General features: G+C 41.6%; 1 long non-coding RNA gene across 1 annotated transcript; it reads right to left on the reverse strand.

Annotated features, from left to right (window-relative positions):
• Positions 1-5,670: 5,670 nt before the first annotated feature.
• Positions 5,671-50,088, reverse strand: LOC132506024 (uncharacterized). Its single transcript, XR_009535679.1, has 5 exons — positions 50,035-50,088; positions 44,206-44,254; positions 10,904-11,221; positions 10,138-10,257; positions 5,671-6,050 (listed from the first exon to the last, which is right to left on the reverse strand). It is a non-coding gene; the product is annotated as an uncharacterized LOC132506024 (long non-coding RNA).
• Between the last annotated feature and the right edge of the window lie 22,001 nt (positions 50,089-72,089).

The following is a 72,089-nucleotide window of genomic DNA, read 5'->3' on the forward strand; positions in this document are numbered from 1 at the left end:
ACCTGTCTAAGCGGGGAGGTCAAATTGCCCGAGGAGAAGCTATTAGATATATGAGGAAATTCTTAGGCGATTCTACTGGAAAAAAAGTGCTTACCTGTTTCCCCCCCCCCCCCCCCACTGAGTGTTCATATAAACCTTCTGGGCAATGGAGAGGAGAGGATGCTCTGTCTGAAAGCCCGCCAGTCTCCTTCTCCCCAGGGGGACTGGGACTGATTTGATTCTGCCAGCTAACGTTGTTCAAGGCCGACTTCATCTCACCCAGTCTTCGTCAGAGCTGCTAATAGGCCCTTCAGAGCTCATAAAGAGATGACCAAATCTGGAGCTGGGGGACTCCAGCTCATTTATCTTCCGCAGGCCCGATCAGATCTGATTTTGTACGCTGACAGCTGGATGCTCAAGTGTGGTCCAGCCTGCGTCTCGGACTCCTGCTCAGCTAGGCTGGGTGTAAGGACCCCAAGGAGGGGCTGGGGCCCTCTGACCTGCTGGGGTCTCACTGTTCTGACATGGAAGACAGACACTTTCCTGCCAGCCCTATTGATCTGTGGATGAGAAAATAAAAGCGTTTAAGCTTGGAAGGGAAGGATGAAGCCCACTAATGGGGGTGTCAGTTACCACTTTGGGTCCTCTGCACGCTGCAGTGGCATCCGTGAGTGTATGGCTGTGTATATCTGCACGATCCCTGTGCCTCTTGTTATGTCTACGTCAATCAATTTGTAAGCTTCTTCCTGGGGAAGATGTCAAACAAACGTGGAGTCACAGCTACACGCACATACCACCTCCCAACACAAATACGTGTACCAAATCCATGTTAGCATCTTTTAAAAAACTAATAACATTCTGCAACCTTGCAGACGAATTATTTTTAGCTGAAAATTGGGCTCATCTCTTCCATGAATATCTTATTCATCTAATTAGGAGAGGCTGTTTTGCGCAAAAAAAATAATTGGGAGATTCTCATCAAATATATTTAACCCATATATTCTTCAATTAAATGAAACAGTGAAAGTGATGATAATAATAATTACCATCATTTGAGTGCTTCCAGTTTGCCAGATGAATGGCCATCATTTACTTTTCATAGAACTCAACAAGGCGGCCACCTTAATGGAACAATTTTACAGATAAGGAAACTGAGGATTAGGGGATGTTCTGCTTAGCTATTGCCACATAACAAACTATCACACAACTTAATAGCATAAAAAACACCTGTCTTAGTGGGTTCGTAGAGTCTGTGGATCAGGAATTTGGGCAGGACACAGCAGGGCAGTATTCCCCTGCTCCATGAGGTCTGGAGGTTCTCCTGGGATTTCGTGCGTGGCTGGAGTAACCAAAACAGCCGGGGTTTGGAATAGATGGCTTCTAAGACTTCCAGGATGGCTTCTTCGCTCCCATGCCTGGTCCCTGGGCTGGGCTGGCCAAAGGCTGGGCTCAGCTGGAAATGCAGACTGGAGCATCTACCATGGCCACTCCAACGTGGTGGTCTCAGGGTAGTCAGGCTTCTTATATGGTGGCCCAGGAGTCCAAGGGTGAGTGTTCCTAGAAACCAGGAAGAAGTTGCTTGGCCTTTTATGATCTATCCTTGGAACTGTGACATAGCGTTACTTCTATTAAACTCTATAGATCTCTAAGCAGTCCTAAGTCCACTCAGACTTGAGGGAAAGGAACATAATCTTCAACTTTCAATGGGGGAAGAGTCAAAGAACTGGGTACCATGTGTTAAAACTACACCAGAGGGGTTAACTAACCTGCCCAAGATTTCAGAGCGAGGAAGAGGCAGCACAAAGATACGAAGCCAGGTAATCTGACCCCAGGAGCTTTCTCTCTTAGTAACCGTACAATACTTCAAGCATTGCTGGACAAGCAATAGATGTTAAATTTATGTGAGTAAAATATGATTCAGTTTAATTTACATTATCAATCTATAGGGCAGACCAAGAAATGGACAAGGAGCGTTGTTTAGGGAGTAGGTGAAAGAGGGGTGACCAACTGGAATCAGGCTGTGAAAGGGAAGTTTCAAAAGTGTTTGCTAACGTGAGTGCTTTCATGATCAAAATTAAAGCCGTGACGCCTTCAAACTATAGAGGAATCAAAGAGATGCCTCTCACTGTTGCGGCCCCTCCCGCTGCGGAGCATAGGCTCCAGACGCACAGGCTCAGCGGCCATGGCTCACAGGCCCAGCAGCTCTGCGGCATGTGGGATCTTCCCGGACCGGGGCACGAACCCGCGTCCCCTGCATCAGCAGGCGGACTCTCAACCACTGAGCCACCAGGGAAGCCCGAGATTTTCTTTATTTAAGTCTCTGCATTTACACTATGGAAAAGTTCCTGCCCTCATAGTTGAAAAGACGCATGGTGGCCAGGAACCAGCCAGTTCGCTCAAAGAGTTCGTGGCTCTGTTTCCATGAACACTGGGAGAACCCAGAAGACCTGAGGCTGAAGTTTGCGAAGAACTTCTGTGATTCTTCAGAGCCTGTGTCTGCAAGTGCTCAGCCTGAATCCAGCCTTAGGGCTTCTCAAGGGAGTAAAGACTGTGCATCCAGGATGGTTGGGCTGGGCTCAGAGTTTGCAAACCTGCCTGCAAAATTGAAGAGTCTTTGGTGGTGATCCCTCCTGCAATTCTTTCCATGGGAGATAAAGTTCCAGGGAGTGACTTCTGAGGCTTCCAAATGGGCAAGGGGTGAAAAGAAATGTACAGACAGAGTCATGGGAGTGTCCAGTTGAGGCTCTGAATCCAAGTTTTGGACAAAGTGTCCTGACTTCACCTTTGATTGGCATCTGGACCAAAGAAGCAACTGGCCAGGCATGTTCTGGCAGCCAGAGCAGGTTAAGGAAGCTTCTTGCCTTACCTGAAGAGACAGGTTTATTCACAGGCCTGTAGTTGGCTCCCCTGGAGGCTGGAGGGTTGTATCTTGGAGGAGCGCCTTGGTGGTCTCCCTCAACAGGCACTGAGCTCACAGTACATGGAGGTAGCCTGGCTGGTGATACATGCGGAAAGGACTGGGCTTTGCTGGCTGACCCAGGCTGATAATTCACTCTGATAAGCAATGTCAGTGTTTGGGTGGCAGGAAGTGAGGTTTCTCCCACTGAGGTGAGGTGTAGGCTTCTCCTGTAACCCCTAATAGCTGAGCAATTTAATACTGAGGGTTTTCAAAGAACCTAGTGCTATGCTGAGGATTTGTCTTGGGGTGGGTTCTCCCAGAAGCAGACCCCAAGACCAAGATTCCAGGACAAGTAGTTTATTAGGGAGGTCCAACCCTCCCTAATAAGGAAATGGGGGAATGAGACAAAGAAATGAAGGCAGCAGGATAGAGTGTAGTATTGCACCAGTTAACATCGGGGGGGATTGGAGTCTACCCCTGTGGGGAAAGTCTGGAGCACTGTGTAATAGATGCATTTCAGTCATCCCACATGAGGAGTGAGGGAGCCGTGGTATTAATAAATTGGATGCCAAGGTTGCTGCTTGAAGCCTGTTGCCGAAGGTGTAATTTTTAGCACTTCCAGCCTTCTGTGTGTTTGTGTGCATGCACACACACACATACATGCACACACACACACACACACACACAGAAACTTTCTGCAGTTTTGGCCAAATTTTAAAAACAGACATGTTGACCTTCAGTCTTATAAATACAGATTGTGGGAGCTGGAAATCCACTTGAACTCCTTGAAAGCTCCAAGGGACTTGGAGGCACACCCACTAAGGGGCAGCCTCTAATGGTCCTCAGCACACCCTCCTCAGCTCTCGCTAACTCTCAACCCCACTGACCACCATTGCCATCCCAGCATACCTGAGAACCTGGCATAGTGGTGTTGTGACTTTAGTTCTATGCATAAAGATGTGGCATGAAGATGCTTATAAGGCTCTCTTTTTTTCTTCATTCATTCATTCATTCATCTAATGCTCTATCCATGCAACCATTCAACCTACTATGTGGCAGGTATTGTGTCAGGGACAGGGCGTGTGTCCACGAAGAAAAAAGTCAATGCCTATGCCCCCATGGAGCTTAGCATCTAGAAGTGACAACAGACAAAAAACAAGCAAGCATAAAATACATTGTAAAAATAACTATTTTGACAAATGAATAAGACTTCACAATCGAAAAATAAACATGATGAGAATGGGGATCTGCCAAGATAGGAAGGTCAACGGAGATTCGTCTGTGGAGGAGATATTTTGAAGCTAAGAGCTACCGAACTAATGGCAAGGTGCTAACCATATGAAGAGAGGATTCCAGAAGATAGAACAACATGTGTGGGGCTCTTGAGGGGAGAAATAGCTGGGCAAGTTCAGGAACAGAAGTGAGTCCATCCCAGTAGGATCCTAGTGAGTGAGGGGGAAGGTGGCATCAGATAAGGTTGTAGAAGTGGGAAGGAGATGGGTTAAAAGGGCTTGTTGAGCCAAACTGAGGAACTTGCGTTATATTGGAGGCCTATGAGAAACTGCTTGAGAATTTTCCGTATGGTGCTGACGTAATTTTCTTCATTAAAAAAAGTCCCTCAAAAGATGCTCAATATCGCTAATTATTAGAGAAATGCAAATCAAAACTACAATGAGGTATCACCTCACACCAGTTAGAATGCCCATCATCAAAAAGTCTACAAATAATAAATGCTGGAGAGGGTGTGGAGAAAAGGGAACCCTCCTGCACTGTTGGTGGGAATGTAAATTGGTGCAGTCACTATGGAGAACAGTACGGAGGTTCCTTAAAAAACTAAAAATAGAATTACCATATGAGCCAGCAATCCCACTACTGAGCATCTGGAGAAAACTCTAATTTGAAAAGATACATGCACCCCAATGTTCATAGCTGCACTATGTACAATAGCCAAGAATGGAAGCAACATCCATTGATAGTTGAATGGATAAAGAGAATGTATTATTTTATATATATATATATATATATATATATATAATGGAATATTACTCAGCCATAAAAAAGAATGAAATAATGCCATTTCAGCAACATGGACAGACCTAGAGATTATCATATTAAGTGAAGTAAGTCAGAAGGGAAAAGCATCATATAACATCACTTACATGTGGAATCTAAAAAAATAATATAAATGAACTTATTTACAAAACAGAAACAGACTCATTGACATAGAAAAAAACTTATGGTTACCAAAGGGGATAGCAGTGGAGGGAGGTGGTGGTGGTGGCGAGAGATAAATTAGGAGATTGGGATTAACGTATATGCACTACTATATATAAAATGGGTAAGTAACTAGGACCTACTGTATAACACATGGAACTATATTCAATATCTTGTAATAACCTATAATGGAAAAGAATCTGAAAAGGAATATGTATATATTCCTTTTCAGATTCTGAATCATTTTGCTGTACACCTGAAACTAACAGAACATTGTAAGTTAATTATACTTCAATTAAAAAAAATAGTTAATAAAAAAAAGTCCCTCAAGACACTTTATGAAAATTAGATTGAAGCAGTGGAGGGGTGAAACCAAGGAGACCTGCTTGAACTCTGTTGTATTCGTTCTGGTGAGAGATGATGATGGTGGTCTGGCCAGAGGTTAGGTGATGGAAATGCAGACACATGACATATTTGAGGTGTGTTTTGGAAGTAGGGACAGAGGGACCGTTTTTAAAAAAATTAATTTTATTTATTTTTGGCTGCGGTGGGTCTTCGTTGTTGCATGCAGGCTTTCTCTAGTTGCGTCAAGCGGGAGCTACTCTTCGTTGTGGTACGTGGGTTTCTCATCGCGGTGCATGGGCTTCTCATTGCAGTGGCTTCTCTTGCTGCGGAGCATGGGCTCTAGGTGCGCAGTTGCAGCACGTGGGCTCAGTAGCTGTGGCACACGGGCTCAGTTGCTCTGCAGCCTGTGGGATCTTCCCGGACCAGGGATTGAACCCACGTCCCCAGCATTGGCAGGCAGATTCTTAACAACTGCACCACCAGGGAAGTCCCCAGTGGAACTTTCTGAAGGACTACATAGGAAAAAGCTCAGTCCTTTGCCAAGAACCAGGAGTCAGCCTTGTTCAGATCCTGGGCCTCAGAATGAGTGAGAAATGTGTTCACCCAATGTGGTCTGGGGAATAGACAGAAAACAAACAAACAAAAATTCAGACTTAAATCACACACCAAGTCTCTGATAAGCAGAGGACCCTCGCTCTGGAAAATGTACATGTATACTTACGAAAATTTTGGTGTACAATTTCAGTTGATGTCTGGATTCCCAAAGACCCTCCATGGACCTCCGTCCCCCTACATGAAATGTCAGGTGGAAGTGATGTGTATGTAGCAATCCAGGTTGTATCATCCTCCAGCTTCCTTCTTCCCTTGCCTCAGATCCTGACCATCACTGGGAACGTCATAAGTCTCTGCAGCCACGATTTAAAAATGTATAAACTAGAGACTTACGCTGACTCTCCATATTCTAGAAATCTATACCTTGAAGAGTGGACAATGGCAGCCCTCTTTCAGGCAGGTTTATACATAATCAATCTCTAGTCTAAGTTCTCCAGGGACAGGAATTCCAAGCATCTCCTTCAAGGGGCCCTGCGGTGTTCTGCCATGATTAAAATGCAGTCCTATCCTGTTCCCATTTGTTTTGTCCCCTGAGAGAGGGATGGGCCAGTCAAAGTGAAGCCTTGAAGTAATATGGAAATATGAACACATGTGGTTATTAGGGTGGAGGTATTCTGGGTCATTGTTTTCTAATTTTGAGTTTTTTGTTTTGCTGGTATAACACTGCTTGAGTAATACATTTTAAAAAGAACCCCAATGAGATCAGACCTCAGAAATTATCTCTATTTTCAGTTTGAACAAACAAACAAAACAAAATATCCCAACACAATCAGTAAGTCTTTTTTTTTAAGTCTTTTACTGTTCACCAGTAGATTAATTTTTTCTCTGTGTGTAAATTTATCGTGTCTCTTTCCCATGTGTCTTTTAAATGCAAAAGGCAACTCCACACATTCAAGGACATATAAGATATCCTCACCTTATGCTTTAATCACCAGAACTTCTTGCCTTTCCTGATTTGTGAGGCTATTTATGACTCCATGCCTTGCATATACTCTTCCCTCTGCCTATGATGCCCTTCCCACTATGTCTTCCTGGGAAACTTGTATTTTTATTTAGGTCCAGTGGAGAGGTTGTCTCCTCAGCCTTTGTGACTCCATAGACAGAGGTGTTCCTTCTGTTTTCTCTACTTCTGTCTCCTCTCGCCCAGCCCTCTGTCGTACTATGGGTCATATTTTATTTTTAATTATTTGTTTCCATGTCTGTCTCTCCCTCTGGATCCTTGAGGGAAGGGATAGAGATTTATTTATAACTTCATTGCAAAACCCAGCCAAAATCTGGCACATAGTCTAAGCCCAATAAGTACATGCTGAATGTATGCAATAATTTGGGGATGCCGATGCAGAAGGTGGGTGATATCCTAACCCTGGCATCTCAGACCCTTACTAACAGTTCCAGTGTCATGTTGATGTTATAAGGAAATGTTTTTACTCATGGAGTGGAGTGCCTTCTCACCCTCCATCTACTTTGACTCATGTCTGTTCTTATAGGCCACTTCTGTTCTGCCTACCTGTGTGATTTTGATGCCCAAGGCTCTTCACTTATTCTATCATATATTTACATATTTCAGAAATATTAATCGAGCATCTATTGAGGCTAACACTATGCTGAGCACTGTGATACAACTATGAACAGGATGGACAAAGGTCCTGCCCTCTTAGAGCTTGGAGTCTGGCTTGGAAGACAGAAAAGGACCTGGTAACCATAAATTAAGAAGAAAGTTTAAGAAGATGACAAATGTTACCCATGAAGCAAAGACATTGTAATGGTAGAGATATAAGTAGATGGTGTGGTCTGGATTCGAGGCAGGGGAAGAAGGAGGCTGAAGGGTAGTACAGCCCAACTGCTAGATACACATCACCCTACATTTCATTTGCCTAGAAGTAGTCACATGATCACACTGAATGAATGACCAGCAGACTGGAAAGTACATTTCTTGGGTGACTTAGAAGAGGGACATGGAAAAGGATTTGGTAGCCCCTTATATAGCATCATTTCTGATGTTTCAGCCAGGACCATAAAGATGAGATGGAAGCACCTAGAAAGACTCCCACATGGAAAGACTATAAGCTAGGGGAAAGCAAATTGGCCCTTGATGACAAAAGGATGTCATTATGTCTAGCACATAATAAGCAAGGAAGAGAAAACTATGAGATGAATTAGGAGAAGTTGGCAGGAGCCAGGTCATTTAGGATTTGCTTCCGAGAGCTGTAAGAAACCATCAAAATGGGCTTCCCTGGTGGTGCAGTGGTTGAGAATCTGTCTGCTAATGAAGGGGACACGGGTTTGAGCCCTGGTCTGGGAGGATCCCACATGCCGTGGGGCAACTAGGCCCGTGAGCCACAACTACTGAGCCTGCGCGTCTGGAGCCTGTGTTCCGCAAAAAGAGAGGCCGCGATAGTGAGAGGTCCGTGCACCACGATGAAGAGTGGCCCCCGCTTGCCACAACTAGAGAAAGCCCTCGCACAGAAACAAAGACCCAACACAGCAAAAATAAATTAATTAACTCTAACCCCCAATATCTTCTAAAAAAAAAAAAGAAACCATCAAAATGTTTTAAGCCAGGACTGTCGTGACCATTTTTAGAAGCTCACCCTAACTGCAGTGTGGAGAAGGGTCTGTGGGGGAATAATAGGAGCAGGGAGACCACTCATGAGGTTGTTACAGGATGTGAGGAAGGAGATGATGGTGGCTAAGAATGGGTGGTAGTGTCAGCGTTTGTATTTCCATTTTCTAAATCACAGAAGTAACAAAGTGGATGTTGCATGCTGAAATTTGCTCCTTACAGATCAAATACTCATTTCCCCTATGCTCCATTAATTAGTTGTTCATTGTGTCATTCTTCTGTGTATAATACCATATTGGTTTGTGTCTGTTTTCTAAGCACAAGCATCTATTATTGAGCTTCTGTCTGGCCAAGGGGCATGAACTGGAAGTGCTAAGGAAGTGAAGAGAAGGAAGAAGGGACACTGGCCAGGGATTAAACCAAGGAGCAATTCACAGAGAGTGCAGAGCTTCTGGCAGGGATTTGGAGGATGGAGAAGCCACAGGAACCATAGAAAGAATGGGGATTCCAGAGACAGTGCTCTGGTTTCCTGGGAAGTACCTTTATATGAGTTACTTTAAACTCCCTGGACTTTGTATGGCAGTTTTGAAACTCTAATTAAAAGGGTGCAGGTTTTTAAATCCAATAGAAATGGGTCTAAATTTAGGTTTTACCTCTACAAGTTGTGTGAGCTAGGGAAAGATGTGTCTCCCAGCTTCAATTCCTCATTTGTAAAATAACAATTGTATTAGTCAGCTTGGCTGATGTAACAAGCATCCCCAATATCTCATTGACCTACAAGAAATTTTTTTTTTTTTTTACGTTACGTGGGCCTCTCACTGTTGTGGCCTCTCGCGCTGCAGAGCACAGGCTCTGGACACACAGGCTCAGCAGCCATGGCTCACGGGCCCAGCCGCTCCGCGGCATGTGGGATCTTCCCGGGCCGGGGCACGAACCCGTGTCATGTGCATCGGCAGGCGGATTCTCAACCACTGCGCCACCAGGGAAGCCCCAAGAAACTTTTATTTGTCATTCAGCTGTATGTCCCCTGCTATGCCTCTGCTTCATGTGCTTTCTCATTCTAGGATTAGGCTGTGAGCTATTCTTGGGGCAGAAGGAGAGAGCAAAAGAGAAGGCAGAAATGTGTAAGCCTCTGAGAGCTTCTTAGACAGGGCAAATAGCACATCTGTTCTCATTCCATTGGCCTAAGAAAGTCACATGGCCCAATCTGTTATTAGGAGAGGAAAATATATTCTATCTACAAAGAGGCACAATGAGTCATATGACCATGGGAGAGAATGTATAGTTGGAAACATTAATAAAATATGCCACATCTACCTTGCAGAATCTCTGCAGGAATTAAGTGAATGAAACATACAAAGCACCTAACAGTGTCTGACACAGTAAACACTCTGCAAAAGTCAATTCTTATGAAGTAGCCCAACTTTAATACATATTTGCAAACGTAGAATTAAAATGTGCTTCTCTTTGCCTTCTACTCTCCTCTTTCCTCTCAATAACCACCTTCCTTGCACATAAACAGTACCTTGTGCAAAACGCACATCTTTCAGTGGCAGGTAGACCTTGGTTTGAAAGTCAGGTGTGTTGCGTACTCTTGTGTGACTGGCTGAGATCAGCTGTTCTCTCTGAGCCTCAGTCTGCTCATCTGTAAAATGGGGAGAAAAGGATTGATGTAAAGGTTAAATCTTCTTGCTCAAAAAACTCAGAAATTTCTCTTTCCTCAATAGATTTTTCCTAGTTTCTGGCAAGTTCTTAGAATAAGTGTCTTCTATTTCAATCTGAGGCAAGAAAAGCTCATCTTCATGCCAGATACTCAGAGCAAGTAAACCTCGAGGCTTTCTCCAGTAATTATTGCCATTCCCTTTACTGGAAGAAGACTCAGAACTCTTCTCTGACTGTCAAATACATAGAATTTCTTGAGGGTCCCTAGATACTCCAAGCTTTCCCATGACTCCATGCTTTTATTGGTGCTGGTCCTTCCACCTGGGATGCCTTCATTTATTTGAAAAATAAATTCCTTTGGTGAATGTTCCCAGAGCCTTCTCACCACCCCTCCCCCATCATCAGAGTTAGTTAAGTAATTACCCTTGACTCTATGTTTTTAAAATCAGACATACACTTACTTGGTAACATATATTAGTGGACTAGGGTATTGACTTTTGGGTGTGATTACTTGGATCAAACCCCATCCCTCCTTCCTCAAACCCCAGGACTGAGGCAAGTAGGGGCCAGTTTGCTATGAGTGAGATGCTGAACAGTGCCCAGGTCATCCTGAGAGATCAGAAACCTACCCGAGGCCAGGTAAGAAAGTGACACGATCATGCTTACACTTGAGAATGATGTCTCCATGGCTCTGAGTGAAATGGACTGGAAGGGGGCAAGGCTAGAGGACACCGTGACCATCCAAGCAAGGGATGGCGCCCTCGGTCTTCAAGAAAACTTGTTGGTAAATACCACGTTTCCTGGCTGGGTTTCTTTTCTTTTGTTGACTGCCTGGGATTGTGGAGTGCCTGGGTTTCTGGTAGATTCATTCTCCTCTAACGCAGCGCTTCTCAAAGTGTGATCTGCCTCTGACTGGAGCTTGTCTGTGGACTTTCGTTACCAGCCCTCTATAAGAGAAGCACAGAAGCTGAGTATAAGCATTCATAAACTTTAATAAGTATTTGGTATCCAAGTTCATGATCTAGTAACTGATTTTTATTTTATTTTATAAAAGTAGTGGCAGGTAATGGATGAGGATGAAATGAACAAACAACGAGCACATTCAACCAGCCCTTCACCGGAGAGAATTCAGTAAGCATGGATGTCATGTTCCCTGTGACATTCTCTCTCTCTTTTTCTTTGCTGGGGCAGGAGAATTTTAGTTATTTTCTGGATTTTAGTGAAATCAGATTACAACACAGTTGAGTTTCAGACACTTCTAATATTTTACTTTGAGTGTATTTCTTGGAACCTAATGTCCTACTTTCTTCTGGTTACAAGACTGCCAACATTTTGTCTGGATAGGGAGGGCCTGTTTAAATGTTTAATCCCACATTCCCACCTACATCTCTCTCTGTCTCTCTCTCTCTCTCTCTCTCTCTCTAATTACTAGACTTTCTTTTTTAAAGTAGTTTTTAGTTTACAGAAAAGTTGAGCAGAAAGCACAGAGTGTTATTACATACCCCTCTCCCCTGCCATGCAGTTTCCCTTATTAACATTTTGCACGAGGGTGGTATATTTGTTGCAACTGATGAGTCAATATTAATACCTTATTATTAACAAAAGCCTATAGTTCACTCTTCGTGTTGTGTATTCTATGAGTTTTGCTAATTGCATAATGGCATGTATCCATGAATACAGGATCAAATAGAAGACTTTCACTGCCCTAAAATCTCTGGAGTTCCACCTACTCATCTTTCCCTCCTCTCCCCAAACCCCTGGCAACCACTGATCCTTTTTCCCATCTCTGTAGTTTTGCCTCTTCTAGAAGGTCATATAATTAGAATCAGACAGTAAGCAGTATTTTCAAAGTCTCTTTCTTGTTCTTCTTTTCCCCAAGTCTTCATGCCCCTTCCATCATCTCAGAACACACACACACACACACACACACACACACACACACACACACACGTTTCCTCTAAAACAGAATAGAAAAGTTGAGAAAAAGATAAAAGCCTGTAACTAGTACGGCTCACAACCTCATTAAGGGCATTTGGGGGGTCATTTTCTATCTCTGCCTACCTTCCTATCAGGAAGTAAGCACTGACTTTTCACCCCACTTAGGACAGCCAGGCCTCTCCTCCCAGCTCGGTCTGCTCACTTCTTATTTCCCTAGAAGCAAGGGCCTCTTTGCCTGTGCTGTGTCTGGGTGGTAATTACTTTGTGTCTGTTCTGCTGCCTTCAAATTATTTTTCCCACCTTCAGAGTAATTGCCTCCCACTTCTTGACTGTGATCTTCTACAGGGCGCAGGGGACCTGTCTCTTGACTCTCATGTTTTTGCTTCTGATGTAAAAAAGTCCCCTTGAACTTGCATTTACAGACACCAGCAAAGCCCGAGTGTCTTCACATCAGCGGACAGGTCCCGAGGGAAAGGTGTTTGCAATTACAGCCAGAGCTGGCTGAGGGATCAGAGAGCTGCCAGGCTGGTGAGGCCTGGCCTGGGGAGCATCTCTGATGAGTGATGGGGTCATTATTATGAATGTTATGTGGGGATGTGGGTAAAGTCCCATGGCAGGAACGCTTTTCTCTCTTTATCTTGTCTCTGCTGTAAAGACAGACATACATATACATACATATATGCATAGACTCCAACGCAGCCCAGCTAGGGTGTGGGGAAGTGAAGTTAGACCAAGGATTTCTCATATGTTCTAGAACAATCCTTTCACAGGGCCTCTGTCTTCTCAAAGTCTCCTCCTGCCAGGTCGTCTTCTCTCCGGGGGCATGAGTGTGGCTTAGTCCTAAATTGGAGGATTGATTTCCTTTTTTTCCAGCTTTTAGGTTCTAACATCTAATAATTTATATATTTTGTTGAGATGTAGGTTTTCTCTCTATGGAGATATTTTCTCCGTTTTTGTTTCTTGCAGGGAAGATTAAAAGAATACCTAGTTGATCCTAACCTCTTGCATCAGTATAGCACTTTTTTGGGGAACCCACCTTTCTCTTGCTCCTCACTGTGTGTGTCTAAGTTCTGTGCTGCAGAACGTTGATAATCATCCCTTCTAGCCTGTTTGGTAAATCTATGTCCCTGTGGGTGGGCCTAGTGTCCCCTGAAGAAAGGAGGCACACCCAGTGTTAACCATATAAGGACCAGGCCATGCTTATCTGGAAAATTCCATTTTAGGAGGCATGGAAGGGACCTCCCAGTCCCTCCACTTTAGTTTCAGTCTTTGAGGAGTCTTGATATCCTTAGGGTGGTCCAGAGTTTCAGGGGTTCAAGATCACCTCCTAGATGGGGAGGTGTGCTGGCTGGTCTGCTCTGTGCCCTAAGTTGTCTGGTTATTTCTCGCCTGTTCATTCCCTTCAGTTAACCTAAGGCATTTAGAAAAGACCCCTTGGAACCTTACAAACTTATCTCCAAAACACTTCTGAATTCAGGCAAGGTCCTCGCCTCGTCATTTCAGGGGAGTTATAAAGAGACTATAGTGCCTCCCAAGGTCAGCTGCAGTAGCAAGGCATGTTCAGAGTCCATGTTTTCAAACCATGACTCGTATTTTAAAATAGTCACCATAGCCCATCATTATCTTCTGAATCTTAAAGCATCCTTATAAGGTGATACTACTCTTGCTTCCTTGTTGCAGATGAGGAAACTGAACGTTTGAGACTCTGTACTCCCACTACCCATTCGCATTTGACATCCTCTATCTTCTGTTATCTTTGGAGGATCTGTGCTGCATATTAGAAGAGGAAGTTGAAATTTTTGTTGGACTTTTTGCAACATGCAAAAGCACCTTTGCATAGTTGGTGTAGCTGGATGGTTGAAGTCTGTGTGCAGAGCAAGACAGAATTGTTTTTTTCCTTTCCTTTCTTTCTTTCTTTCTTTCTTTCTTTCTTTCTTTCTTTCTTTCTTTCTTCCTTCCTTCCTTCCTTCCTTCCTTCCTTCCTTCCATCCTTCCTTCCTTCCTTCCATCCTTCCTTTCTTCCTTTCTTTCTCTCTTTCTTGGAGAATGACACTGCAGTCCCTGGGACTTATGTGAAATACATGGGGGAGAAACCACATACCAATAGATGGAGGAAGCAGGACTCAAAATTATTTCAAGTCCAGGACTCCTTCCTCTGGTGCTTTATTTTGGCCTAATTCAGAAGATGGCCAGATGTGGAAATGCCGAGGACTGGGAACACAGTGGCAGCACAGAGTCAAATATGGAAGGACCCCCAAGCCCCAGTGGGCCACAGCCCTCCTAAATCAGGGCTTTCTGTACATTTGCCTGGCACATCTCCTGGCCATTCTGGAAATGACCACAAGGACTCCTATGGATGTGTCAAATATCTCAGTGTGTCAGTTCATAGGCTCTGACAAAGGGCCAAAACACTGCGGAGATTTGAAACAATTCTGTGGATACCTTGGTCCTCTACCTGATTTCACCAGCTCACAGAAAACCAAGGGAAGAACTTGATGTTTTTTTCTGCTTCGAGGATCCCAGTGATTATTCTCTTTCTCTGTTTCAGCCACCACAGGCTACTGACAGACTGTAACGCTCTGACAACTCCTGAACACCAGAGGTGAGAAGGATATTTACATCTGAGGATCTTGACTACTTGGTGGGAAGGAATTACCTGCTAAGTATGGTCTCAGAAAGAAGTTCTTTCAGAGGTTGTATGAGGACAAGCTGAAGAAACTAAGCCATAGCTCTTTGGAATCGTAACAATATTCCAAGACAAATGTTTCTCAGGGCCTGGGGTTATATTTCCTACATCTGTCACACACTCAGGGTGTGACATGGGGGAATGTACTTCCCCTCCCTAAGCCACAGATCCTCATCTATAAAGCAGGGAGCTTGGAATTCGAAGGTCCCCAATATCAAGCCTTGACCGGGGTCAGGTTGGCGATTCAGAAGCTCAGGCTTATTGAGAAAGGACGTAACCAGGTTGGGGCAGGGCTTGTATTGAATAACGAGAAAGGGGCATGGTGATCAGGACATGAGCCAGTTTGGAAAGAAAGTCTAAAAAAGTCTAAACTGGTGGCCCAAGAGGACAGCGGGCGTCTCCTAGGAGTGACAGCCAAGCTAGGTCAGGCTCTGGGCAGGCTGCCTAGTTTGGGGAATGGCATTGATGTGCGGGGAGAGAGCGGACAGGTGTCAGGGCCCAAGCCAAATGAACTGGAGGTCAGGATGGGGCATTAGTTCTAAACAAGGTGCCTGAGTGCAAAGTAGGCCTGAGTCAAAACCCATTCACCCAGACAACACAGCATGACTGGGTGGCCACAGACAGACCCGCTCTGGGTTCAGGGGACCCCGGGTTTAAGACAGCAAGAGTAATTCTAGGCTCATTTGCCTTCTCAGGGCAAATATATGTCTTGGCTGGAGGGTTGGAGAAGCTGGACAGACACTTTTAGAGCTGAAATATGGTATTTCCACTTTAATCTAATTAAAAATAACAATAGCCAGTACACAAGGGTTGCTTTCTCTGTGCCACAGTATTCTAAGTGCATCCCATGTGTGAACCCCTGGGCAGGCTGGTTTTAAAGCTTTTTCTTGTTAAACACTATGGTAGAAAACACTTTGTTGTTGTTGTTGTCGTTGCCAAGATCAAACTGTGGCAATATCCATCCCTCTAACTATGACCTATGCCACCACTGAAGAATCCAGGCAAAAATATAGAGAGTGAGGAGGGGTAAATGGAAACCTGTTTAGACTGAAGACTCTTAGGAAAGAAGGGCCCTTTCAATGACAGCACCCATGTGGGTTTCATTGTCAGTCCTTCCTTTTCCAGCACGATCACGTGATTAATCACACTTGCGTGCTTCATCAGTCACCCCTGCGTCTTTCCAGCAAGGAGTCCGTGCTCCCAAGCTGGAGGTGTCTCCAGGCACCATCGTCCAATTTCTCCTACAAATGTCTCTTAGGTTCCTCTAGGTTTGGATGTAGGGTGACTGTGGAGAAACTCATGTGGGATATTAAAAATGCTATAAGAAATACTTTTTAAATGTTTTAATCACATTTATCACACGTCGGAAAATGTAAAATCAAACTTTCCTATAATGTCTGTCATTTCTGACCACACTTCTGGGGAATCAGGTGTATGAGGCACACTTTGGCTTTCTAACACTAATTACATATTATTTTAATTAAAAAATTTTTTTGTATTGATGTATAGTTGGTTTAAAATGTTCTGTTAGTTTTAAGTGTACAACAAAGTGATTCAGTTATATGTAGACATATATTTCTTTTTCATATTTTTTTCCCATATAGATTATTACAGAATATTGAGTAGAGTTCCCTGTACTATACGGTAGGTCCTTGTTGATTATCTACTTTATATATAGTAGTGTGTATGTGTTAATCACAAACTCCTAATTTATCCCTCCCTAACCCATATGATATTGACACCATAATCTCTCTTCCGTCTCTCTAATCCCACTAAAAATGCCCTAGTTCTGACCTTCACTATTTCTTTAATCGCTGTCTGACTTACCTCCCTGCCTCTCCTATCTCTTCACTTCAATCTGTCCTCCACGCCCTCAGAAGCAGCAGCTTCTGGGTCAGAATCGTCATAAGCCTCCTGTCACTTACAGATCTATATCCAGAATCCACATTCCACAACTAAATCCCCTAAGAACCCCCCTAAATACCCACTCCTATCTTAGCTTTCACTCATGAGTTTCATACTCTCCGGGCGCAGCAGACCTGATCATGTTCTCAGTGTCCCTAACTTAGTCTTTTCCATCTGTCAAAAATATTCTTTCCCATCTCCATCTGTGAGTAATGAATATTGGAAAGTCCATTTCTGTTTTCCGTGTCCAAATCAAAGGCCAACTCCTCCAAGAAGTCTTTTTTTTTTTTTTTTTTGTGGTACGCAGGCCTCTCACTGTTGTGACCTCTCCCATTGTGGAGCACGGGCTCCGGACGCACAGGCTCAGAGGTCATGGCTCACGGGCCCAGCCGCTCCGCGGCATGTGGGATCTTCCCAGACTGGGGCACGAACCCGTGTCCCCTGCATCGGCAGGCGGACTCTCAACCACTGCGCCACCAGGGAAGCCCAAGAAGTCTTTTTTTAAAAAAAATACCTATCTATCTATCTATCTAGATATCTATCTACCTACTTACCTATCTATTTTTGGCTGCGTCCAGTCTCAGGTGCAGCATCTTTTGTTGCTTTGCAAGGGCTCTTCATTGTGGCATATGGGCTCCTCTCTAGTTGTGGTACGTGGGCTCCTCTCTAGTTGTGGTGCGAGGGCTCCTCTCTAGTTGTCACGTGAGGGCTTCTCTCTAGTCGTGGCGTGCGGGCTTCTCTCTAGTTGTGGCATGGGCTCCAGAGCGTTTGGGCTTAGTTGCTCCACGGCATGTGGGATCTTAGTTCCCCAACCAGGGATCGAACCCCTGTCTCCTTCATTGGAAGGCGGATTCTTAACCACTGGACCACCAAGGAAGTCCCCCACGAGGCCTTCTTATACCTCCAACCTCATACCTCATCATTAGAAAGGATCACATCCGACTCTAAATCCCCAATGCTAACTTTCTTACCTCTATCTTACTTCCTCTAAGAATTGCAGGTATCCCTGCTATCCAAGAGTAGAGGGTTCCTGGGAGGTCTTTTGTAAGGTGAAATGGCATAAAGTGAAGAAACAATTACCTTAGGACAGTCTCGCCAATGGATGCAGAAAATAAATCGAGTTAAAGCAGAGTTGCTCATAGACACAGTTCAAAGCTATGGCAGCTTGATGCTGAGATACTGAGTGCCATTCTTGGGGAAAAAGCTTGGCAGTGTCTCTCTCGATGTTGGGGTGGAAGCTGTCTTTATAAGACTTACTGCAAAACCAACACCGAATGCTATTTTTGCTTTTCGTCTTTATTTTTTTTTTTTGTAAAAGTGAAAATCCTCTTGGGATTTCTCTCAGTGAAAACAGGTACTAATGTAGGTCGTTTGTAAAGTGAACTTTTGAAAAGTGGGAGAGACCTGTACCTGTGTTTATGTCCACATTAACCACTGGCTGGGATCACCATGAGTGAATGACCATATTCTCCAAACCAAAACTGTCCTGGCACACAATAAGCTCATGGTAGTATGGTAGGTTGCAACAATGGGCCCAATTCTTCATCTCTATCTGCATCTACACTCTTTGCCTTATGATTTCGAAGTGCCCACCCATCCAGCTCTGACTCTGGGTTTGGCCATGCTGTTTACTTTGGCCAATAGATGGAGTGGAATGATGATGTGCTAGTTCTAACTTCAAGCCCAAGAGGCATTGCCTGTTTTCAGGTGCTTTCTTGAAGGTCTGCCAAAGTCTTATAAACATGCCTGGATCAGCTGGCTGGAGGGTACGAGACACATGGAACAGAGCAGAGCCACTCCGTTTGCTACAGTTGAGACCATCATAGGTAAGTTAGACATGTGAGCAACCCCAGCCAAAAATCAGCAGAGCCTCTAGATTACTTCCCAACTTACCCAGAAGCATAAGCAAAAAATTCTTATAATGGAAGCCACCAAGGTGTTGTGAGTGTTGGTGACATGGCATTTTTTTTAGCCAGAGGTAACTGATGCAGGTGAACCAAAATGCATCCAGCCATCTTAGGTGTCAGTAGATCCTCTTCCCTAAAAGTTTTACATATGATGATGAAGAAAAGAATATATATACATATATATGTATATGTACATATATATATGGCACATATATATATCAATATATACATACACACAATTGTACCAAATTATATGTGTAGTTAAATTAAAATACTAAATATGCATACACACTATAAATATAAAACACATATATGTATGATGTTTCTATACATACATGACATCTGTGTATTTATATAGATGTGTCCCTGAAGGTGCACATAAGAAACTGCGGTAAACTCCTGGAGAATGGGATAGGGGAGTGGGGTAAAGGAGAGAATTTAGAGTTTGTTTTTTATTCCTTTATGTATTTCTTGACCTTATAATGAATATATCATAATTTAATAAGTTAGAATCTGATTAAAATAAATAAAATAATTCATGCTAACTGTAGAAAATTTGTCTGTAAGAAAGAATAAAGCAAACATTTTAAAAGCCTCTCATGCATATTCTTTATGGATTCTCTCTCGAGATGACACACATACTATATTTTCGTCAATTCTTTTAGCATTTCATCTTTACTCTTTGAAATTTTAGTCAGTTTAAATCAAATTAGGTCAATTATATGAGGTAAGTGGTGGTGGGGGGTATTTGTCTTTCTCTAAACCCCAAAATATTTAACCAATCATCCATGCCATATTTATTTAATTTAATAATCCTACCCCACACTTTGAATTACTTAATACTCATATATTTATTCTGTATTTGAATTACTGTAGCTTTTTAGTATGTTTTGACATCTGGTAGGGCAGATTTTACCTTTTACATTGTATTTTATTTTTTTACATTTTGAGCCATTTTCATGCATTTCTTTTGTCTAGCTGAATCAGAAACAGGCTGTCAAGTTTTCAACAAAGATACATGTAGAATTTTGAAACTGTTTCTCTCACTAATATGGGCATTTTGTTCCTTTCCTCCTCCTTCTCCTTCTTTTCCTTCTTCCTCCTTTACCTCTTTTTAAGAATCTCCATTTCTCCCTCACCCTCCTCCTCTCCTTCTCATGCTCCTTCATCTTGCTCATTTCTTCATCTTAATCTTCATCTCTTTATGGATTGCAATTTACAAGATAAATATTCAAGCATACAGAAAATAAAAATATCGGTCAAATCTTGACAGGTTGTGTTTGGTGTATGCGTTAGATACCTTAAGATGGAGATCTGAAATGTTACAGAAACAGGCATATTCCTACACCCAAATCTCCCTCCACCCTCCACAGTAACCACAGTTATTAAATTGGAGTGTACTCTGTCTGTGCATGTATTAACATTTACTTTCACAACACACATTTACCCATAATCATGTGTAGTATTGTTTTGTATATTTAAAACTTTCGTACAAAATGTTCCATGCTGAGCATGTCCTTTTGCATCTTGATTGTGTGTGCATGGGGGGCGCAAACTAGGTAACTTGTCTTCATGAAGATCCTGCATATATCTTGTTTAGTTTTACTCTCGATTATTTAGACTATTTTCATGGTCTTAATGCAAAATTTACATGACTCCAACTTTGTTGATGGCCGATGCAACCAAATACCAGATGAAATCAGTCTTTTCCTGTTGAAGTTTGATTTCATCATATCAACCTGGTATCCAAAGTATGAGGGAACCTGTTCCATCTGGAGAATGCACATGCTCAGGCTTCTCCTTTCCTACTAGGGAACTCCTACAGGGGAGCCCTGCCTGTGATCTTCATCTAGAAGACTAGTCCCTAACCACTGCTTGGTTCTCATCCATCCCCTGTCCATTGAGCCTAGGACTATGCCTGTTTGATCAGAATTGTGGTCCCAGTCTTATCCTGTATTTGGTACCAGTATAGTACAACCTTTAAGCCCCTAAACTATGCACCAACTAGATTTTCCCAGATATGTCTCCATAGACAACCCCAACTTCATCTTAAACTAGATTGAACCTCTCATATTCCAGACTGGCTGTTGTCCCACCAGGTATTTTGGTGGTATAGTGATTTATTTTGTTTTTATGTATTCATTTGAGTTCCTACCACCTCTAACATCTAGGTTCACGTTTTCTCCTGATTCTAACATCCTGATTTGGCCAGATACAGAAACTATACCCAAGATGGCAAAAGCACTTTTCCCACATGATAACCATAAATTACTGGTGGTGATTTAATGAAAAAACTGTGTTAAGAATAATTTAGAGGTAATATCTGGATTTGGTCAGAAAGAGCTATCTGCCACTGGCAGGTCCAATCCTTATGTTCTTGCTATCACTTGTTTTATGCCTTCCAAGACGAGAATTAATGATTATAATACTTTTAACCATAAACAAATATGAGCCAGTGAGGGTAGTAAGAAAACAACAAGGTGCAAAAAGAAAATAACAATCTAGGTGGGGCATCATTTTACTATTTCCATATATTCATGTATACATAGTTATTTTCTATGTGTAAAATAATCACACTATAGTATGTATAGAGGGGTGGAAAGGTGGAAGACAGTCCTTAAAGTTATTTCATGTGGCATTTTATGTCTTCCAAAGAGGGTTGCAACTATATCTCTCATATCTCAGGCTTTTCTGGAACATTAGAATTATACCCTATCAAGGGACAGTGTCTATGTCTGCTCCTCTTGAATCTGGGTGGGTCTCTGTGACTACTTCAACACACAGAGTACAGTAGAAGTGATGCTATATGGCTTCTGAGGCTAGATTATAAGAATGCCATGCCATTCACTTTGCTCTTTGAGGGACTCCAGCTCTTGGAACCCAGCCACCATATTGGTAGGAAGCTCAAGTGTCTGTGGAGAGGTTCTCATAGAGAGAAACAAATGCCCACTGACCGGGCTGAGTTCCCAGCCAGCAGTCATCATCAACTTGCCAGCCGTATGAGTGAGGCATCTTGAAAGTAGCTCCATCAGTGCCAGGTCAAGCAGCTTCGTTGTGTTACCAAAGATAACCTCTCTCCTATCATCTTCCTTCTGAGATGGATGTAGAACTAGATTGGAAGCTGTGTTTTGATCCTGAAGATTCAAGATAAGAAAGCATTGCTCAAGTTCTGGATGAAGCAGCTACTGAAGTAATCTCCTGTGATGTTTTTTTTCTCCAGGAATCCTTGCCTATTTGCTCAGGTAACTCATAAGCCTTCTTATGTCAGCATCCTAAGAATACTTATCATGTGGTTGTGTATTGTTCTCTAGCCACCTCAAAGTGCTCCTCTTGCTTTCAAGTAATGTTTTCATGTTTTCCTGCTAGTATTCTTTCAAAGGTACAAGGTGAATATCATTAAGTGTTCAATAAAACAATCAGGTATTGCTAAGATGTGTAACAGAACTCACATTTAAAATAAGACTGTGTCGGTCAAGAAAAATAGATAAAAGTGAACGCCTTGAATTCATGACTAGAAACATACATTTCTGCTTTTATGTTAGTGTCGTCTGTTTTGCCTACCTTAGTGCAAGAGATATCTAACTTCATACATGGCAACTCAACTTCTAAAACTGCTCATAAAAGCCAGGCAAAATCAACTATAAGTAGTGTCAAGACTAAGGAAGGTGAAAGTCCCTGTGTTTGGCCTAGGACAGACCAAGTTTTGATTTATATGTTTATTTCTCAACACTACAAGTTGAGGGGGAATCTTAAGAAAGCATGCTGATAATGGAATGGGTTTCCATTCAAAGCAGTGAACTCCTATTTTACTAGAAGCTAAAATGTTCTCTGCCAGAAACTTTTTGTAGTTCAGAGGCACAAATAAATTTTTAGGTCCTTTCAAACACTGTGATATTCTATATTAGAATTTAATCCTGCCCCCAAGTGCCAGTTCTTCACATTGCCACACAAGTAATCGTCCTGGGGACCTGGTCTTCCAAGAACATAGTGATCTTCATGCCTCAAGTGTGAGGCATAGATCTCTTCTTGTTAACAAGGGATAAGGTATGAATTTTCATAGGCAGAATACTCAGACATGCAAAAATGTAACTTTATTAATTTCATTATTACTGAAACTAGTTTAGCTCTTTAGTCTCTATTTCCACTTGGCAGGGAACTTAATCTTGCTAACCTAAAGTAATTCGCCATTTCCATTTTAAAGTTTAGTTTATCTTGGGTAAAAGCTTAAATTCACAATGTTATTTCTGACCTCGTTCTTTCCTTCACACAGAGGTTATTTTAACTTCCCAGTGAGTTTTACTTTTATTGCTGTTATATCTTTTTAAAAATCAAAATTATTTGATTGGTGTATAATTATAGGAGTCTGACTTACAAACATAAAATTCACCCATTTTTAGTGTACAGTTTGTCATTTTCTACACAGATGGTCTCTGGAGGTTTTGATTGAGATAGTGCTGAATGTATAGATCACTTCTGGGAGAATTATTATAGCAACACTGAGTCTTCCAGTCCATGAACATGCCATATCTCTCATTTTATTTAGGTTTTCTGTAATATCTCTGAGCATTGCACTGTGACTTTAGGTTTAGAGGTCTTGCACATATTTTGGTAAACTTTCCTTAAAGATTTAAAGCTGCATATAATTTTAGAAAGTGCTATGTTTTCTGGATATACTCACCAGTTTTTCATTATGAAATGTCCCACTTTATCCCTGATAATATTGCTTATGCTGAAATCTATGTTGTATAATATAAACACAGACATTTTAGCTTATTGTCCAGTGTTTGCATGGTACATAATTTTTCATTCCCTTACCTGTCTATGACTTTATATTTAAAGTGGGTGTTGTCCTATTGTCATACACTTGGGTATTGTTTTTCTACCCCCTCCCACAATCTGTCTTCCATTGGAGTGTCAAGGTGAGTGAACTTTAATGTAATTATTGGTGTGATAGGTTTAAATCTACAGTTTTCCTCTTTGTTTTTTATCTGTTCTATCTGTTCTTTCTTTTTTCTGCTTTCTGCCTGTTTTGGTATTAATTATCAGTGCCATATTATTTCCACTATTGGCTTATTAGCTATTCCTTATTTTTATTTTTAGTAACTGCTCTAGGGAATACAATACACATCTTTAATGTATCCCATTTTACCTTTAAATAATATCATAAATAATTTAATGAATAATGTAAAACTCTTACAACCATATACTTCCATTTATCCCCTCCCATTTTTGTTTTCATTCACTTTTTATTTATGCACATGTTATAAATAGTGTTATTTTTACTTTAAACATATATCTTTTAAAGAAATTAAAAGTGAGAAAAAAGAGTATTATATTTACTCAGATGTATACCATTTCTAATGCTTTTCATTCTTATTGTATAGATCTAAGTTTTCATCTGGTACCATTTTCCTTTTATCTGAAGAACTTTTAATATTTATTGTTCTGAATTTCTGCTGGTGATAAATTGCTTCAGCAATTTATTTATCTGAAACATTATTTCATCTTTATTTTTAAAATATGATTTTGTTGGTATGGAATTCCAGGTTGGCAGTTCTGTTTTGCACTTTTCCCTGTGGAAGGGAAGTTGAAGGGTTTAACTTGGGGGGGGGGCAGGTGATTATAAGTGCCATGACTATATTTGTATTTCAGGAATATTCTGTGGACAATATTATAAAGAGTTGTTTGGCTTGGGGAAACAGAAGTGTAAAAGTGTAAAACAGAAGTGTAAAAGCAACAGAAACAGCTAGGAGGTTGTTAAAATAATCCAGGGGAGATATCATGGGGTCTCAAATAAGTCAAAGCAGGTGGGAATGGTGATAAGAATACTGATTTGGAAGATATATTGTGTTATTAGAATGTGGGAATCATATATAAAAGGTGATGGAGAAGATGAATCCTTGTACCTTGGTTGTGGCACGTGAGTGAGAAGAGGTCCCATTTATTGAGATGGGGATTTACAGGAGGAGAAACAGGTTTGTGAAGTCAGTGACGACTATCTCCATAGTGGCTTAGGTTCTAGATTCAGGTAACTGTCTCGCATGCCATGTCTGGCATTCAGGTCCTCCACTAGGATGAACCCCTCATCTATCTGGGGACCAGGTACACTTCTAGCTCTTGCCACACTACTCTGCCAGTGAGATAAACTTATTTTTATCTAAGCTACTGAGCATGGGCTCTCGCTTTGGAATCTGTACACACAATATTGAGGGTCTCCTCCTTTCAGGACTCTGGTTCTGACTCCCTCCTTCTAACCTGGACTGGGCAGTTATGGATAACATCCTTAAGGTAAACTCAGTTCAGGTCAGCACCTTTGTACGTGGTGCTTGTCCTGTGGCTACTAGTCAGGGACATCTTTTATCATGTTAGCCTCCCCAGGCTCTCGGTTCGTCTGCTTCAATCTCCCACTGGTTCCAACTCGTACAGCTGAGTTCACCCCAACTTATGACATTATTTAGACTTTTCCTTTCAACTTAGAATAGAAACAAGGATAAATCATTCAACCTCCGTGGCCCATTTAACCCCTGTGTAAACCGTCTGAGGGATAGAATTATAATTACCTTTTTCAGGGACAGAGTTGACGGGGGAGACAATTAAGTCTTGCCCTGTGCTTTGAGATCTTTCAATGAAAGGCTCGGGATTATTACCATTAACAAGATACTGAAGGGCTATTTGCCAGAAATGACTCCTTTTGAGCCAGCATGTCTGTCATTAGTAATTTGGGGGCTTGGCACAGAGTCATGGGAATGTTTTAATGGCTTCTGTTCAACCCCAGAAATAGATCTCGAGGTTGCAAAAAGAAATGCTTGTTTTCTCTGTTCTCCTCTATTTCTGTACAAGTGGTGACCCTCGGGGAGACCTCAGGTTCTCTGGAAGGGGCCAATAAGTGGGCAACAGGGTCTTAAGCTGCCCCAATAAACTCTGACAGCTGACAGTGCTGGGGCTCTGTCTCGGAGACTAATGTAGAGATGGGTTGTACCACCAGATAGTAACCGTGGCCTAAGCTGAATTTCTGGAGCCACCTGGGGAACTTGCTAACTCAGTGAGGTTTGGGAATTATACGTAGGAAACTCTGTCTTTAAGAAATATTTGGAAAATGTTTGCTAATTCGAACAAGTTATTTTATTCCTAAGCCAACTCCCAAATGCTTTTTCAGAGCTGTCCTTATGAGTCAAGAAAAAAAGTATTTTATGTCTAGGAGGCCTGGACTTGTTTCTAGAGAAGTGGGCAAGAAATATGTGTGTCCATCCAGGCTTGTGTTTGGCCCCCCATTGGGTAAGTCCATGCTATAGCTTTGTTTTCAATTAATTAATTAAATTGTTCTTTTAAAAACTCCCTCTGCTCCAGATTTTTCCTTCAATTTTGCTCCATTCTTCGCTTTATGTTTAATCAATTATTTTCTCTGTTTGTCAAGGTATGATATACTGGAAAAAGCAGTAGCTCTGTTGAGATAAGAAATAACTTTGACTGTTACTGATGGTGAACTTGGGCAAGTTGTTTAATGTCTATGAATTTCATTTCATTCTCTGAAAGATCGGATATAACACAGGGGCCCAGCAGGATGTCTGGAATGATTGAGCCAATATAAACATAGTTATCTAAGACGTTGCAGATACAAAGGGTGTCACAAACCTGTGAAACAGATGAATATAAGCAATAGGGTATGGTGGGGACTGTGGCAAACTGGAGCATACATGCCCCATCCTCAAGGAGCTGTCATTATTCTGCTCTAATAAATGTTTGCCAGACTTCCTTCCTTCCTCCCTCCCTTCCTTCCTCCTTTCCTTCCTTCCTTCCTTCCTTCCCTCCCTCCCTCCCCCCTCCCTCCATCCCTCCCTCCCTCCTTCCTTTCTTCTTTCTTTCCTTTCTCTCTCTCTCTTTCTTCCTTCCTTTCTTTTTTTTTTTTAACAAATAGGAAACTAAGAAAGTGATACAAAGTTTCCTGATTTTTAAGTGTTCAAACTAATTCATTTCCTTTTGAAAAACAGTCTCGAACAGTAGAAAGATGGTTGTGGCCTGGGTTTGGTTAACAAACCACTGGTTTAACATTTATGATTTATTTTAGTCTTCGTTATAAATTTCTACCTTCTCCTTTTCTTCATCCTTCTCTAATACTTTGCTTTTTCCTCCCATTTTCCCCTGACATCAACGATGTTTTCTTTACATTCTCCTAAGGTAACACCAGGTTCTTTGCTTGGGGCATATTCACATAAACCACAATTTCTACATTCTTCCATCAGTCCAACTCAAATTCCCATCTCTTTTCTCATGGCCAACAATACAAAGACAACAACAAGCCCACTGAGTTTTGAAGGAGTTAAGTCTACTCTTCCACTCCCAAGAGGAAAGTAAAGAACTACCCTTCCGACTTTTACTCAACAACAACAAAAATTTTGGCTGTAGATATGATCACCAGGAATGCTAACTCATCAGCCACTTGGGGCCATAACTGTGGCTGCATTCACTAATCCTTGGCCACATAAATGATGCCAATCCTGAGCCTGGTAAGGAGTTGGCCTGAAGAAGTCATGACAGAGTGGCTCCATTGCCTTTCTGGAAAAATATGCTAAAGATGTCCCAACCACTGATTGTTTAATAATAAACTGTACCCTACAAGGTATGTTCTTCACCAAAAATGAAGCGATTCTTCCTAGTTGCAACGTTTTGCCTTCTTTTAACTCTGTTTTTGGGAGAAATGTGACTATCCCTTTTAGAACTAGAAGACACCCCTTTGGAAATGATGTAATCATACTTTGCGTGCATGCCTCAATTTTCTGCTCCCTGACCATGGGCAGACATCACTAATTGTTAAGGGCACTCCTTCAACTGAGTCTAAATGTAGTGCAAGGTCTTTAATCTACATGACAGCCATCACCAGTCATGTGGGGTTGGGCTGTGTGTTAAAATACAATAGGCCCAAAGTGAAAACAACCCAAATATTCATTAACTGGTGAATAGATAATAAAAGGTGGCCATTCATATAATGGACTACTATTTGCTAATAAAAATGAATGGAGTATGAATACATACAGCAATGGGAATGAACCTCGAAATGTCAGGCTAAGTGAAGGAAACCAGACACATAAGACATATTGTATGAGTCCACATATATGAAATGTCCAGAAAAGGCAAATCAGACAGAAAGTAGACTAGTAATTGTCTGGGGTTGGGGTAGGAATGAGGAGTGACTGCAAACCAGCTCAAGCTTTCTATTTCAGGGCGATGGAAAAGTTCTAAAATTAGATGGCAATAATTGTACAACTTTGTAAATATACAAAAGGTGATGGAACTGTACACTTAAAACAAGTGAATTCAATGTTATGTAAATTATATTTCAACAAAAGCTGTTAAAATGTGCACACAATAGGCTTGCAGACATCAGCTATGCAGAGTCAGGGAGCCATGGAGGACAAGTTATTCCAGAATCTTCCACTGACTTGCTGTGTGATGTTAAAAAAGGGCTTCCTTTCTCTCTGTAGTTTCTTCATTTGTAGTTTGAGGTCTTTGACCTGATGTTCTGTTAGGAACTTTTAAGCTCTGACAGCACCTAAGAAGAAGCAAAATGAAGGATGGCTGCTGCTGTAATTTTGCCACAGTCACCTACCAGGCTGTCAGCTTTGGGGGAGGACTTGCTCCCCTGTCAATGCCTGGCTCAGTGCCCTGTACAGAATGTCGAACAGCACCTGACTATTGGTATAAGGAGATTAGGATTATGAACATCTAAGTGAGTCCAAAAACAATATGAAAGCTATTTTCTAAGACTTTCATATGGAACATGATGAATGACAGTGTGACATTTCTTCCCTGACAATTGTTTTTTTGTTGTTGTTGTTGTTTTTTCTCAGAGGGTATAAAACATTGGGAGTAAAACGTCACCCATTACAACCTGTTCTGGTTGGGTAAGTAGTTACAGTGAGGAGAAGAGGGGTGTGTATGTGTGGGGGGGTCATGTTGGGTGTGTTGTGTTGGGTGGGGATGGGCTTTGGAGAAAGACAAACCCAAATTTCCTTCCTGGTCTTATCATTACATCCTGTGTAACATGCATTTAACTTTTCTGAGTCGTCTGTAAATGGGGGTAATCTAACCTACCTCACAAGATATTTTGAAGTTTTAAGAGATCTACACTAAATAGCTAGTGCAGTTCCAGAAACATATTGGGTACCTCCTCAATGTTTGTCTCCTATATTCCTGTTCCCTATGCCCTCCTCTACCAAATTCAGGGGCTGCTTGGAGATGGTTTGGTCTAGATAGCAAAGACAAAGGAAGTCGTGCAATTGTCTGTTAATTAGATACACAAATGTAGTCAATGGAAGAGGCCATGTTAGTTGTAGGGGAACCTGGCTCTTCTGAGGGACTGTTAGCTTAGCTTTCTGACCTGTGACTTAGGAAATCACTCTGCATTGCTACTTTACCCTTCTTTTCTTGTCTCTTTGACCTTCAGCTTCTCAAATTGGAGTTATACCTTTTTGGTAAGGAGTTTTGGAATAATGAATATTCCTTTGCGCCAAAGCCAGGCCAAAACCTCAGAGAATTCTCTCTAAGACAAATGCCCCAGGAGCCCACCCAAACCTTTGACTTCACATTTGGCCAAAACATCCAAGTTTCTGTTTCTGCTTTGGGACAAACCAGTGGCTGTGCTTTCAACGCATGTGTCCTTTTAAGACCAAGCCAGAAAACTCTGGAAGACTGGGTGCTGTCAGATTTTGCAGGGCCACACACACTAAGGGACAAAACCAACTTTAGCAGGACTTTGCATGTCTCATTCCAGTCACAGAGATGCAGGGGTGTGATAAATATTCTTTAGGGCCACAGGAGGAAAGGGGATGAACATTTATGGGGCCTACTTTATGTATGACACTTAAAATGTTTATTTGGTCTTCTAGTCACTTATTTAAGATGTAAGAATAATTTTTATTGCACTTTTACATAAGGAAAGTGTCTCAGGCTCCTTTTCAGAACAAATCAACAATGTAAAATGCACAGGGTAAAAAGTGAAAATATTCCTACACTAGCAACCACATTTCCTCCTCCACTTGCCCTTCCTTGTTGAGATTTTATTATTTTTATTGTTTATTTTATTGGAGTATAGTTGATTTACAATGTTGTGTTAATTTCTGCTATACAGCAAAGTGATTCAGTTATACGTATATATATACATTCCTTTTTTTTTTTTTTGGCTGTGGCGTGCAGCTTGTGGGATCTTAGTTCCCCAACCAGGGGTTGAACTTGTGCCCTCAGCAGGGAAAGCACGGAGTCCTAACCACTGGACCACCAGGGAATTCCCTATATACATTCTTTTTAATATGCTTTTCCATTATGGTTTATCTCAGGATATGAAATACAGTTCCCTGTGCTATACAGTAGGACCTTGATGTTTATCCATTCTATGTATAATAGTTTGCATCTGTTAATCCCAAACTCCCCCTCCATCCCTCCTCCCTCCTCCTCCCCCTAGGCAACCACAAGTCTGTTCTCTGTGGCTGTGAGTCTGTTTCTGTTTTGTAGATAAGTTCGTCTGTGTCATATCCTTGTTGAAATCTTAATCTCAAGGGGATTGTCAAGAATGTGACCATAAATGCATATCGTTCCGCAATCCGCCTATTTGTATACCCTGCTTACCTTTCTACATGATTATGTATAGAGCTGCCTCCCTCTTTTTAATGACTACCTAGCAGTCTATTTCATGCAAGTCCTCACATTTGTATAGCTGTGCCCCATCCGTGGTCATATGCACTGTTTCCTGCTGGTTGTACACGTAACCCTCAACCTGTTTATTTGTACACCCTTGTATGTATATCCTTCAACAGAAATGTATTGAGCAAAATATGTATCAGGCGGAGGACTAGATGCTATGAATACAGCAGGAACAAGGTATAATTGCTTCCTGCCTTCATAGAGTTTGCCATCTACCTGACTATTGCATTTCAGATATATACTCCACCTTGTCCCCACCCCTGCCCTGCCCACCAATGAAATAAGAACTACCCCTGGTTTATAGATATGAAGCTTACAGCTTAAAGAAGTTTCTGATCATTCCCAAGGCCACCCAGTCCATCTGCAGCATGGCTGGGAAATATCCCCACGTCTGACTCCGGTACTCCCATGTTGCCTGTTACCTGGCCAATGACCAATATTTGGTCAGTTTCAAGCATCCAAGGAAGATATGTCAAATTTACATGTCTGGCATTGGATCTTTAGAGATCTAGGTGAGGGTAACAGAAGCAAAGAGGTTAGTTCCTGTTGTTTGTAGAACCATGACCCTACAGTCCATAAGGAGGGGCAGGGAGACGCCTGCCCCCACTATTCATTGTGGGTCTGCCCTGGAGTTCAGCACGTCAGGTTTGCCTGAGGGCTGCTGTTTTCACTTGAAAAGCCTTGGGGAAGTCAATTCCCTGTCAGACTCAGGCTTCCTCATCTGTAAGGTGGAAAATATCAAGATCAACTGTCCTGAGTGGTTCTAAGGTTTCAGTGAGCCAAGGGGGTAAAATGTTTAGCATAAAATGTCAGCTGTTATTATTGTTCTTATATTATTTTTTTTCTTGTGCTAAATCTGATTGCCCTCTGACTTGTTCTGACAGCTCTGAGCCCAGCACCTGCTTCCTCACCACCTTTGCTGTCCTTAGGAGCCCTTGGGCATTTCTTGGTATGGCCTTAGTTTCCATCTTAAGAGAATGTGAACATGATCTGGCCTCAGTATAGTCCAGGGGTGCAAGGAGGCTGCTAATTAGAAATGGAAGGGTAGGCGCAGCTAATGGTTTTCTGAGCAGCCATTTACACTCACAGTTTGGGAACTGGGTGTGATTTCTTCTTAGAATAACTCCGTAGAGATTTGTGGCCTGTGGTCATCTACTTTCCAGAGTCTCCTCTGTCCTTTGAAGACCCAGCTTTGGAACTTGGCCCTTTGGCCCGGCTCTCACTGCCAGGCTAGACAAGCACAGATATTATTTGTCAAGCTTGGGCCGGATTATACGGCCAGGACATTTACCAGTGGGCCAGGCCATCCCTTTCCCGATCTGGGCTCTCAGCCACGGCTGGAGAGATGCCAGCAGGGAGGAGGCATGGCCTGTGCAGGGCTGAGATGGGTGATGGCTGCTGGGAGCCCAAGCTGGCCCGCAGCTAAGTGGGAGGAATGAGTGACATCAGCCCCTCCCAGGCAGCAGGTTCAGACAGGAGGAGAGGGAGGCCGCCTGCTCTGGGTCAGTGGGGGCACTGGCAGCCAGGAGAAGGGCCCTCCCAGCCTGGACTCCTCAGGGCCTGCCCGTTCTGTTGGGGAAACCTGTTGGGTAAGCTCCCATGTGTTTCCCCATAGGGCTGAGTTTTGTGGTCCAGGTTGGAAAGTGGAGCGAGGGGAGGGAGCTCTTTTTTGACTCTGACTTGTACTTGAGAAGCTGCCAAAGGGTGGTTTATGTTTCTTAAACAGAGATGTGTTATGATAGGGAGGCTGCTTCTGTGGAGGTGATGGTGAGCCGTGCCCGAGGCTGGGCCTCCTTGGCGTGTCCCTTTGCCAAGCCCGTGGGAAGCATGGTAAAGGGAGCCGATGGCCGGATTTCGGGGGGAGCCCGTTCAGCTGCCCCCGACACAGAGTGTGTGGCATTGGGGGTAGTCAGATCGCCTCACTGGATTCCGCGTTCCTCGTCAGCTAGATGGGAATAATGGTCTCCCCCTCTCAGGGCTCCTTAGTGAGTGTTCCTTTGCTACAGGCTTCCTCTGTACCATTCCATCTCTCTTACAAATATGATCTCACTTAATCCTATAAAGACTAACTTGATGCAGGTGCTATTATTAGCCATATTTCACAGAGGAGGCACCGACCAAATAATTTGGCCAAGGTCTTATAGCAAAATTGGCAGAAGTGAGATCTGTCCCCATGCCGACTGGCTCCGACGTCTCCAATCTTAACCACGATGCTATGCTTCCCAGAACTTGCCTAGGACGCTGGTCCTCTCCCTTCAAACACGTAACTCACTTTGGAAGAGCCCAATTGTAGATGTGATGATCTGATGAATACATGTCTCTTTTATTGGATTTTGAGCTATCCCTCTTGGTTTTCATTCACTGCCGTATCCCCGGGTCCTAGCTCTGGAACTAAGACGAAACTTCCCTGCAGCACATGTATGAGAGACTGAAGGCAAGATCAAACAAGATAAAGAAATAATGGGTGATTCCATCTGAAGCCACCTGGCACTGCTCTGAGCTCACAATAGGCACTTGGGAAATGTTTAAACCTGGGGCATACTCGCTGTGGGGCTGAGTTTACCCAGTGACTGCATTCCTCGGTGTAGCATGATCGTTCATGAGTGGAATCACCCCCATGTGGCAGCCATTGGAGGGATTTATTTGCCTTAGCCACAGATGAGGAAGAAGGGCAGGGAGCACGTTTTGCAGGCAGGCCAGCACCGTGGACCTCACAGACCTTCCAGAGCTTTCAAGGGTGGCCTCACCCAGTATCTGCCCGAAGTACCTCCTGCTGAGCCTTGAAAGCTGACTCAGCCCAAGCTGCCTTGGGGAAGAACATTTCCAATACTCTGCTCAGCAACCTAAATCCTGTCTTCAGCTTCTCCTTCAGCCCTAATGAGAAGCATCTCCAAAGTGCCAGGTGGTTGAACGTCCTCAAGAAGGAGGCAGGGGAGAACCCGGCTTCCAGGTTGTATGTTCTCCCCTCGCTTCTCTGCAGCCTCTGTGTTTGTGGAGCCTGCAGGTGTGAGAGAAGTCGAGGGCCAGCCTTGCACTGTGGTCCTTAGATGGACACTCTCTGCAGCCTGTTTGCGTCTTTTCCCTTCTCCTGGAGGCAGAAGCAAAGGGACGGTGCACGTGTGTATCCATGCAAGGAGATACTCAGCACCCCATTTCTAATTCTGAGGACTTACATGTTCGTGGGAAATCTGATGTCTCGTCAAAAATTCTGCTAAACTTGGCAAGGGTAATTCCCTCTTCTATCACACTCCCCCCGAGCCTCCCAGTCAAGTTCCTGAGCACATTGAACGCTGCCTCTGGGAATGGCAGGCTTTGCGGAGGGTTTGGCTGGTACAATGCAAACATGCTACCAGTCTGACAGACAGACAGGCTCCAATGAAAGCCTAGATCTAATCGCTCTCTAAGTCAGAATGGATAATTTGGTTAGATAACATCAGAAAAATAAATCTGCCGGCATATTATGTTTACATGTATTTAAGTTCTGTTAGCAAAGAGAATATTGGAGGAACGGGTTTGAAACAACACTTCATAGGAATAGCATCAGGTAATGAATAAATAATGACTTTGGTTTCTTTGCCCAAAGGGAAACCCAGTCAATCAGAAAGTCAACACAGATTTCTTAAGAGCCGCGTTTTGGAACCAGGGAAGCCCTTCAATGGGACTCGCTTGCCCCTGCCCTAAATTCTGCATCTGGAGTGGTAATAAAGCCAGAGAAAGAATGTGTCAGTAGGAGAAATTGATTTGATTCTTTTCCTCAGCAAATGCCTTCATCACCTGTTTGAAGAGTTCACCAGGGCCAGGCTGGCTGTTTAAGTTAGAAAGTGATCTTATAAAGATAGTTCTCGGGATTTGTGGCTGAGGATTTTATTTTTCAGGGAGGTGTCCTCATGTGCTAAAGACAATATCTTGGTTCAGAAAAAACAGCTCAACAGTTATGTGGATGCTTGGACAGGACTGTTGCCTCCTAACATTGCTACACCTGGGGTATGTGCCAGGGCCCCTGATTTGCAGCATGAATCTCTTTATCCATTTAGGGTGAGGGAGTGGCAGTTTCTGCTACACTCCCCACAGGTGGCTTGACTCTTAATCAAACTCCTTTGGATTCACATGAGGAGTCATCTCCAGGAATCTGATGGCTGCTCAAAAGTGTATACCTGTTGATGTGGGCAGTGTGAGTCTCAGAAGATCTGAGGGCTCACCTGCTAACATGAGGCTGTGATCTTGTCAACAAAAGCAGTATATAAATCTGTGTGATTGAATTTATAACTTAGACTTTTATACAAAGGCTATTCCAAAATAGAGAAATATAATATTTGGTTAGATTAGGTTGATTTAAAAATATGGTTATTAATCTTAAAGGGAGGAAGATTGGAATCAGTCATTTCAGAAATGTTAGAAGTCTTGCATTGTGATTGAATCAAATGTACTCATGGTGTCTTGCACAATCTTGTTTCTTTCTTTTTTTTTAAAGTTTACATACTTATATTTCTCCAAAATTATTATACCTAGTATTATCTCAACAATTTATACTAATCATTCCCTTACTAAAGTAAGCAGCTTTTGTTTTTCCAGAGGTAAGAGAAAACTAGAATACAGGAACCAAAAACAGTCCAGCTAACTTTTTCCACACACATTTTAGATCACTTTGACAATTTTTAAGGTAGAAAAATCAGCATATACATTATGCCACTTAAAGATATTGTCAGGGCTTTCCTGGTGGTGCAGTGGTTGAGAATCTGTCTGCTAATGCAGGGGACACGGGTTCAAACCCTGGTCTAGGAGGATCCCACATGCCGCGGAGCAACTAGGCCCGTGAGCCACAACTACTGAGCCTGCGCGTCTGGAGCCTGTGCTCCGCAACAGGAGAGGCCGCGATAGTGAGAGGCCCGCGCACCGCGATGAAGAGTGGCCCCCGCTTGCCACAACTAGAGAAAGCCCTTGCACAGAAACGAAGACCCAACACAGCAAAAATAAATAAAATTAATTAATAAAGATATTTTCATATCTTGTTAAGGTACAGTCATTTATATATAAAATAAAGGTCAATTAAAACTATATTTAATAACTAATATTTACATCTTTTTCTTTCTTAAGAATTGCCCACAAATCCAAAGCTTATGGATTAATTAACTTAATATTAATTAACTAAATGTTAGCCTAAAGTTGACTAAACATATGGAAATTACAATTTAAGCTAATACATTATGACCATACATACGATTTGCAGCATTACAAGAATTCAGAGGATCAACATTTTGAAAAAGACATGTATTATTACAAGTTCATACAATTAAACATGATTCTATATTGTTGTAATTTTAAATTATTTGTAGAAACAATGATAACTTTCTGAGTTCACAAAATTTATGTAGGAATTTTTAAACTCTTAGAAAATCCTAAATTATGATAAACTAAATCCAAATCTTGCCTTAAAATATTGTGCTAACATTACATTTACATGTTTTTGTGTTTTTTTGTTTCTTTTTTTAGAGAAATAGCAGTATATTTGAGAAGGGGAAAAACTGTAACCCGGAGTGATTTTCACCACAAGAATAAACATTTCAGGCATGATGAATATTTCATTTTTAAAAAAAAAATTTAAATTTAATTTATTTTTTTATACAGCAGGTTCTTATTAGTCATCAATTTTATACACATCAGTGTATACATGTCAATCCCAATCGCCCAATTCAGCACACCAACACCCCCAGTCCCCCATGGCTTTCCCCACTTGGTGTCCATACATTTGTCGTCTACATCTGTGTCTCAACTTCTGCCCTGCAAACTGGTTCATCTGTACCATTTTTCTAGGTTCCACATACATGCGTTAATATACGATATTTGTTTTTCTCTTTCTGACTTACTTCACTCTGTATGACAGTCTCTAGATCCATCCACGTCTCAACAAATGACTCAATTTCGTTCCTTTTTATGGCTGGGTAATATTCCATTGTATATATGTACAACAGCTTCTTTATCCATTGGTCTGTCGATGGGCATTTAGGTTGCTTCCATAACATGGGTATTGTAAATAGTGCTGCAATGAACATTGGGGTGCCTGTGCCTTTTTGAATTATGGTTTTCTCTGGGTATATGCCCAGTAATGGGATTGCTGGATCATACGGTAATTCTTTTTTAGTTTTTTAAGGAACCTCTGTACTGTTCTCCACAGTGGCTGTATCAATTTACATTCCCACCAACAGTGCAGGAGGGTTCCCTTTTCTCCACACCCTCTCCAGCATTTGATGTTTGTAGTTTTTCTGATGATGGCCATTCTAACTGGTGTGAGGTGATACTTCATTGTAGTTTTGATTTTCATTTCTCTAATAATTAGTGATGTTGAGCAGCTTTTCATGTGCTTCTTGGCCATCTGTATGTCTTCTTTGCAGAAATGTCTATTTAGGTCTTCTGCCCATTTTTGGATTGGGTTGTTTGTTTCTTTAATATTGAGCTGCATGAGCTGTTTATATATTTTGGAGATAAATGTTTTGTCCGTTGATTTGTTTGCAATACTTTCTCCCATTCTGAGGGTTGTCTTTTCGTCTTGTTTCTGGTTTCCTTTGCTGTGCAAACAATTTTAAGTTTCATTAGGTCACATTTGTTTATTTTTGTCTTTATTTCCATTACTCTAGGAGGTGGATCAAAAAGGATCTTTCTGTGATTTATGTCAAAGAGTATTCTGCCTAGGTTTTCCTCTAAGAGTTTTATAGTGTCCAGTCTTACATTTAGGTCTCTAACCCATCTTGAGTTTATTTTTGTATATGGTGTTTGGGAGTGTTCTAATTTCATTCTTTTACGTGTAGCTGTCCAGTTTTCCCAGCACCACTTATTGAAGAGACTGTCTTTTCTCCGTTGTATATCCTTTCCTCCTTTGTCATAGATTAGTTGACCATAGGTGCATGGGTTTATCTCTGGGCTTACTATCTTGTTCCGTTGATCTATGTTTCTGCTTTTGTGCCAGTACCATATTGTCTTGATTACTGTAGCTTTGTAGTATAGTCTGAAGTCAGGGAGCCTGATTCCTCATACAAATTGTGAAATTTTTTGTTCTAGTTCTGGGAAAAATACCATTGGTAGTTTGATAGGGGTTGCATTGACTCTGTAGATTGTTTTGAGAAGTATAGTCATTTTCACAATGTTGATTCTTCCAATCCAAGAACATGGTATAATCTCTCCATCTGTTTGTGTCATCTTTAATTTCTTTCATCAGTGTCTTATAGTTTTCTACATACAGGTCATTTGTCTCCTTAGGTAGGTTTATTTTATTCTTTTTGTTGCAATGGTAAATGGGAGTGTTTCCTTAATTTCTCTTTCAGATTTTTGATCATTAATGTATAGGAATGCAAGAGATTTTGTGCATTAATTTTGTATCCTGCTACTTTACCAAATTCATTGATTAGCCCTAGTAGTTTTCTGGCAGCATTTTTAGGCTTCTCTATGTATATTATCATGTCATCTGCAAACAGTGACAGTTTTACTTCTTCTTTCCCAATTTGTATACCTTTTATTTCTTCTTCTCTGACTGCCATGGCTAGGAATTCCAAAATTATGTTGAATAATAGTGGTGAGAGTGGATATCCTTGTCTTGTTCCTGATCTTAGAGGAAATGCTTTCAGTTTTTCACCATTGAGAATGATGTTTGCTGTGGGTTTGTCATATATGGCCTTCATTATGTTGAGGTAGGTTCCCTCTATGCCCACTTTCTGGAGAGTTTTTATCATAAATGCGTGTTGAATTTTGTCAAAAGCTTTTTCTGTATCTATTGAGATGATCATATGGTTTTTATTCTTCAATTTGTTAATATGATGTATCACATTGATTGATTTGCATATATTGAAGAATCCTTGCATCCCTGGGATAAATCCCACTTGATCATGGTGTATGATCCTTTTAATGTGTTGTTGCATTCTGTTTGCTAGTATTTTGTTGAGGATTTTTGCATTTATATTCATGAGTGATATTGGCCTGTAATTTTCTTTTTCTGTAGTATCTTTGTCTGGTTTTGGTATCAGGGTGATGGTGGCCTCGTAGAATTAGTTTGGGAGTGTTCCTTCCTCTGTAATTTTTTGGAAGAGTTTGCCAAGGATGGGTGTTAGCTCTTCTCTAAATGTTTGAAAGAATTCACCTGTGAAGCCATCTGGTCCTGGACTTTTGTTTGTTGGAAGATTTTTTTTTTTTTTTTTGCAGTACACAGGCCTCTCACTGTTGTGGCCTCTCTCGTTGTGTAGCACAGGCTCCGGATGCGCAGGCTCAGCTGCCATGGCTCATGGGCCTAGTCACTCCACGGCATGTGGGATCTTCCCAGACCGGGGCACGAACCCGTGTCCCCTGCATCAGCAGGTGGACTCTCAACCACTGCGCCACCAGGGAAACCCTGTTGGAAGATTTTTAATCACAGTTTCAATTTCCTTACTTGTGATTGGTCTGTTCATATTTTCTATTTCTTCCTGGTTCAGTCTTGGAAGGTTATACCTTTCTAAGAATTTGTCCATTTCTTCCAGGTTGTCCATTTTGTTGGAATAGAGTTGCTTGTAGTAGTCTCTTAGTATGCTTTGTATTTTTGTGGTGTCTGTTGTAACTTTTCCTTTTTCGTTTCTACGTTTATTGATTTGAATCCTCTCCCTCTTTTTCTTGCTGAGTCTGGCTAATGGTTTATCAATTTTGTTTATCTTCTCAAAGAACCAGCTTTAATTTTATTGATCTTTGCTATTGTTTTCTTTGTTTCTATTTCATTTATTTCTGCTCTGATCTTTATGATTTCTTTCCTTCTGCTACTTTTGAGTTTTGTTTGTTCTTCTTTCTCTAGTTCCTTTAGGTGTAAGGTTAGATTGTTTACTTGAGATTCTTTTTGTTCTTGAGGTAGGCTTGTATAGCTATAAACTTCCCTCTTAGAACGGCTTTTGCTGCATCCCATGGGTTTTGGATCATTGTGCTTTCATTGTCATTTGTCTCTAGGTGTTTTTTGATTCCCTCTTTGTTTTCTTCATTGATCTCTTGGTTATTTAGTAAGGTATTGCTTAGCCTCCATGTGTTTCTGTTATTTTACTTTTTTTTCCCTGTTATTCATTTTTAATCTCATAACATTGTGGTCAGAAAAGATGCTTGATATGATTTCAATTTTCTGAAATTTACTGAGGCTTGATTTGTGACCCAAGATGTGATCTATCCTGGAGAATGTTCCATGCGCACTTGAGAAGAAAGAGTAATCTGCTGTTTTTGAATGGAATGTCCTATAAATATCAATTAAATCTATCTGGTCTATTGTGTCATTTAAAGCTTCTCTTTCCTTATTTATTTTTATTTTGGATGATCTGTCCATTGGTGTAAGTGAGGTGTGAAAGTCCCCCACTATTATTGTGTTACTGTCGAGTTCCTCTTTTATAGCTGTTAGCAGTTGCCTTATATATTGAGGTGCTCCTATGTTGGGTGCATGTATATTTATAATGGTTATATCTTCTTCTTGGAATGATCCCTTGATCATTATGTAGTGTCCTTCCTTGTCTCTTGTAGCATTCTTTATTTTAAAGCCTATTTTATCTGATATGAGCATTGCTACTCCAGCTTTCTTTAGAATTCCATTTGCATGGAATATCTTTTTCCATCTCCTCACTTTCAGTCCGTATGTGTCCCTAGGTCTGAAGTGGGTCTCTTGTAGACAGCATATATATGGGTCTTGTTTTTGTATCCATTCAACAAGCCTGTGTCTTTTGGTTGGAGCATTTAATTCATTCACATTTAAGGTAATTATAGATATGTATGTTCCTATGACCATTTTCTTAATTGTTTTGGGTTTGTTTTTGTAGGTCCTTTTCTTCTTTTGTGTTTCCCACTTAGAGAAGTTCCTTTAGCATTTGTTGTAGAGCTGGTTTGGTGGTGCTGAATTCTCTTAGCTTTTGCTTGTCTGTAAAGCTTTGGATTTCTCCATCAAATCTGAAAGAGATCCTTGCCAGGTAGAGTAATCTTGGTTGTAGGTTCTTCCCTTTCATCACTTTAAGTATATCATGCCACTCCCTTCTGGCTTGTAGTTTCTGCTGAGAAATCAGCTGTTAACCTTATGGGAGTTCCCTTGCATGTTATTTGTCATTTTTCCCTTGTTTCTTTCCATAATTTTTCTTTGTCTTTAATTTTTGCCAATTTGATTACTATGTGTCTCGGCATGTTTCTCCTTGGGTTTATCCTCTATGGGACTTTCTGCCCTTCCTGAACTTGGGTGCCTATTTCCTTTCCCATGTTAGGGAAGTTTTCGACTATAATCTCTTCAAATATTTTCTCTGGTCCTTTCTCCCTCTCTTCTCCTTCTGGGACCCCTATAATGCAAATATTGTTGCGTTTAATGTTGTCCCAAATGTCTCTTAGGCTGTCTTCATTTCTTTTCATTCTTTTTTCTTTATTCTGTTCCACAGCAGTGAATTCCACCATTCTGTCTTCCAGGTCACTTATCCATTCTTCTGCCTCAGTTATTCTGCTATTGATTCCTTCCAGTGTAGTTTTCATTTCAGTTATTGTATTGTTCATCTCTGTTTGTTTTTTCTTTAATTCTTCTAGGTCTTTATTAAACATTTCTTGCATCTTCTTGATCTTTGCCTCCATTCTTTTTCTGAGGTCCTGGATCATCTTCACTATCATTATTCTGAATTCTTTTTCTGGAAGGTTGCCTATCTCCACTTCATTTAGTTGATTTTCTGGGGTTTTATCTTGTTCCTTCATCTGGTACATAGCCCTCTGCCTTTTCTTCTTGTCTATCTTTCTGTGAATGTGGTTTTTGTTCCACAGGCTGCAGGATTGTAGTTCTTCTTGTTTCTGCTGTCTGCCCTCTGGTGGATGAGGCTATCTAAGAGGCTTGTGTAAGTTTCCTGATGGGAGGTACTGGTGGTGGATAGAGCTGACTGTTGCTCTGTAGGCAAAGCTCAGTAAAACTTTAATCCACTTGACTGCTGATGGGTGGGGTTGGGCTCCCTCCCTATTGATTGTTTGGCCTGAGGCGACCCAACACTGGAGTCTTCCTGGACTCTTTGGCGGGGCTAATAACAGACTCTGGGAGGGCTCATGCCAAGGAGTACTTCCCAGAACTTCTGCTGTCAGTGCCCTTGTCCCCAGGGTGAGCCACAGCCCCCACTCCACCTCTGCAGGAGACCCTCCGACACTAGCAGGTAGGTCTGGTTCAGTCTCCCCTGGGGTCATTGCTACTTTCCCTGGGTCCTGATGTGTACACTACTTTGTGTGTGCCCTCCAAGAGTGGAGTCTCTGTTTCCCCCAGTCCTGTCAAAGTCCTGCAATCAATTCCCACTAGGCTTCAAAGTCTGATTCTCTAGGAATTCCTCCTCCCGTTGCCAGATCCCCAGGTTGGGAAGCCTGACGTGGGGCTCAGAACCTTCACTCCAGTGGGTGGACTTCTGTGGTATAAGTGTTCTCCAGTCTGTGAATCACCCACCCAGCAGTTACGGGATTTGATTTTACTGTGATTGTGCCCCTCCTACCATCTCATTGTGGCTTCTCCTTTGTCTTTGGATGTGGTATCTTTTTGGTGAGTTCCAGTGTCTTCCGGTCAATGACTGTCCAGCAGCTAGTTGTGATTCTGGTGTTCTCACAAGACAGAGTGAGAGCACGTCCTCCTACTCCACCATCTTGGTTCCTCTCTCCACATTTACATGTTGCTTATTAACTGACTGGTATAGAAGACAGGAAGTGGGAAGAATCAAGAGCAGCTCTAGGGTTTAAGCTGGTAAACCTTAAAGAATAATTCCACAATGTTGTTTCTTAATGGCTGCAGAGAATGGATTTTCATGCATGAATGTGCATACACATATGAGTGCATGTGCGCGCGCACGCGCACACACACACACACACACACATTTCCTCTTTTTCTTGTTCTCTTTGGACAGCTCTGTATTTTCTCTTGAGAAGTAGTTCTGATTCTAACCCTAACCCTAACCCAACTATCGCTCTTAATCCTTTGGGCGCTATTGACACTCATCTGCCTGGCTCTGTATTTAACAGGAGCTCTTGTGTTTTAACTTTTGGGTACCTGAAACCAAAGTTTCCAGTTTCCAGAAGGTGGTCACAACTAGGGCATTAGATACTTGTTCTTACCTTGTCCCAGTTCTGCTCTCCATCTGAGCTGTCACATTAGCCCTTGACCTTCAACTGAACGTTCTGCTCAACAAACCCTCAAATGGACACAGGGGCCTCTAGAGGATGCTCCTCCTTTCTTGGTGTGATCAACTTCAAGGCCAAATAATGGTGTGCAGTCCATGCTGGTGATTTTCCCAGGTACTCTTACCAAGCCAGTCTGAAGGGAGGGGAATCCTCACTAGCAAAAGGCCCTGGGCTTAGCAGAGACTCATTCCCACACCTTCCAAGGGCACCACAAGGAAAGCCTCATCTGGAAGCCTGAATCTTCAGGCCAGATTACCAACCAGGTGCTATGGAGGGAGCAGAAGATGGAAAGCAGCCATGGGGAGAATTAGAAAGAGTGGGACCAGATCCTGGAACCCTGGGCCGCACATGGGCCACCTTGAGAAATGTTCATATGCCAAATAAGCATGTTAGGTAGGATCCTTGGATTTTAGGTTGATTCTGAAAACTATTCATAGGCCCAGTTGATGGAGAAACTCCTTGGACAGCATACGTAGTATTTTAGAACACCGACAATAATAACTGTTATGTTGATTAACACTAACTGTTTGCCTGGCAGTGTGCTATTCTCTATATTAGATTGGCTTATTTAATCCTTGCATCCACCAAATGTGATAAATGAATGTTTCCATTTTACAGATGTGGAAACTAAGATCCAGATAAGTTAAATAACTTGCTCAGAGTTCCAAAGCTAGTAAGTGATAAAACCAGCATTTAAACCCAGGCAGCCTTACTCCAGAGCCTGTGCTTACCCATAATACTAGAGTGTCCCAGGATGATATAAACCAGGGGTTTATACATCTGTTGTATAAAGGACCAGATAATAAATACTTTAGGCTTTGTGGGCATGTGGTCTTTGTGGCTACTATTTCACTCTGCTTTTGTAGCACAAAAGCCTTCAATAGACAATATGTAAATTAACATTGTAGTTCTATTCCAATAAAGCTTTATTTATAAAAACAAGCCATGGGCTGGACTTGACCCATAGGCTATAGATTGCTCACTCCTGGCATAAACTAAAGAGGGGATTGAAGTTTCATAATCAACAAACATTCATTGGAACTCTTACTATGTGTCAGATACTTCAGTTAATTTATTTTTATTGAGTCCTTCAAGAGCTATGAAGTAGGAAAGGAATCCCCAGTTTACAAATGACAAAACCGAGGCTTAGTGAGGTCAATTTTTCAAGAGACATATAACTAGTAAATGGCAAAAGAGAACTAAATATAACTCGTCATAACTCATGTTCCTTTGTCATTTTTCTCTGTATGCTTTCCAAGTAGACTGCAGCCCCATAAATAATCAAGTCTCCAGAAGCTATATTGGTACCTTTTTCAGAGCAGTGTGAATGTGTCATAACTTGGCCAGGACAGGCTCACAGGCATGCTGGGACCTCAGAAGTATGAGGCGTCTGGAAGAGGATGGAGGGAACTTGCCCAGCTGGAAAGCTGACCATTGATGGACAGAGAGGTCCCAGTTGTCCACATGAATATGGGAAATTCTGTCAGGTTCCAGGGCAGTCTCACTTCTACAGTGGGGCACTGTGGGATTGGGGTTATGAGCCAAGGGACCAGAAATTTCCAGGGCATGATTATGCTGGAGTGGCATCCTTGTTTGGAGCAGGACCCTGGTTAGAAGCTCTGGGAGGGAGGAGGGAGAGACTTACCACTGGAGGGGTCTGCTTCTCAAAAATGAGTTCTAGGTACAGGAAACAGCTGGAATGAGAAACAGAAATGCGAATAGGAACACAGTCCTGTGACAGGTAGAAACACTGCCTCAGCGTCCCACCTCAACTTAAAGGCCATCTCCTCACAAGGGCCTTTGTTGACCACTCCAAATAGATACCCCTGTGCTTCCTTATTGATGTGCTATATTTTCTTTACTCAGATACACTCACTTCAAGGCCTTCCCACTTGCCATTTCCTCTTCCAGGAAAGTTCTTCTCTTAAACATCTATAGGCCTTGTGCCCTCACTGCTTCAAAGTCCTTTTTCAAAAATCACTCTCAAGGAGGCATTCCCCGACCCCCTCATTTAAAATTTCAAACCCTCCCCCTCCCCCAATATTTTATTACCCCCTTTTCCTGCTTTACAGTTTTTCTCCTTAGCATTGACCACTAAATTATGTCATTTGTTTCCTTTTTATCTTGTTCCTTGACTGATCTCTAGAAGGTCTAGGAAGTTCGGAAATGGATGTAATTTTATCCCCATGTCCACAGTGTTTAGAACAGTGTCTGAGACATGTCAGGCCCTCAATAAATATCTGTTGAATTAATTTATCACAGGTCGTAATTACATATTTAATCATTTACTATCTCCATCTCTCGCTAGATTGTAAACTCTGTGAGAGTGAAAAAATGTGTCCGTGTTTCCATTACTGCATCCCCAGGGCCTAGAATATATTCAGTGCTCAAGAAATATTTTTTGAGTGAAAGACTGGCAGAAGAAGCCCAAGAACCTTTATAGCTCACCATCTGAGCCCTTTTCAAGTTGTATTGTGTTTATTATAATTATTTGCAAAGGAGTTTATTTTTCCCACTAATCTAATAGTTCTTTAAAGGGCAAATGTTGTGTCTTATTCATCTCTGAATTTAAGATCTTTGACACCAGCTAGCACTTAGTAGGCGATGGTTAATTATCTACCAAATGGATAACACGTACACAGCAGCAAAAGCCATGCGTAAGAGTGCAAAACTCAGTGAAGAGCCTACTCCCTGCTAAGGCTGAGCCTGCCTTGTTTGGGACTGACACAGGAAAGGCAAGGGTGTAGTTGTAGGAGGCAAGTGTCAGAGATACCACCTGGGATGGGTTAGGATGACCAGACACAGAGGACTCTGGGAGACCTTATCCCAGAGGATAAGATCCTTCCAGGCCAGGCTGGTCCTGGCTGGAGCAGCAAAGGCAGCCAAAGGAAAGGAGGCAGGCAGGTGAAGTGGAGTGAGATGGGATCATGGAAAGACCAGGCAGAAACCCATGGCCAACAGGGTTTCTCACGCTGATTCACTGAGCACTGAGAAGCAACAGGGAAGACTTGGGGCCCTGGGGCTCCAGAGAAGAGGCCAGGAGTCAAGGTGCCCTTCACGTCTCAAAATCAGTCGGGATGTGATGCTAACCCCATTCTCACCTACTTCATGAAGGATGTGTCCTAATTTGCTTTTCTTAGCACTCTAAAACCTGTAGAACACCCTGCCCAATACGAGTTGCTTACACAGAATTGCTAAGTTGCAAACCATCCATGGATTGGATCCAGGATGATTCTTGGAGTAAGCAGTGGTTATCAGGGATGCCTTTGGGTGGTTCCTTATCTTAAATAGATGAATGTCTTAAATAAATGAAAGAATGCATCAATGAATGAATGACCACATGAGCAAATGGATTAATGAATGAATGAAACAAATTTTCTGCAATTTTTTAAGATGAAGCACAAGGGAAGGGTGCATTTAGGAACCATGGAAGCCCTCGCAATGAAAGGCAAGGCAAACTGAGCTTCAGACAAGTAATCATATCCACGTTGTATGCAGCTCTAAGAGAAGGCTTAAAAGAGGAAGAAAGTGAGTTGGGCTCTGAAGAGTGCACACAGTTTTTTGTTGTTTAATTGATTTTTGACTTTGGAACGTATTAAGAGTTTCTGTGTTGGCTCATATATGGATGATAGTTGATGTCCCATGGATATTTTACAAAACCAGTTATTTTCTGTTTGTAGCCTATGTATATTTCCTGAAAAGGCATATTGGGGTGAGGAAGATGAGGTTAAGTCTCTTGATCTTATGAACGGGTCTCCATTGATGCCTCCTTGTTATTTATTTTTGGGTGGAGGCATGCCTTGCAGCTTGTGGGATCTTAGTTCCCCACCAGGGATCGAACCCAGGCCCTTGGCAGTGGAAGTGTGGAGTCCTAACCGTTGGACTGCCAGGGAATTCCTCCTTGTTATTTCTACAGTTGTTTCATTGTACATTTTGGTGCTATGCTACCAAAAGATATATGAGTGGTTTGCTCTGGATTTTGTTTTTCCCATTGTCCTTACAGAGTGGATTGGTTTAATATATATAGTTAGTGGGGGGGAAAAAAACATGAGCAACAGAGGGTGAAGCAAAGAGATGACACAAAATGTGGAGAACTGTGAGGACACTATCCCACCTATGAGGGACAAAATGTTACATGAAAGTGGAAAGAAAGAAAGATGAGTATATGCTGAGTGTTTTCTCTTGGTCATTGGGTAGTTTGACCCTGTTTTCTTATTTAGTCCCCATGATGTTATCTGAGATAGGTATCAACATCCTCATTTCATACACAGAACTGATGACAGAGAGGTTAAGTGACCTTGTAGAAGTTACTCCTTAGAAGTGAGATTCAAACACTAGTCTCTGTGGGTCAAATACTTTCTCTTGTGACATTTCAGTGTTTTAAGATGGAAGACACTCCAGACTGCAAAGATAAGACTAGATAAAACGGGAGGTAAGGAGAGCAGGAGAGAGGGGTCCAAGATTATGGAAAGTCTAGAGATCAGTGTGAAATCCTTGAGGCAATGAATGGAGTGTCTCTGACAGCATTCCTTAGGTGTGCTTGGCCAGGAGGCAACCTGGGTCCTCTGCTTTGGTAGAAGCTGGCTCAGAGGACTGGGTGGGGAGAGCTGAATCCACAAGGGTACAACTCAGATCTGCAGCCAAGAGTGACCTTGAAGCGTTGGGGGCTGATACTTCAGCAGGAAGAGAATGTATAATTTAAGAAAATTAATCTATAATAATAAAAAAAGGCAAAGCTAAGAAGCTGAAAAAAATCACTTGGAAGATTATTTTAATAGTTCAGAACTAAGTGCTATGACCTTGATTAAAAAGGAGTAGTAGAAATGAGAGAATTGGGAGCATTAGGGAGACATTTGGAAGGAAGAATTCATCTGATTTAATTGCTGACTGGATATCTAGACAAAAAAGAAATAAGATGTTTCAAGTAAAAAAAAAAAATCCAGTGGGTAAGCACTGCATTGGGCCTTTTTCATTCATTTTGAATTCAGTTTCATTCATTCATAATAACCTGTGAAATATATGCCACGAGCCCTATTTACCGATGAAAAAACTGAGGCTCAGAGAGGCTAAATAACCAGCACATTCAGTTAGAGGTGGGATTCAAGTCCAGTTACTTCTAATTCCAAAATCTACCTTCTTTACTCAGTGACTTGAGAACTGTAGGAGCTGCTTACTTAAGGGAAGTGTGAATGAACATCTAGTGGCCATGACATTGCAGGGACTAACTATGTTAAACAAATATCTGGTTTCTTTAAAAAAAAAAAACACCAAAAAACAAAAACCAGAAAACAAGGCAGAGTGCTGAGTCATTCACCCCAAGAAGCCTGAGGGAGGTGATTATAAACAGCTGGAACCAGCGTCATGGGCTCCACTAGAAAAAACAGAGGAGAAGCAGGAAGGGACTGGCTTCCGAAAGGAGAAGGAAAACTGAAGCAGGGAAGTTATTTCAGAGGACAAAGCACGGCCAGACAGAACCGGATAGAGCCAAGCAGAGCAGGAGCCTTTGGTTCTGCAAGAAGAAAGAAATCAAATTCTAAAACTCAAATGTTTCTTGGGCTAGATGTGGTCTCTCAGTAAACAGTAACATAATAGACACAGGGCCTGAAACCCTGACACCCTGATGCTCCATCACATGGAAGTAGATTTGAGTGGAGACAGTAAAAGTAGTGAAAAAACTATATAGGTGGAAGTGTGATGCTGAAGGCTGAAGGGCTCCATTTGTCCTTAGAGGTTATTTTTTATTAGCCTTCTCTCCTGTAGTGGCTTGTTTTATCTTCAGAGTCTAAGTAATTCATTTTTTTATTGATCAATGACCGCTTGACTCACTTGACTTTTGATATACAAGCACTGAGTTAATATTCCCTTCCTGCAATTGCTACACCTCTGAATTGTCAAACCTGCTAAGCTATCCCCATTGATGACCCTGGGATCATCTGGGCAGAGCCTGAGCCCCAGGCCCTGGCCAAGGGAGGAGTTACATGGCACTGGTGATGGAAAATCATCCTATCGACCAAAAAATTGGAAGTCGACGGTGGCGGGCCAGGGAGGGGATTGGGAGCATGAGGTAAGGCCTGCTCATTCTTTGCTCTCAGCCAACATCACTCACACCCACTCTGCTCCAGGACTGAGCTAGAGGCCCAAGGACAAGTTGGATTTGGGGCATTTAGCTTCAAGTGAAAGGAGATAGCAGAAGTGTCCTCTGCAGTCCTTTAGACTTGGATGAGTGGGGATGGGTGAACAATTGGTCATGAAGACATTAATTTGAAAATAACTGGCCCAGTTGAGTGAGCAGGGTCCATTTGCAAATGAAAGTAATGTAGAGGGAAAAATATAGAGTACCATGGGGCACAAAAGGAATCATCCCTTATTTTTGATGTGAGTGTAAAAATGTCTAAGTATGATGCCAAGGGTCGGAGAGAGCTTGAGCATAGCATCAGACAGACTTGGTTCTGAACTCTAGCTCTTCACTTCAGAGCTGTCTGAGATCAGATAACATTCAAAACCTCTCTGAAACTTATTTATATATGGGGCTGAAGATTTGTAGGATGAGGATGAAACTGGATTAATGCCTGCAAAGTGTCTGATATGGTACCTGGTACAGAGTAAATTCTCAGCGAGGATTAGTTTTCCTTCCCATGAGGTGCAATATGAATAATGACGATCCCATGGTAGCCAAAGTCTATACTCAGAGCTGGGTTGGAAAAGCACGTATTTGTAACAATTTAGATCAAGAAGAATTATTAAGTGCCAGCCACATGAATGGTGAAACCAAAGCACGGCATGATAACAGAGCTTGTTCAAGGTCATGAAACTGTAAGGTAGGACTCAGAGTCAGTTTTCCTAAAGCTTCCTTGAAGGCTGGCTGTGGGGTCCTCATTTTCTAGCTCATCTTGTGAAGGTCAGAGACTCTGTGTTTTTAATTAAAAGCAAAATGCTTCCAATCAGCGGACAGACCTCCTATCTCAGCAGCCATTAGGAGCACAATGGGTCTTTCCCTAGCCTTAATAAGATTAAGAAAGAAACATCCACAGCACCCGATGTCCACCCCATCCCCCTTGGCTCCACAGCCTGTATCGCTTTCTCTGTGGGAAGTCTGTGAATTAGGATCCATTCCTAGCGATGCCAGCCCAGGAAGCTGCACTCAGCTTGTCTGTGCGTGCAGAGAACCTGGACCTCTTGGACTCCCACAGCGAGTGCAGCACTTGACCTTGCAATGTAACCTTGGTTCTTGGTTACAGGCTGCCTTTGGTCCTCCAAAGGTCATCCTCCTAGCTCAGGTGGTCACTCCTGCCCAGGACACATTTGGGGTAATGAGATGCCTGAATTCCATTCCTGGTGGTTCAGGAAGTGCCTTTTGTTTTTGCCCAATGGGGAAGGTAAGGACCTTCTGCCAAGACTGGAGTGGAAGGAGAAAGGCTCTCCTCTCCCATCTTGTTCATCACGCAGAGATGCAGAACAAAGAGTCCTGACTTACTTGAGCTCTTGTCTCTTTTCTGCTGCTTACCAACTGACAAGTTCAATGGTCCACCTGCAAAAATGCCAAAGTTTAGTGAGCTGAGCTCTGTTTATTGGAATTTCTGATACTTGATGACTGTGGACTAGGACTCATGGAGACACAGAACCTGCTCTGGATCAGACAGACTTGGGTTAAAACCCTAACTCCTATACTCTCCAATGCTGAAAATTACCCTTTGAGTTTTCATTTCATCAAAGGATATTGTATGATGGATATAAATACTTAACATATAGTGCTCATATATAGTATATGCTCAATAAATGACAGTTTAAAAAATCCCCTATAAATCATATCAATACACTTAGATGTAAAATATATATATTTTATAATATATATATATATATATATATATATATATATATATGCCCTGCCCTACATTGCTAACAAGAAGAGCCCCTTAAAATCTACCCTGGGTCATTTTCTGTTGTTTAGACCAAACATGACATATTATAAATTCCCTGGATTCCCTCTCAGAGAGCCCCAAACAGAAGACAGAGCTGCGGGACCGAGGAACTGGGCAAACAGATAGCGTTTCTGATCCTGAGGTCTGTTAGGCAATAGGAAAATACCCTTTGGGGTTGCTTGCTGACAAAAATCCCCTCCTGTTCCAAACTGGAGGCAGACTGGAGCAGAGGGAGGAAGCAAGCCAGCTTTTTGGCTTAGTTTGGGCCCAGCTGGCTCATCTGTCGGAGGCGGGGATCTAGTGCTGGCTCTCCTTTCCTCACCGCTTGCATTCTGTGAGGGAGCCATCAGAATGGGAGGTCAACCTATTGGCCAAAGACTTGTCCCGTGCGTGGGGCTTGGAGAGTGACAAAAGTTCTTTTTTCAGTGTGGTCTCTGACGGGAACAGAGCATCCAGGGAAAGTTTTGACACTAGAAGATTAAAACAGAAACACATTTTTGGGGCTATTTCCAATTTGGGGTCCAAACTCCCATCCAGTATGGAAGCCTTAATACAGAGAGAATGCTCTTTGGGATTCAGATTGCAAAGGTTTCCTCCCTGCTTTCTTCCCTAAACACAAAAGAAAGTTAAGCTCTGCGCTCCAGGATGGAGCTGGAGAAAGAATGATCCATTTCTTTAGAGCGGAGGAGATGGTGTCTAGAGGATTCATAGGAAAATGCCCTTTGCCGGAAGGCCCCAGGCAGCCAGGCTGGGCTAAGCTGATTAAAGCTCCATTCAGAATTGCAATAAACCCGGAAGATATGCCGGGGCCATTGATGGGACTCAAGATTAGCCACTAAACTGATCGCTCTCTCTGGGATTGTGGCTGCTGTATTTTTGGAAACCGGGCACTTAAGAAAAGAATTTTCTATTTTCTCATGGCTTTGCGTGAGGACCTCATTAATTTCGCAAAGTCTCGGCAGAAGAACAATTGCTCTAATTCCATCTGGCAAAGTTCTAAAGCTTGAAAATTTCTCCTAGAGTATGAAATATATGGAAAATGAATAGACACACTTATATATGACCTTGGTAACAGATGACCCAGTATACATAATAGGCTACACCCCATATGCAAACACACACATATGTGTATATAAATATTTTTTTTCCCTAGCCTTCCTGCCCTTATCCTGCAATTCTTAGCCATTTGGCCTGTCCCTGCTTATTAATGATGTTTCCAGAGCAGAGCTCATTGGTGCATGTTCAGCAATGGGTTGATTAATAAGGGGGCGCTGGGGAGCTCTCTGGGAGCCTGGGCATCGCAGGCTTGTTGATCCTGATGCTCGGGGGATAGTCTAGCTTCATACTATGGAATCTCAGTTAGCGTCATAAATTGTGGAGCCACTGGTTTTATTGCCCTTCTGCCTCCTGCTGGGAACGTTGTTTCTCTTTAATAACAGGCTGAGCAGCAGCAATGAACACTTCCCCTCCTCCCTCCGCGACTTGCCCTGTTGTCCCCACCTCCCAGCCCTGGTCACCAAAGCAGACACACACACACACACATGCATATGTGCTCACAGGATCACACACATTTATAGACATCATACACATCCATGAACATATACAGAAACCTATCACTCCCCCCTTTTTTATCAGCTTCCGGTTTTAGTAAGGATACCATCCCCCCTTCCTTGGCACAGCTAAATCAGGCAGAGATTTTCAAAAGGCAATTTTCTAAACATCAAAGAAAAACGGAAAGTAACCAATCTTAGAAAATATCAAGAGCATAAAAATAGTCTTGTTTTCAAAATAGAGATTGCTAGAATCTCAGTGGAAATAGAGAAGAGCTGGCCTGCCTTCTCAGTACTGTTCTCAGAGCAAAGAGAACTCCCCTCACTTCCTCATTTCCCTCTTCCCCTGGCGTCAGGGAGCCATCCCACTCCTTGGGCCTCAGGGACTAATCTCCATACACAAACTTGACCTGGAGCTGGACCCTCGGGAAGATTCCCTTCCCTGCCTGATGTCAGCGCCTCCTCCTTCTAGAGCCACCGCACTCCCACACCTAGAGAGCTCCAAGTCCTGCTTCAGATCTCAGCTGTCCCTTTTTTAGTGAAGTTGTCTGGGGCCTCCCTATCTATCAAAGCCCTCTCTCTACATCCAAGAGTACAGTCATCCCTAGGTATCCACAAGGGATTGTTTCCAGGACTTGGTGGGGATACCTAAAAATCCATGGGTGCTCAAGTCCCTTATATAAAATGGAGTAGTATTTGCATATAACCCACACACATCCTCCTGTAAACTTTAAATCATCTCTAGATTACTAATAATACCTTATACAATTGAAATTCTGTGTAAAAAGTTGCTGGCACAGGGCAAATCCAAGTTTTGCTGTTTGGAAATTTCTGGAATCTTTTTTTCAAAAATGTTTGGATCCCCAGTTAGCTCAATCTGCGGATGTGGAGCCCACAGATTCAGAGGGCAGACTGTACTATGTTCTTTTTCCTTTTCACGGCAACCATTACAGTTGTAAATGTATGTTTATTTATGTCCAGCATTTGGTTAGTATCTGTCTCCAGAGCTGGAATGTAAACTCCTTCAGTGCAGAGATCCCACTTGTGAGTGTATCATCCTTACATCCCCAGCATCTATCCCATTACCAGGAATGTAGTTCATAATAAGTAAATATTTATGATTGAATAAACAACCCTTCTGTATTGCATTACACATGTAGGAGAGGTTTCCCAAACCTATCTTAGTCAAATGTCTAGGACAATGAACTGTTTTGATATTGTGATAGATACTGTTGGTGTCATGCTCAGGTCCTTTTTACTGAGCTGGGGCATCTATCTGTCAGCAGTACGGGATGTCAGTGACTCCTACCTGGACACTTCTCCAGAGAAGTACTCTAAGATCAGGAGAAGTCTCACCCAGAAAGGTCTGGAAAGCTACATTTCCCCCAGAAGGAGCCCAGTAGCCAATGGCTAATTAATAAGGGGGTAGAAAAGCCTGGTTCCCTTGCCTCGCGGTGGGAACTCTGTGATGACGTTCAGGCTTGCGGAGCTGTCTGTGAGATCAGGCTGAGACAAGCCATCAGCTGAAACCACATCTTAGTCTGGTTTCTTCGCCTACCCTATGCAGCTCCTCTCTCCCTTACAGATTTTACTTGAGAGCACTCCCTTAAGAACTTCTTTGCATATGAATCTCCATCTCAGGAACTGTTTCTAGTGGACCTAAACTAAAACACGTTCAAAATTCAGAACCGGTGGGATGATGGTGAACTGACTTTCTGGACATAAAAACAAACGACAACAACTCTGATCTGTGGCTTCTGCCAACTTCCATGGTGTAAATAACTCCCACGATGGCCGATCTCAAGTTACCAATGTGATGTCATGGAACACAAAATTAGAAAGAGATGCACGCAACTGGCTTATGGTCAGCACAAGCCATGTACGGCATACCGTAGCTCACAACATACATGAAAGAAAAGTTGTACACAATACCAATATTATTAGTAGCACCATTTGGAGTGTCAGCTATGTGCCAGGCATCATGATGAATACTTTACATTTATCTCAGTCTGCACAACACCTCCAGGGAGTTTTACTATTATCCCCATTTTACAGGGGTAGAGACTGTGGCTCATAGAACTACGTGATTCATCTAAGGTCGCACTGTTAATAAATGCTACAGCTGAGATTCAGACCCAGACCTGACTCCAGAATTTTAATGTATGACCATATTTGGTGTCACCTACTAAAAGGTAATAAATGCCCTCTTCATGTGTAGTCTGCATAGTGACTTTTTTTTTCTGCATAGTGATTCGCAATCCTTAGCATATTTGATTATTTCAATAATGTAAACTATTCAGGGCAAACACAATTATTGTCGAGACAGGACATTGATACTTACTGTGATTTGTTCAGGGTTCTGGGGAGCAGACCTAGAGCTGTAAATCAGGGCCCTTGTGGTCCAGATGTCTTTCCAGAAGACCCTGTTCTTTTCTCTTCAGAATCTCAGCTCTCAGTGGCAACCTCACTATTTTCTGGTTGTGAAATTTGTCCCAATGTATCCAGAGAAGGCTGAAATTGAAGGGATCGTAGGGAACATCATGTACCAATTCTTCAGCAGTCTGAGCACCCACCTACTTGTCTGTTTAGAATGGAAACTCAAGTAAGGAAGGTTTCTAAGGGGGGTTCGGGGTAAACCAATCCAGTTTAGTTTAGCACATGATTACCAAGTACCTGTAGCACCTGCTGGGGAACTCCTAGGGAGTTTCTGAGACTTTGCTCTGATGCTAGCACTTACTGTAGAACATGGCACATGACAGGTAATTGATATGTATAACTAAGTCCCTTTTCCTTCCTTGGTCCAAAACTGGAAGCAGATCCTGCTGGTGAATGACAAGACATTTAGGCGATAGAACTGTGCACGTAGGCCATTCAGACCTAGGGGTGTTTGCTTCACCCCTCAACGCCATCTTGTGGGCAAAGGAAATTTTGCCAGGGTTTGGGGAAGTCGGCCCGGCCATTGTGTGATCTGACTTAAAATCGGAATTGGATAACCTACAAGGCTCTGGAAGGAAATCCAGAGAGCATCTCAAAGTGCAGAAGCAGAATTTAGGAATGGAGAATAATGGAGTCGACTCCTGGCCCCATCATCGACACTGAGTTTTGCGTGAGACACTGACTGTGGGGCATTTACTTTTCAGTTCCCAGCAGAGGCTCTGGAATCAGGCAGATCCTGGCTTGGTTTGGGCTCTGTGGTTGTGTTCTTGGCCGAGGCCCTGACCTCTTTCAACCAAGTCTCCCCACTTGACAAGTGGAGATAAAACTAATGTTTATTTTACTGCCTTCTTGAGAAAATATTGCGAGATTATTCACAATTAGCAATCTGTCTAATACTTGGTTCTTTGAATGTATACATAAATGGTAGGTATTATTATTATTGCTGTTATTATCACGTTCATAGTGGGTTGTTATTTTCTACCTTCTCTGTCATCCGGATGGTTACATACTTGAAAATCTGAATCAAGGAGTTATTAACGGATACACTTTCCTTCCCTTCTGTAGGAGAGAGCTGTGGGACAAGAATCACTTCTCTCTGAAGTTGGGCCTGTGGATAAGTTAAGTGGTTGTTAAGTGGGACAGGAAGCCAGTTTGGGGCACCCTGTCCACTTAGGCCACGACAGTGATCAGGCGAGTCTGACGACTCCCTTGAACGCTCACATCCATGAAGTATTCGGTGTCTATAAGAGCATCTAGCGATGACTGTGGGGTGATCTCCTTCAAAGATCAGCATTATCATTCCCACCATTTGATAATCTGATGAACGCTATCTGTTCATCCTCTGTTCTGGGGACCAGACATGTATAGAGGTTTTTACATATACCATTTTACTTGTAACTTCAGGCTAAACTCATCCACAAACTTCATCATTAAGAACTTTAGATTCAGCTGACGTTTGTTGATACCGGCTGGGTGCCTAGCACTGTGCTAGTTCAGTGGTGGATGCAGATGCAGCTCTTGCTCTAAAGCGCTTGCACTGTTTTAAGGCAGGAAGTCATGAACTGGACAGACTGCAGACCACAGGGCAAACTGATCAGGGCCACATACAAGGGGCCCTTTAATTAAAGGGCTGTGGACCATCCATAGTGGGAGAAAATGTTCCTGCCTGGAGGTGGTGAGATTTATGAATCACCTGAGACCTGCAAAGACACCCAGTTCTGAGGCTGCTCTGGGTGAACTTACCATCTTGGGGCAAAGCCTCAACGTTATACTTTCTGTGAGTCTAAAATATCCGTATCACCCTGAGCCCAACCTACCTCCTCACCTCAGCTGGCCTTGGATGCAGTGGAGAGAGGCAGAGGTGGCTGGATTTTGCAGAAATCCTTCAAAGGGCCAAGCACTCTGGCAGACATAGAATACATACATATGTATATGTATATATGTATACATACGCATGCAGACATATGTATGTGTATATATATATATATATATTTTGCAGTGAGCATTATTATATCCACTCTACTGCTGATAAAACTAAGGCTCAGAGAGTTTGAAAAATGTACTCAGAGTCACATAGGGGGAGGGCGGTGGGTTTAACTCCGAATTCCCAGTTTTTTCCATTACACAGGGTGGGAAGGTAGGAAAAACATCTCAGTGTGGCTGCAAGTTGAAGATCAATGTCCCTGCCCACACATAACTCACAGTCAAATAAAGAGGTTCTTAACCTTTTAGGGAGAAGGGCCTGGTGTGGAAATAATTATGTAACTCTGAGAATCTCCCCAGAAAAATACTGGAAATCTTGCGTACAGTTTCAGAAGAATACTTGTACCCCTCCCCCCATTCCCTATCCTCAGCAGAGGCTCTGGGCTTCAAAATACCTTAAAAGCAGTAATTCCAAGGTGCCCACGTCCTGGTAAAGAAAAGGGCGCCCAGCACTCTATTGGAACCCTCATGAAAAGAAATACGTGTCAGTTGGAAAACCCACCCGTTCAGTGCTGGCTGCTGCCTCAACGCTTATAAGGACGCTGTGCAGGACGATTCATTGAAAGGACTCGAGCCATTCAGCCGGGCTCAGGGCCAACTTCCCAGTGACCACACAGCAGAACAGCCACCATGAAGGGCTGTGGGTCCGTTTTGTGTAGTCAGAGCAGACGTCCAGGAGCTTTGCTGGTCAAGCTGGAGACGGGGTGCGATTCCCTGTGTAGAATACATCTGCTGGGGAAGCGGGGGGGAGAGTGAAATCCCACATCGTGCAGAGTATTTCCTTATTTGTTTTCAGTTTAAATTAGGAAGGTATTTCTTGGAGCTGGCAGAGTGAGTTATGTATATATGTGTATGTGTATATATTTAGAGTTAAGTGTTATAGGGATTTTCAGGGTGTTGGTATGTTCTATTTTTAGATCTGTGTGCTGGTTACATGAATGTGTTCAGTTTGGGAAAACTCAGTGAGTTATATACACTTAAGTATGTATATTATACTTTTCTATGCATTTATTATACATCTCTCTATATAGATATATACTGTATGTGTATATATTTCTATATGTATATTAAAATGTTTTTAAAAAGAATGAAGCAAGTGATCTAAAACTTGACCTTTTATGGGGGAAATAATATAATTATCTAATGTAATTTAAATGCTTAAAGTCATGTCAGTCAAATGTCTGCCATATTAATTAAAAGATTCTGTGAACAAGGACCAAGACAGCATGATACATGTGAACACCCTGAACTGGGAGATGCAGCGGGATACAGTGATTCCCTTACAGTGCATCCGACGGCAGGATGCTGGCCTCTCTCTGGGACCTGGAGTGACTGCAGCCCCTGCCCCTCTCTGGGGCCCTGCCTCCTCGCTCCTGATTTTGCCCTGCTGAGTCCTGGCTGCTATGAGCCACGAGGTCAGATTCATTCACCCTGACCTGCGCGGTCTTGCAGGCCCACCGGCTTGTGAAATGTGGAAGGAGTCTGCTGCCAGCTTCTTGGCAACATCTGCACTGGCGTGTTGGTGAGCAGCGTGCCAGTCCTGCCATTGCCTGGCTTTCTGATAGGCTCCATCCATTCACAGGTGCTTCAATGTCCTGTTAGAAACTGCCCCGCCCACCTCTTGACCTTCTATGTCTAGTAAAGGGGCTGCACCCAGCTCCTTCTACCTCCCTGGTCTGATTGCTCCAAATTTCACTTCCTTGGCATACGAGCTGGACTTTGAACATGAGGTGTCAGTTGGACACCTAACGCAGCGGCTTTTGTGCCTGACACCTCAGTTTCACCCTCACCAAGGCTCTAACTCACATGCATACCTTGTTTGGCTCAGCCACCAGCATCATTTCATTCCTTCCTCCCCTTCCTGGCAGCTCCGGCTGTTTGGCACCTGAGTTACGACATCCTGTGTCTCTATGCTTTAGGGAAGCTGCTGATTCCTGAAATAAGAAGGTCTGACTGAACTCCAGGAGGAAGAGAACCCGAGTCAGAGCTGAGGTCCTAAGTCAGCAGCAGTAGCAGCAATATGTGAACATAGGAGAGAAGGCAGGAGACTTGCACCACTGGACAGAGGAAACGCAACCCCTAGGGAAGGGAGCATAGGCAGGGGGCTGCCCAGGCTATCCCCAGAGACTCAGCCTGGTTGCTTTGTCTGTTGGGGGCGGGGGGGAGGGGAGAGTGAGACATAATGACACACAGTGATGGGTGTCTCTGCCTTTCACTCTATCACTGTGAACACCACCCCCCCGCCGCCGGTTTAGTCCCCTATGCATTTCTTTCTCTATTCGCTTCCCAAAGGATTTAAGGATGTCAACTCTCCATATGTCATGGATCATGTGGCTCAAAAATGCCCCCCAAAGACCCTGCAGAGCATAATTTCTGCAAATACGTCTCAGAAGACACAACTCTCCAAGGCTAAGGTCAGGTAGAGAACGACAAGTATGTTGCAGGATGTCAATAGATCTGTGTGACCTCTAACATGATTTAGCCTCTCTGAACCCATTTCCTCTTCATCTATAAATGGTGATAATGATCACGGCCCTGCCTGATTCTCAGTGGTGAGGCCCAGGCAAGATGGGAGAGAGCCCTTAGTAAACTATAAAGACTTGTTCTGAGCAGAATGGAAACAACTTTCAGGAAATGAGATGCTGCTGGACTGCAAGAGCGTCGTGAAAGGCTCCGAGGAAGTGTCTCCAAGCCTAGCTTTTAAAATTGCTCTCACAACAGGCATGTAACCAAACCTGTGTAATGTCTCAGCTGCTGGTAGATGTCTTTGCTTTTCAGTGTGAGGGCCTGATCCTGTTTCTTCCATCCTTTTCTAATTTCTCTATATTTCTTTCAGAATCCTGGACCTCTTACTTTTCTGACATTTTTCTCTGTCTCCATCGTTTAAATTGTTTTTCCTCTCATTGCATTTGAAAAAAATTTAGAGTGATCAAGAATTCCATTCTTAACCTTCCACTGTTTCTCCCTCCTTTTGCTCAGTCTGGGTGATCTCACTCCCCCTGATCCAATCCTGAGAACCCCCAGATCCATAACACACCCCATTCTCTCCCTCAATTCCAAACCCAGGTGTCTTCCTGTCAAAGAACCTCTTCTGTTACCCTGGAGTGCCCCTGACTGACCTCGTGAACTTCCCCCTCCAAACTCTTCTTCCTGCTAAGCTTCTGTATCTGAGTAGACGTCCACGCCAGCCTGACTGGCTGAAAAATAAGTGTCCTCAAGGACAGCAACCACATCTGTCTCTTTTTCACTGTGGAATCTCAGTGTCTGGCCCTTGAGAGGGGTTCAGCAAATCTTTTTTTTTTTCTTTTAATATATAAAGAATGATCTCCCTCTGCCTCATTCTTTGTTAAATAATAATCAAATAACAAAATTATATAAATTAGGCAGATAGAAGTTGGCATAGTGTGTAACACTACTTGAGTGCTCTCATGGATGTTGGACCTGTTGAGCACTTCATATATTTATGTTATACATATATATATAATATAAATATATGCATACATATTTAGATGTGCATATGCAAATACATATACACACGTATATATCTAGATATGTCTATGTGTATACATATAAGGTGTATATATGTGATATAAATGCATATATCTGAATATGTGTATGATTTATATATATACGTTCTTTAGATATGTTATTTACCCATTGTACAGGTGAGTAAACTGATTTTATCTGTTGTTACAGATAACAGATGGTGGAACTGCATTTGTACTCCATTTCTCTCTTTTTTTTGTTGGAATGTAATTTGTACTCCATTTCTAAGATTTACAAATACTAGTTCATTTAACATTTATAACAACCCTTTGTTGTTAGGAGTCAGGGGCTACTTCTTCCCCACTTTATAGTTGGGGAAACTGAGGTAGAGCGAGGTTAACGGCTGGCTCAGGGTAAAGCGTAGTGCAGGATTCTTGCCCACACAGCCCAGGTCCAGAGTCAGTGCTATGCTGCCTTTCAAATGCTGAAGTTCTTGAAGTCTGTAAGTCTGTTTCTGTTTTGTAAATAAGTTCATTTGTATCATTTTTTTAGATTCCACATATAAGTGATATCATACGATACAAAAACAAATTTATGGTCACCAAAGGGGAAAGGTTGGGGGGAGGGATAAATTAGGAGTTTGGGATTAACATATATACACTACTATATATAAAATAGATAATCAACAAGGACCTACTGTATAGCACAGGGAACTCTACATTACTCAATATTCTGTAATAACCTATATGGGATAAGAACCTGAAAAAGAATAGATATATGTATATGTATAACTGAATCACTTTGCTGTACACCTGAAACTAACACAACAGTGTAGATCAACTATCCTCCAATATAAAATAAAAATTAAATTTAAAAAAGTTGAAATCCATATCATAACTACTCTGTTCCAACACCTCTACATCCCCCTGAGCCCAAGTCCCCTGCATATTACTTCTTAAGTAACTTCCAGTTTGTCTTTTTCTCTCCTGTATCAAGCACGGTGCATACAACACAAATCAGTGGGGTATGTTGAATAAGAAAATAAATGGGTAAGAAAAAAAGTAAATAAAGAGGTAAAAGTTCACATTTGCTTCAACTTCTTCAGTGGGACTACTTTCTCCATTTTATTTTTTCTAAAAGGAATTCTTTCTCCTACTTCATGTTTTATGGAGTTCAGCATCCCTTTCCAAAGATGACCCTCCTTATTCCTTCAGGCCTTGGCATCCATTATCCTTTTTCCTTTAAACAGCTGATTGGAAACGATTTGTTTGCTTCGTACAGGTCATTTTTGTCTAGTGGCGAGGCCAAGTGTTTTATCCTGGGGGAATGCATTTTCATTTTTATAATGGAAGTCAATGGGAGTTAATAAAGGGAATGGAAAAAACGCACCGCTGCCAACTGCTGAACTATGTATCCATTCCATCCCGAGAGCCCCACCTGTCCTCACCATGTGCCTCTTGGGGAATCCTAGGAGCAGCTGGATAGACATTATAGGAGACAGTGGTTATGTGACCATTTGGTCGGAGGGTGTCATGATCCTGGGAAAACTGGGGTGCTTCCAGTATACATCACAGACCCCCTGGGATACGTCACTGCAAAGGGGTCACTGGTCGTCTTGGGATGTAGACCCTCAGCCTTCTTCTTAAACTCACCCCAACACTTGTGAAGCTGGAATTCACTTTCTATTTTTTTCTGTCTGAACCAGTTCACAGCCACTGCCATGCTCTGGAACCACCTTACTTAACACGTGTTTCTGAACTTCTACCACGCTAGGTGAGAGGCAAAGGGGCATTGAAGATATGACCCTGTGTACAGCCAGACCTCCTGGAGTTTTAGTTCTAGCACTGAGGAACTAGAAGAAATTACTTAGTCCTCCATGGTCCCATATCCTCATCTGTAAAGAATGAGGAGTGATGATCCCTTTATCATGGGGCTTTTGCGATAATTAAATGAGACACGGCTTTTAAAGCAGTGAACCTCCTGCTTGGCAGAAGCTTTGTGCTCATTAGGTATTACCTGGGACGATGGTGACAACGGTGATAACGATGATCCTGATGATGATGTGGATGGTGGCGGTGAGGACGCTGTGTCGTGGAAGATATCAATACAAAGCTAACTCAGATGTGGTCCCTTTTTTTGAGACATTCACAAGCCGGTTGGAGCTATAGACATGCCCTCATAGAGTCATGGGTGAGAAAGGTATAAATAAGAGGTACAACAGTTTGGCTGGCAGAAAGCATTCCTGCCCAAGGTTCTTCATAGAAGCACTACTATCTAAGCTGGGCCCTTGAAATATATAAGCTTTGGGGGTGTGGGGACAGACTGATAGGACCAATGTTGTTGAAACCAAATCGAACCTGGCAATAACTCCTGAAAAGCTGAGATATTTTCACGTTGTCTTTGCTGCATATTCTGCCATGAAAAATTGTGATTAGAATTTTACATTTATATAGCACATTTATTTTTAGAGGCTCCAGGGATATTATCAAAAACTAAAACCTTCAGTTTTAATGTTGGTCTGTCTTGCAAAATATGTGCACCTTTTCTCCCAATGAGCTCTCTAACTCGTATGAGAGTTAGTGGGATGTTTGGACTAACTGTGAAATCTAAAATTATTCAGATATTAAAAATAAATATAAGTTTTAAGAAATCTTTCAAAAGTGAAGTGCATTGAAAAAGCCCTGGTAATAAAGCAATACTAATTATGCTCAGAATTGCCAGGGAGTTGGAGGGAAAAACATTTCAGGAAAAAATGTTGAGAGGAAGGGTATATTAAATACACCATCAGGGAATCTTTGGACCATCGTCCACTTTGGAGGCAAACAGCTGAGGCTCCTGTAAAACAGGCCAAGCAGTGGTTGAGAATGTCCACTGAGAATTGTGTAAAATACATTTCCCAGTGCCCAGTGCTACACCATGAATCCTGGATCATCAGAGTTCTGTGCTAGCAGGGCACTGTGGGTTATGATGTAATGATCACGCCCCACTGTTACACGTGATGCCTTCTTTAAGGGGATCCTATCTTACTGTCAGTAAAAAGCAAACTCTGCTGGTTTGGGATACAATAGCATCCTATGAGTTTTAACACCACCAATTGTGCAGAAGAACTTAATCCTAACAGCCTGAGACAGAGGAAACACAGTAATTACACTGTCTAAAGTAGCCCCCTAAAAAATCCTTCGCTGCCCACTTATGCTGTACCTCACCACCTTGTTTTGTATATCAATTGTTTTTTCCTCACTGAAAGTGTTTAGTTTTGGGGGGCTGATGGTTTAGTATCCTTCTCCTCCACGGACTGTAGCTTTAGGTGTCCTTGACACTTAATAGAGTGTTGGATGCATAGTAGATCCTCAACAAAAATTGAATGAATGTATGAATAATGGGTCATTGTCACAGTTTTTTCCCCTGCCTAAGATCTTATTAACTTTTAGTTGGTCTACTACAATAATATTATTTGTAGTGACCTCTAACTTATCTTTTACACTTGTGAAATCTTTTTAATTGAAATATATTCAAAAAAAGTGTACATAAGTGTACTTTTTCCAGTGCAATGTTTTTTTACAAACTGAACAAATCTATGAAACCAGTTCCCAGATCCAGAAAAAGAAATTCACTAGCATCCCATAAGCCCTCTTGTTGCCTTCTTCCAAATCTACACTGCCCCCAACCAAGGGTAATCATTGTATCTAATAGTAAATTTTAGTTTTGCCTGTTTATACATAGGCTCATTTAATATGTACCCATTTGAGTTTGTCTCTCATTCAGTATTATAAGATTTATCCATATTGTTGAGCACAGGCATAGAGCATTTAGTTGTATAGTAATCTATTGTGTGAACGTTTGGTAATTTATCCACAATGTACTATCCATTTAAGTAGCTTCCAGTTTGGGCTATGATGAATGTTGCTGCTGTACGGTCTTGTACATGACTTTGGGTACATGCATGTACATGTAGATGTTGGGTATATATCTGGGAAAGGAATTGCTGGGTTATAGGGCCTGCGGATGCTCAGTTTAATGGACACTGCCAAAAAGTTTTGCAAAATGGTTGTACTAATCAATACTTCCAGTAATCGTAGTATATGAGAGTTTGGGTTACTCTACAGCCTTACAAGCACTTATTTCTTGTCTTTTTCATTTTATCGCAGTAGCTCTTTAGCAGCTCTGTCCATATACAGTCTCTTGCCCTGTTATGTACAATACCCTCTCCTCCTGGTCTCTGGAGGGATTTGATGAAGTCAATACCTGGAATAGATGCTTCAGCAACTTACTAAGACTAAGCAGGATTGCAAACTCAAATCTATCTGGGATATGTGGGAAGGGGACCAGCATAGGCAATATGGCATGGTGGGGTCTGTGGCTAAATAGGTAGTGTGTGTGCTATATTCAATGCAAACTCTAAAGACATTGATTTCTAATGATCAGGCCTGCCTGGTGGTCATGCGTTTAAAGCTCCTAATTCCTAAGAAAATGTCCAAACTCCTTCACCCAGATTTCAAAGTCTCTTCTGATCCCTGTGGTTTTTTGTTTGTTTGTTTGTTTTTTGTTTTTTTTCCCATTTGACTTGTTGCAGCCATTCTTCCATATGTACCTTTTACTTTTGCAAGAGTCAGCTCTGAAGCATCTCCTGAGTAGGTCATGTGTGCTCACACCTCCCTGCCCTTGAACACTCTGTCCTCTTGTTCTAGGGTGTCCTTTCTCCTTTGCCTGCCAAGTACATTCAGAGCCCTGCTCAGATGACCTGGTACAGCCTTCTTAATCCTGGTAGGAAGAGCTAATCCCATCTCACTTTATTTCTCACAGAACCTCGTTCTCGACTCTATTACCTGAAATCATTTGTTTACTTGCCTGTCTTCTAAGTTAGAACTTGAGCACTAGGAATTAAGTGACCAGGATTGTGCGTAAGTCATAATTATATCTTAAGGGGCCTACCATAAGACCTGGGATCTAATAGATGCTCAATAAATACCTATTGAATGAGTGAGAGGGATAGGAATGTAGTCCCGGACCTTAGGTAGATGAGGGTTCTGCTGGGAAAATGTCATTTATTGTGGCAGATGGTATCAAACATATTAAAAATATAAAATACAAAATGCTGCTTGGTAAAGCTGGAAATAGAGCATGGAAGAGCATGATTGGATGAAGAAGAGAGTATAGGAAAGAATGCTTGAATAGTAGGACTTTTTAAACGGGGAGTACTCATTATAACAGGACTAGTTCCAGGCCTTGTTATAGTGCTTGCATGTAAATATTATGTAATTTGATTATCAAAATAATTCTATAAGAAATAACCTCTGTTTTACAGATGGTGAAATTGAGCACAGAGAGGTTAAGTAAACTTCCTCAAGGATGCACAGCTGTGGAAACAAGATTTGAATCCAAAATGTCTGGTTTGTCTCAGAGTCTAAACCATCTTTCACATTGACTCTAAATTACCTGTATTTCTCCCAATAATCCAGGAACATAGACAGAGCAAGCACTGACCCAACTTACTAGGTGATAAGCTCAGTACTCATGGACTTATGTAACTTACCCACGACCATAGAGCAATTTAGTGAAGGAGCTGGTATTCTCTGAATCCAGCATTCTTTCCACTCTTCCAAACTGTAGGTGAGCTTTGAAGGGGGAGTGGTACCTCTATAAGTGAATCTCATAACTCCTTCACCGTCCACGGAAGAGGCAGCAAGACTGGTCATGGTCAGCACAGAGGCCAGAGCAGAAACAAGTTAGGAATCATGGGCCTGGAGCCGGACCCCTTCCTGGGGTCTCCTCTCCCCTGCAGGGATCCTCAACATTTCCCAGGGTCTGGCCACTGCAGGCATTGTGCCAAGAAAAGCCAAAGGTTTAGTCTACAAGATTCCTTTGGGGACTCCTTCTCTGGGGAAGACATTTCAAAACAAAGCCAAATCATTTTGTTGGAGGCAGCCTCGGGAGAGATGAAGGTCGTGTTATGGCTCCCATTTGTCTGGACGCCTATTTCGGATTTAGCAGTGGCGTACTCACACAAATACACATATCTGAAAAATTATAACTTACAGCCATTTTCACTCAAAGAGAAACAGTTTTGGAGTTGAAGAATTTGTCATTGTCTGAAACTGATTTGGATAGTAACTCAGATGGTGCTAGCAAGAAAATCATGACCACAAATGGATGCCCAGCGCTACTGTATTTTTTATCACAGGAATAGTTTTCTTTGGTTATTCATGAAGTTTAACGTTTCCTCATCTTTAATGGTTTCATGATTGTAGTTCATATTTAGTGAACAGTCATTTTGTTTGTGTTTGTTCCCTTTTTAATATCTATTATTAGTGTGTTGTGTTTTTCTCATTGATTTAGAAGGCTGCTTAAATAAGTGTTCCATTGTGGAATATTATGCACCCAATAAAATGATGTTAAAAGGGATTTTCAATGATATAAAACATTACTTATGGTGTTACATAAAAAAAACCATACGGTTAAGTTGTATATTTTATTTTTTATTTATTTATTTACTCTTTAAACATCTTTATTGGAGTATAATTGCTTTACAACGGTGTGTTAGTTTCTGCTGTATAACAAAGTGAATCAGCTATACATATACATATGTTCCCATATCTCCTCCCTCTTGAGTCTCACTCCCACCCTTCCTATCCCACCCCTCTAGGTGGAAACCAAGCACCAAGCTGATCTCCCTGTGCTATGTGGCTGCTTCCCACTAGCTATCAATTTTATATTTGGTAGTGTATATATGTCCATGCCACTCTCTCACTTCATCCCAGCTTACCCTTCCCTCTTGCCATATCCCCAAGTCCATTCTCTATGTCTGCATCTTTATTCCTGTCCTGCTCCTAAGTTCTTCAGAACGATTTTTTTTCTTTTTTTAGATACCATATATATGTGTTAGCATATGGTATTGTTTTTCTCTTTCTGAGTTACTTCACTCTGTATGACAGTCTCTAGGTCCATCCACCTCACTACAAATAACTCAATTTCATTTCTTTTTATGGCTGAGTAATATTCCATTGTATATATGTGCCACATCTTCTTTATTCATTCATCTGTCGATGGACACTTAGGTTGCTTCCATGTCCTGGCTATTGTAAATAGATCTTCAGTGAACGTTATGGTACATGACTTTGAATTATGGTTTTCTCAGGGTATATGCCCAGCAGTGGGATTGCTGGGTCGTATGGTAGTTCTATTTTTAGTTTTTTAAGGAACTGTTCTTCATAGTGGCTGTATCAATTTACATTCCCACCAACAGTGCAAGAGGGTTCCCTTTTTTCCACACTCTCTCCAGCATTTATTGTTTGTAGATTTTTTGATGATGGCCATTCTGACTGGTGTGAGGTTATACCTCATTGTAGTTTTGATTTGCATTTCTCTAATGATTAGTGATGTTGAGCATCCTTTCATGTGTTTGTTGGCATTCTGTGTATCTTCTTTGGAGAAATGTCTATTTAGGTCTTCTGCCCATTTCTGGATTGGGTTGTTTGTTTTTTTGTTATTGAGCTGCATGAGCTGCTTGTATATTTTGGAGCTTAATCCTTTGTCAGTTGCTTCATTTGCAAATATTTTCTCCCATTCTGAGGGTTGTCTTTTCACCTTGTTTATGGTTTCCTTTGCTGTGCAGAAGCTTTTAAGTTTCATTAGGTCCCATTTGTTTATTTTTGTTTTTATTTCCATTTCTCTAGGAGGTGGGTCAAAAAGGATATTGCTGTGATTTATGTCATAGAGTGTTCTGCCTATGTTTTCCTCTAAGAGTTTTATAGTGCCTGGACTTACATTTAGGTCTTTAATCCATTTTGAGTTTATTTTTGTGTATGATGCTAGGGAGTGTTCTAATTTCATTCTTTTACATGTAGCTGTCCAGTTTTCCCAGCACCACTTATTGAAGGAGCTGTCTTTTCTCCATTATATATTCTTGCCTCCTTTATCAAAGATAAGGTGACCATATGTGTGTGGGTTTATCTCTGGGCTTTCTATCCTGTTCCATTGATCTATATTTCTGTTTTTGTGACAGTATCATACTGTCTTGATTGCTGTAGCTTTGTAGTATAGTCTGAAGTCAGGGAGACTGATTCCTCCTGCTCCATTTTTCTTTCTTAAGATTGTTTTGGTTATTTGGGGTCTTTTGTGTTTTCATACAAATTGTGAAATTTTTTGTTCTAGTTCTGGGAAAAATACCATTGGTACTTTGATAGGGATTGCATTGAATCTGTAGATTGCTTTGAGAAGTATAGTCATTTTCACAATGTTGATTCTTCCAATCCAAGAACATGGTATATCTCTCCATCTGTTTGCATCATCTTTAATTTCTTTCATCAGTGTCTTATAGTTTTCTACATACAGGTCATTTGTCTCCTTAGGTAGGTGTATACCTAGGTATTTTATTCTTTTTGTTGCAGTGGTAAATGGGAATATTTCCTTAATTTCTCTTTCAGATTTTTCATCATTACTGTATAGGAATGCAAGAGATTTCTGTGCATTAATTTTATATCCTGATACTTTACCAAATTCATTGATTAGCTCTAGTGGTTTTCTGGTAGCATCTTCAGGATTTTCTATGTATAGTTTCATGTCATCTGCAAACAGTGAAAGTTTTACTTCTTTTCCAATTTGGATTCCTTTTATTTCTTTTTATTCTTTGATTGCTGTGGCTAAAACTTCCAAAACTATGCTGAATAATACTGGTGAGAGTGGGCAATCTTGTCTTGTTCCTGATCTCCGTGGAAATGGTTTCAGTTTTTCACCATTGAGAGTGATGTTTGCTGAGGGTTTGTCATATACAGCCTTTATTATGTTGAGGTAGGCTCCCTCTATGCCCACTTTCTGGAGAGTTTTTATCATAAATGGGTGTTGAATTTTATCAAAAGCTTTTTCTGCATCTATTGAGATAATCATGTGGTTTTTCTCCTTCAGTTTGTTAATATGGTGTGTCACATTGATTGATTTGTGTATATTGAAGAATCCTTATGTTACTGGGATAAACCCCACTTGAACACGATGTATGATCCTTTTAATGTGCTTTTGGATTCTGTCTGCTAGTATTTTGTCGAGGATTTTTGCATCTATGTTCATCAGTGTCGTTGGCCTGTAGTTTTCTTTTTTGTGGCATCTTTGTCTGGTTTTGGTATCAGGGTGGTGGTGGCCTCATAGAATGAGTTTGGGAGTGTTCCCCTTCTGCTATATTTTGGAAGAGTTTGAGAAGGATATGTGTTAGCTCTTCTCTAAATGTTTGGTAGAATTTGCCTGTGAATCCATCTGGTCCTGGGCTTGTTTGTTGGAAGATTTTTAATCACAGTCTCAATTTCAGTGCTTGTGACTGGTCTGTTTATATTTTCTATTTCTTCCTGGTTCAGTCTCAGAAGGTTGTGCTTTTCTAAGAATTTGTCCATTTCTTCCAGGTTGTCCATTTTATTGGCATATAGTTGCTTGTAGTAATCTCTCATTAGCCTTTGTATTTCTCCAGTTTCAGTTATTTCTCATTTTTCATTTCTAATTCTAGTGATTTGAGTCTTCTCCTTTTTTTTCTTGATGAGTCTGGCTAATGGTTTATCAATTTTGTTTATCTTGTCAAAGAACAAGCTTTTAGTTCTATTGATCTTTACTATCATTTCCTTCATTTCTTTTTCATTTATTTCTGATATGATCTTTATGATTTCTTTCCTTTTGCTAACTTTGGGTTTTTTTTTTTTGTTGTTTTTCTTTCTCTAATTGCTTTACATGTAAGATTAAGTTGTTTATTTGAGATGTTTCTTGTTTCCTGAGGTAGGATTGTATTGCTATAAACTTCCCTCTTAGAGCTAATTTTGCTGCATCCCATAGGTTTTGGGTCGTCGTGTCTCCAACGTCATTTGCTTCTAGGTATTTTTTGATTTCCTCTTTTATTTCTTCAGTGATCTCTTTGTTATTTAGTAGTGCATTGTTTAACCTCCATGTGTTTGTATGTTTTACAGATTTTTTCCTGTAATTGATATCTAGTCCCCTAGTGTTGTTATCAGAAAAGATACTTGATACAATTTCAATTTTCTTAAATATTTCAAGGCTTGAGTTGTGACCCAATATATGTTCTATCCTGGAGAAAGTTCCATGAACACTTGAGAAGAATGTGTAATCTGCTGTTTTTGGATGGAATGTCCTATAACTATAATTTAAATCCATCTTTTTTAATGTGTCATTTAAAGCTTGTGTTTGCTTATTTATTTTCATTTTGGATGATCTGTCCATTGGTGAAAGTGGAGTGTTATAGTCCCCTACTATGATTGTGTTACTGTCGATTTCCCCTTTTATGGCTGTTAGCATTTGCCTTATGTATTGATGTGTTCCTATGTTGGGTGCATAAATATTTACAATTGTTATATCTTCTTCTTGGATTGACCCCTTGATCATTAGGTAGTGTCCTTCTTTGTCTCTTGTAATAGTCTTTATTTTAAAGTCTATTTTATCTGATATGAGAATTGATACTCCAACTTTCTTTTGATTTCCATTTGCATGGAATATCTTTTTCCATCCCCTCACTTTCAGTCTATATGTGTCCATAGGTCTGAAGTGGGTCTCTTGTAGACAGCATGTGTACTGTTCTTCTTTTTGTATCCATTCAACCAGGCTATGTCTTTTGGTTGGAGCATTTAACCTATTTACATTTAAGGTAGTTATCAATATGTATGTTCCTATTACCATTTTCTTAATTGTTTTAGGTTTGTTATTGTAAGTCTTTTCCTTCTCTTGTGTTTCCTGCTTAGAGAAGTTCCTTTAGCATTTGTTGTAGAGCTGGTTTAGTGGTTTTGAATTCTCTTAGCTTTTGCTTGTAAGTTGTATGTTTTATATAATCTTAGTTATGTAAAATATATATATGAAATGACACTCCCCCTTCCAAATAAATAAAAGTTTTGGGAGAATATTTATTGAAATATCAGGAGAAGATTTATTTTGGTTGTTGGAATTATTGGTGATCTTAATTTATTTTCTTCTATTTCTTCTATTTTGTTGTATGTGCTAGTTATTAGCTTATTCCGTTTATTGCCCTGCTTGTGACACTGGAATGCCATTCCTTTGTCAGCAACACAATGGTGTGATGTATCAGTAGAGGGTGCTGGAGAGACACTGGACTAGAAAGGGGCTGTTTATCCTCGTTCTGGTATGGAGTCTTTGCTTCTCTAGTGGGAGGCAGCCAGGGGACACCCAGTGACACTCACTACCAGGACATGACATAGTACCGTGGGCTGCTTCCCCTAGCCCTGCAGAGGTGCACACTTTGGGGAAATTCTCCACCATCCAGTGGACCAAAGCAACACCATTGTGAACCAGGTCTGGATCTCTGTTCTGGGAAGTCTTCCAAGTCTGTTCCTTCCTTGGGTTTCTTCCTCAGCCCTAGAGCTAGCGGCTGCTTCCTACTCTGCTATTCCTAAAGTCTTTGGAAACTTCTTTAGCCCTTAGTTGGTAATCCCATGTTATAGTTAATAATTCTTTGTATTAAACTTTTCCTGGTCAAATTATTACATGGGTTTTGTCTCCTGTTTGAACCCTGACTGACTGATATATTGTATTTTCCCCATTTTTTAGAATTCCCATCATAATCAGTAAACAAATTAATGCTTATTTGCCCTTTATTAAGATGACCAATATGATATATAAATATGTATATAATATATATAATAAACACACACACACACATATATGTATACACACACACACACACACACACACACACACACACAGACATATATATGTGTGTGTTCCTTAATATAAAACTCTTTTTTTCAATTGTTTGGAACAAACATTATTTTTTATTGTAATAAATAATAAAATAGTAATATAGGGATACCTTGTTTTATTGCACTTTGCTTTATTGTGTTTTGCAGATATTGCATTTTTTACAAATGGAAGCTTGTGACAATCCTGTGTCCAGCAAGTCTATTGGTATAATTTTTTCAACAATATTTGCTCACTCCTTGTCTCTGTGTCACATTTGGATAATTCTTACAATATTTCAAACTTTTTCATTATTAGTATATTTGTTAAGGTGATCTGTGATGGGTGATCTTTGACATTACAATTGTAATTGTTTTGGGGGGCCGTGAACCATGCCCATATAAAATGGCAAATTTATGACTGCTCCACCAACCAGCTGTTCTCCCAAGTCTCTCCTGCTCCTTGGGCCTCACTATTCCCTG

This window comes from Lagenorhynchus albirostris, chromosome 15, assembly GCF_949774975.1.
Source record: "Lagenorhynchus albirostris chromosome 15, mLagAlb1.1, whole genome shotgun sequence".
NCBI lineage: Eukaryota > Metazoa > Chordata > Mammalia > Artiodactyla > Delphinidae > Lagenorhynchus > Lagenorhynchus albirostris.